This window comes from Zalophus californianus, chromosome 13 (genome assembly GCF_009762305.2).
Source record: "Zalophus californianus isolate mZalCal1 chromosome 13, mZalCal1.pri.v2, whole genome shotgun sequence".
Classification (NCBI taxonomy): domain Eukaryota; kingdom Metazoa; phylum Chordata; class Mammalia; order Carnivora; family Otariidae; genus Zalophus; species Zalophus californianus.
The window spans coordinates 86,994,849-87,055,796 of NC_045607.1; the positions used below are offsets into that span (position 1 = coordinate 86,994,849).

General features: G+C 42.0%; 1 protein-coding gene across 2 annotated transcripts; it reads right to left on the minus strand.

The window, feature by feature from the left end:
* Positions 1-15,034: 15,034 nt before the first annotated feature.
* PUM3 (pumilio RNA binding family member 3) lies at positions 15,035-60,669 on the minus strand. Of its 2 annotated transcripts, XM_027616977.2 has the most exons (18): positions 60,601-60,669; positions 55,348-55,439; positions 53,747-53,965; positions 51,672-51,807; positions 51,012-51,087; positions 48,654-48,747; positions 48,335-48,401; positions 47,235-47,409; positions 46,169-46,272; positions 45,091-45,169; positions 42,941-43,039; positions 42,010-42,063; positions 38,349-38,429; positions 30,576-30,718; positions 23,247-23,469; positions 21,603-21,690; positions 19,170-19,260; positions 15,035-15,322 (listed from the first exon to the last, which is right to left on the minus strand). In XM_027616977.2, exons 2-18 carry the CDS (start codon positions 55,430-55,432, stop codon positions 15,190-15,192), a joined length of 1,947 nt encoding a protein of 648 aa, XP_027472778.1. In that variant the 5' UTR covers positions 55,433-55,439; positions 60,601-60,669; the 3' UTR covers positions 15,035-15,189. The 2 variants fall into 2 exon arrangements, with proteins under 2 accessions (XP_027472778.1, XP_027472779.1); XM_027616978.2 differs by lacking the exons at positions 45,091-45,169; positions 46,169-46,272.
* Between the last annotated feature and the right edge of the window lie 279 nt (positions 60,670-60,948).

Sequence of the window (60,948 nt, forward strand, 5' to 3'; positions counted from 1 at the left end):
CCCCAAGTGTGCCTGGCATCTGAAGATGGGCACTCTTGTTGGGGACCATGCCCTTAAGCCCATGGAGCCCAACTCTAACTCTGGGTGATTAGCATCAAAGTTGAACACCGGTTGGTGTCAGAGCAATCACAACTTAGAGAAACACGGGATGTGACTACAGTACCTCCAGTCTTTTAACTCCAAAAATACTGTTTCAAAGTAGACACAAAACACAATTAATACTTTGACCTTTGCCCATAGAAAAGCTATTAGGTAATGGTCTTTTACTATCTCACTTTATGAAATTTACATCTAAAAGATGCAAGACGACTGTCACCTAGGAGTCTGCAGCTCCTGTAATCTCATGTTAACCATAAAGCAGCTAAGGTCTAGTGATGGAACAGATGGTCTACAGTGGAGCCTGGCCAGTTAGAGCAAGAAGGCAGAGCCCCTCTTTCTAAATCAAAATAGGACTGGGGAGACACTAACACTATAGTCACAAGATAGGCATACTGAAGGTCTGATGACTTCAGGTTTGGCAAGGTTGTTTTTTCCCTTTTTCTTTCAGAAAAATGTGAAATCAAATCTATCCACTGCCCATTTCACAGAAATTGAAGGGGAGGGGCAATTCACTCACAGCTCTTTCAGGACCCTGAGGACAGTGTGTTCTTTTCCCAGTCCTACCAGTCAGAGGCTAACAGCAGCAGTATTCATCCCAAACACAACATCTATTCAAACCCCTTGGGACACCCAGAGCTGTTGCCCTGTGGCCCTGGCACTGAGGGGCAAGGAATGAATTCCCAGAGAGTACTGGGTTCTAGGGGACAAGTGACAGGGGTACCGCCTCAGCTGAGCATAAGGAAGGACTTTCTGAGTGGAGGTGGCTTCTCAGGAGATTGAGAATGCGCTCCTTGTGAGCGGCATGCTCCAAGCCGAGGGTCACAGCCACATCACAAGGACAAGCGGACGAAGAGATGTGTGCACCTGATACGGGGCAAGGACACCAAACAACATCTGAATCCTTGCAGCTCACCCAGCATCTGGTGCTAACTGGACTGTGTGAAACAAAATAAAACCAGGCAGAATAATCCCAGGCAAGGAAACCTTTCAGCTGTGCCCTTAGCACAGCAATTTCTCAACAATAACTCCCACTAGAGTACCTCCTGCATGATGTTATTTAGGGCAGTTAAGGGAGATTTTGGAATTACTTCAATGCCATTTAAATTCATTATCTAATGCTAATTAAAATGATTTGTTTTGCTGTCACCAAGGAAAATCTTGTTAGGGAAACTGATGAGCTGCAGTAAGCTCTGTCACTGAGCTGGGAGCAGATGTGTGCTTACAGCACCACATGTCCTACGTCATTGACAATTAAGGGTGAGGGAGAATTAACCTGGCGGTGTACCCAGCCGTGGGCATGTTCTGAGGGCCAGCCAAGCATCTGAAAAGCCCTTCACCGGATAGCAGGAGACCTGCTTCTGACCCTCTATGTCACTTGGGAGCAGTCTCCTCATCTTTCTGAATTGGTTTAGATCAGTGATTTTCAACATTAGAACCACCAAGGGAGCTTTTCAATGATCCAGGTACCCAGGCTCCACCACAGACCCATTAAATCAGAACCCAGGGAGAGAGGGCCCAGGCAGCAGGAATTTTAAGCTCCTTGGGTGATTCCAATGTGCAGGTGAGGTTGATTACCACTGCATCTGGCAGTGGCTCAGGACCCCCCCAGCCCTGTGCCTTGTCTGTCTCCCCATTTCCAGACTAATTGAGTGACGGGACATCACTGGCTTAGCTCATCACTCTCTTGCAGACACTGGTTAAAATGAATCAGACTCAACTGAATTCCACAGGAGTATCAGAGAGGAGGTAACTGTTTTTAAATCATGGTCCAGGTCTTCAAGTTGTTTTGGTATATACCTAGTGCGTACTAGGTTCTCAGTACTCGTTTGACGAAAGAATGGTGCAGAAGCTAAAAATTCAACTTGCAATTCACCCCATCTCTCTGCTTCACTTTGAGTAGCATTTTAATCAGCTTGCTGTTCTTTATAACTTAGCAGAGCAAGGAGAGTTACTTAAGTTGAATAATATGTTAGACACCTCTTTAATAGAATACTCCAAAATAGGAGTGGTTTAAACAACGAAGGGTTTATTTCCCTAACACATAAAACCCTGGCTTTCAAAACATGGTCCTGGGACTAGCAGGTTCCACATCATCTGGAAATTTGTTAAAAATGAAGACTCTTAGGTGCCAAAGCATAGCTACTGAATCGGAAATTCTGGGAGCGAGGCCCAGAAATCTCTCTTAACAAGTCGTACAGGTGACTTGAGAACCCTGCCTTGATACAACAATTTGAGAGTTGCCAGTCCAAGGCTAAATTAGCGACTCCATGAAGTTGTCAGGGACCCAGGCTCCCCTCTGCTCAACGTTCCTCCATCCCAAGGGTAAGAACCTTGTCTGCATGAGTCAACATAGCTGGACTTCCAGCCATCACATCCGAGCTCAAAAGAGTAGGATGGGGAAAAGACCAAAGAAGGGTACGCACGTTTAACAGGACTCTCTCACTGGCAAAAAAAAAAACAACAAAAAAACTTTTCTGTGATGAAAGGTGGAAATACTGTCTTTGAATTGGGCACAGACCATCTACCTAAAAATTGGGGCTGTGTTTCTGAAGGATTGAGGAAACTAGCTGCTTCTGCCTTAATCACTCACCAATGATAACAAGGAAAACCAAAACTTAGGAGGGCTTTCTATAGGTCCAGGCACTGCAGTTCCACAAGGAATCATTAGTCTTTTGTTGATGCAGGAGCTGGGGCTTGCAGAGGTGGGCTCACGTGTCCTGACATCGCGTAACTAGGAGGTGGTGGAGAATTCCAACCGAGGCAGCCTAGCTGCGGAGCACATGTTCTTAGCCTCAGAGCTGTGCCGCTCTGATAAGTGTTGGTGGAGGAGATGAAAGCGGAGTCGTAACTGTCATTTCACATCCATCCCTCATTAGCAGGCATAACATAGCATTGGTCTTGCCAATGTTTAATGAGGTTGAGCTTGCAAAGCAACCCTCACCCCACTGCAAACGGTGGCTTTGTTCTTCTGAAGACGGCATTTTTAGTCCAGTAGGAGAGGTCCGCAGTGACATGTGCACATTAAGCAGCTCAGGCCTTATGTGAAGGGGGATCCAGGGTTTGTGGGGCCTGAAGCTTGTAAAATCTCCCCTGAAGATTTTGAATACAAAGTTAGGTAGCAAGCTTCAGAATGCCCAACGATCAAGGGACTCTGATACTTAAGCCCCACTGGCTTCACAGGAAATCTGCTTCCAGCCTGACGCCTCCCTCCCGGCGCTGCTGGCTGACCGCAAGGGGCACAGAGGACAGAGCCGCAGGGTGGCAAGCAGGCACTTCATTTAGAAGAGCCATTGGAGGGGACATTCACCAGTGGTTTCCTACCTCGTCGTTCTATTTTTTTTTTTTTCTTTAAGATTATTTTAGGGAGAGAGAGTACCCAAGCGAATGCAAGGGAGAGCACCTGAGTGTGGGGGTCGGGAGTTGGGGGGGGGAAATCTTCAAACAGACTCCCCACTGAGTGCAGAGCCCAACTGGGGGCTCAATCCTAGCACACCAAGATCATGACCTGAGCCCAAATCAAGAGCTGGATATGTAACCAACTGAGCCAACCAGGTGGCCCACATTGTTTTATTTGTAACAGCTAAACCCTGTTACCAAAGGAAATCTTGCTTCAAATTTGAACACATTAAACAGATATAAGTGGGGTTGCCCCTGTTGGGGTCCAGGCAGTTGGCCCAGAACCTGATCTGCTCTGCCCCTACCTCCCACCCCATTCCAGCTCCCAAGGCATCTCAGCACACCCTGGGTCTTCAAGGATCCCTTTGGAAAACATCTATTTGGAGCCCCTCTTCTTCCTGAGGAAAGAGCCAAGATCCAGAAAGTTTCAATGGCACAGCCTAGGTCACACATCTGGTTGCTGGCAAGTTGGGTACTAGAATTCATACCTGTCCACAGATCTTTTCATTCTACCATAATAATCCTTTGATCCTTAAGCCAGCCCTCAAAAAATTGTGTAGTGAGCCCTCTCACAGCTTATCCCAAATGCAGTATTTATTGTACTATAGAATCAAAGGGGTTGCCTGCATCTATGGTGACTGAGAATACCCCCCTCCCCGTGCGGTCCTGGTGGAGGAGGGCCAGGTCCTTCCGCTGGAGCTCCTAGAGGCTGCTTCCCCCGAAATACTGGTCCTTCCCCACACCCAGGGGAAGGCAAGAGGCAGGGAATCGCACCAGTGGGCAGTTTTACCAGTGGGAGGGGGAAAAAGCAGGAACCCCTGGGGTCAAAGGAACATGAACTGTATTTATGAACTGAGCATAGATAGAAGCTATCATAATACCAAGAAAAAAAAGACCAGATTCAAGGACATCTTGCAAGTAGGTACCATAGAGATTTTCTTTTGTCTTTAATTTTTATTGCTGATAGACAAATACAGCTGCACACTTACCCTCTTCATTTGCTGGGATTTCAAGTCTTGCTGACTGCGCTTCCGGTCTGGGCAGAACTTTGAGAAACCTAAGAAACTTCTCTAGAGAGACCTTTCATTTGAAGTAGCTTGTTCCCATTGAAGCATTGCTGTAGTTTTTGCCCACCTTGGTTCTCACAGTTAACTTTCCCATCATGTGGCTGCTTTTTCTAGCACAGATTCTCTTGGTCCACATGCTTCTGAAGTGAGTTCTGTGTGGGTCGGACTGCCCGACTCAGGTCTTCTCATCAGAAAGGGGAAGTTCTCTTGTCAGGCCCTGCTTTTCTCAATTATCCCACCTCCCTTACAACTCTCAAGCTGGTAAGAAATCTTAAGTCTCCTGTAATCACTATGGTGAATCCCTGAAGCTTTGAAACAAATTACACTTCTCATGCCATCTGCATCTAACAGTGTTCCATAGAAGAGTCGTGTTTACTGCCACATACAACAAAATGGTGCGCGGAAATGCAGGTATTTCCTGCTTTTCTCAAGTTCACGTTACGCAACTTCATTTTCCCGAAGGACCTACATCGGTACCTGCTTTTGCTCACTGAGTGAAACACAAAAGGGATTTCCACTTTTGGGGGCGTGGGGGAAGGCAAGGTGAAATACTCCAAGTGTTGAGTGCCTGTGTTGCACTGACTGAGCCTCTATGGAAGCACTGGGCACCTGAGCAGGGAGAGTGGCCCCTGCCGACCCCGGCTGCAGGAGCCAGAGCCTCCCGGAGGGGCAGGCCGCCCTCGCTTTATACTGTGTCCGGGAGTGTGTGCTTTATCTTGATCTAGTCTGTGCATCCATTAGCAAGATAGGGCCTACGATAGCAGAAAAGCCCGAGAGAGGTTATTTTTTGGGATCTGGGAACACTCAAAAAAATTTCCATGTAAATTAAGGATCATGGCTTTCTCTGTGTTACCCTATTTCAGCTTCCAAAAGTTTTCGCAGGACTTCCTTACTTTCAGAGAGCGGGGGGGGGGGGGGGCGGGTAGGGGAACCTGTAGTTCGCCTCTCCTATTTGGAAAGGAGCATCAACTGGCTGATACCTTTGAGAAAGAATGAATAAATCTCCTAGGGGTTGTGGTACTAAAAGCTTACAAAATACGAGATAATTACATCTAAAGTGCCATACAGAAAAGAGAGGCTAGTTTGTAATGTCAAAAGTATTTTCCGAACAGTAAAAACCCGATTCTCCTACAAATATGTAATGCATCGAAGGTTGATAGAACTCATCAAGGAGGAAAAAAAAAAAGCAAGGTGGTAAAGCTATATATGTTGATAGGGCTCAGGACATACAAAGCAAATGTGAAAGCTGAAGGAATCTGAGAAACTGCAGGTGCACGAGGACTTTGTGACCTTCCCCTGAAGCTGATCCCAAGACCCTCAGGTGAGCGGCACCCTCCTACACCTGAAGGAAAAGGAGCACCCTTATCTCTGAAGGGGAGGGACACCAAGAGAAATCTGACGGAGCAGACCTTGCTTTTCCCCCAGTTTACTAAACTCTCCCTTTTGTTCTATTTTCCCATGACTCTCCACTCCTCGTCAAGCCTAGCATAAACATGCTCAGGCTTCCCTCTCTCATCCTATGGTCCTCCATGCCATTCCTTATGTTCCACACGCTTTGTGTAAGCAATATCACGCTGTCAGTGACACTTTCCATCCATAAAATAAGAGAGTAATACCAAATTCATAGTTTTTGGAAGATTTCAATAAAATGATGACTATGATAAAAGAAATGCTCAGGTTTAACTGCTTCTTTGGGTCTTCATTTCCTTATGAAGGCTCCCATGTCATGTAGAACTTAAATAAACTTGTGTGCTTTTCTGTTAATCTGTCTTTTGCTATAAGAGCTCCAGCTTAGAAGGTAGCTTAGAAGAACTCAGAACGATAGAGGAAAAATTTTTCCTCCTCTAATACAAATACACACACATATACATTCAATGAACGACCAGAAGATCGAAAAGTTAGATCAACACTAATGGCAATAAGACCAATCTCTTGGGTTGTCTTCACTTTGGACAGAAATTGTTTGCAGCATGTTGATTTCCACTTTTTATGACCCACCTTTCCAGAATCTGAGCTCTAATTAATACAAGAGTATGTCAAAGTTACATTTCCCTAAAAAAATCAAAGACTCCTGTGGTTTTGTAGATAATGCTCTAGTAGGTCTTTAAATGTGGCAAATCTTGTTGCTCTATTTCTCGGCTTTTGGTAATTTCACTTAATGTAGGTTTTAGCTCTAAATACTGCAACCCTGTGACCTGGTCACCGAACTCTGGCAAGGAATATCTCATCGGGGAATCCTAAACACCTACAGGCTTCCACACACCTCCAACATGCATAATCTCACATGCTTCCAATCAGGTATCTTTATTCTTACAGGCAAGCAAACAACGGTTCATAAGGATTGTGACTTACCCATATTCTTGGTCAGAGCCGGGACACAGCCTCAAAGCCGGATCTTCTGAGACCAAACCCCAAGCACGTCTCTCGGTGGTACTGCCCTCCGCATCCCCGCACACTTGTGGAGAATCTTGTTTTAAATAGTCTTTGTAAATTGAGGTAACAGGAGGCAGGTGGCCAGTGTTACAGATGAGACCCCGAGGACCAAGATCACCTGCTCTCAAATGGCAGAACCCATACAGGGCCCAGGTGCTCTGCACAAGCCCCTGGAGTCAGCCACGCTGTCTCCTGGTGCTGACTCCATCTCTGGATGCCAAGACTACTAGACAAGTTGAAATCCCCCACGCCTCTGCTCTACCCAGGCCTAGTGGCCCTGCTAAGTGACCTCAAATTACTCCTTCCCCAAGCAAACTCCCTTTCCAGCCTGTCTAGCTCCCAGCCTCCTCCTGGAGCAGGCTGATAAGACTCTAAGGTGTTGGTCACTGGCAACAGCTAAAGCTGTGGTTCCTACCAGGGTTATTTGCATTTTAAAAGCTGATTTGAGCTGCTTTCTCACCCTCTGCCTAACGTGTGGGCAGAAGAGAGGACTGAGAGCCCTGCAAACCCTCTTACCCCAGGCACTAGCTGTAAATGGAACTATGGCTTACACTTTTGACTATTTTCCTTTTTCTTTTTATTAAAGTTTTTATTTATTTGAGAGAGAGAGTGCGAGAGCGTGAGCAGGGGGAGGGGCAGAGGGAGATGCAGACTCCCTTGCTGGGCAGGGAGCCTGACACAGGGCTCCTATTCCAGCACGCTGGGACCAGCAGCCAAGCCAAAGGCAGACACTTAACCAGCTGAGCCCCCCAGGTGCCCCACCTTAGACTACCTTCCTACTGTACATCGCTGTTTTAAATTATAAAATATGAACCTAAACATGGTAATGAATTCTTGGGGAAGTTTCTGTGTGATTTCTTAGCCAATATATAACTCAAAAGTACAAGTGTTATTCTGCATTTTGGCTCAAAGGTTGCTGAAGGGCTCGATGTTGAACATGTCAAAGATGGGAACTTTGATTTCCAAGTCATGACTCCCAGAGTCCTCACAGGGACTTTCCCAGCAATCCCCAAGCGCCATGGTCCTACCTGCCCATGGGGAAGCCTGGCCCTGAGTGAGCCCCAGCTGTGTCGGGCCCAGCTGTCGGTCCTTGACCACATGTAAGTCCTTTACCAGCTTCAAGTTCGTGTGTTTAAACAACATCCATCTTATTTCCCCATCCTCCCAGCCCTTCCTAACCACATTCTACTCGTGTTTTCACAAGGGTGGCTTTGGCTGATCTCACGTGACAGCATACAGTATTTCTTTGCTGTCTGACATCTCATTTGGCACTAAGGCCTTCAAGATCCATTCACGTTGTTGCAAACAGCAGGATTTTCTTCTTTCTGGTGGCTGAAATATATTCCAATGTGTGTACGTGTACATATGTATACATATATACACCCTATCTTTATATATTGGTGGACATTTAGTTGGTTTCTAGGCTATTGCAAATAATGCTGCAATGAACTAAAATATGGTATGTGATATGGGCAACAGTACTGTACTATAAACATCAAACTTACTGAGACTAGGTATTTCTCGCCACAAACAATAGTGAGGTGTTAGCTAATGCTACAATGGCATTCACACTGCTACATATAAATCTGTCAACTGACATGTTTACACCTTAAACTTATACAAAGCTACATGTCAATTTAAAATTTTTAAAATGTTTCAAAGCAAAAAAAAAAAGCCCACATATATAAGCTCATTTAATCCTCACAGTGACACATGACGTGCATTATCTTTTTGTAAATGAAGAAACTGAAGCGTACTGGCTATGGATCTTTTCCAAGGATGCCCAGTGGAGAGAGCCAGGCTTCAAGTCGCACCGTGGTTCTGGGCTGGTGCCCCTGCCTCTCATTTTACTGGATTTTCATTTTCAAAAGGCGTGTACTTTGCATGCAAACACAGAGCAGAAGACACCTCATCCTAACCCTGTTCACCTCTAGGAGTCTGGCAATCAACAAAAGTTTGGAAGGAAGTGAAAAGCTACTACAGAAAACCAAAGCAGGGAACACCTGGGTGACTCAGTGGGTTAAGTGTCTGCCTTCGGCTCAGGTCATGATCCCAAGGTCCTGGGATCGAGCCCCAAATCGGGCTCCCTGCTCAGCTCCTCCCTCTGCCCCTCCCCACCGCTCGTGCTCGCTCTCTTAATAAATAAATCTTAAAAAAAAAAAAGGAAAAGGGAAGCAGGCTTACGTAGAGAGGAAAATATGGAACACTGTATTTTACCATGTGGACTAGGCCCTGACGCTCAGACCCACCATTATTTTATGTATCACAGAGGAAGCAAGCTGCCGTTAAAAATGACCAGACTAAGAAGCCATCAACTGTAAGATGCATCCTTTCGGATTTGTTCAACTGTGATCAAAATGTGCATTGTTAGAAGTGAAGAAACAGAGTAAGATCCAAGCGGGGCAGCACCAGGTGAGAGACGAAGGAGCTTGAGGTCCCAGGGGTGGGGTCAGCAGATTCCACAGCTTCTCTGGCAAAGGCCCAGGATGCTCAAGGTGCTGGTGTTACCCCCGCCCCAGAAGCTAACTAGATGCTACTTTATGAGAGTATCGGTACCCATTAACTAATCATCGTGGCCAAGGGAACAGTGGTGATTTGGGAGACCTGGGTCATGTGCACCTGGTAGAGGCAGGCCCGTGAAAGTGGGAGGGGAACCCCAGGGGTGCCAGACAAAAACATTAAGTCTACCAAGTTATTAACACAAGGAGACACGGTGGATTCCAACAGTTCGGTATTTGGAACTAGACTTAGGTATTAAGCAATAAGGATGGAGCACAACTGTTGATTTGGCAAGAAAAAGAAAACCTGACTTGTCTTTTTCCCCCATGTGGCTTTCTTGCTGTCACACACCCGTCTTGAAGAAGCCTGGTCGTTCTTCCCACCACCGCACACTGTTGAACGTCACAGCGAGTCATGGCTGTACTGGTAGGTGTATCGGTAAAAATACACGTTCCAAATGCAGGATTTCTATCTAAGAGTCAAGTCTGTTTTCAAGCATCTGGAAATCATTTAAAATACCTGAATTATTCATTATGCTTGATTATAGTCATCAAGAGCACACTGTCAGATGATTCTCATAACCTTACCAGATTCCTATCACCTTCCATTCAAGTGGTCATCACCCAGGGGGCACAACTCAGCACTAATTATTCTCCCTCAAGACATAATTAATTCCCCTCAGAACAAGAGCACGGACCAAAATTTCTCAGTACCCCATTTTTGCAGCTTTGTCCACGTAGATTCAGCAGGGGGCATGAATCCATGTTTAAAAATTGGATAAAACATTTTGGTAAAAGATTCCAAACACTATTCCTTTATAGGGATGGGAGTGGAAGCAGCAGCGCGTCTTCCGAGGCACTGCTTGGGGTACAAACAGGCACACAGCAATCAGGGTCTGTTTGCACATTTTGGAATGCAGAGCAGAGCAGCTATCTAGTTCCTGCTCAGAGAAGTCGTGGGGGTCGTGGGATCCAGATAGCAAGCTCTATCTCTTGGGTAAGAATGGTCATTTAAAAGCTTTAAGAACTCACCGGGGAAAAGGTTAGGGAATTTGGGTCACTTTGGTGGTGGTGGTTTTCAACTGAGGTGAGAAAAGATGGATTCGTTGGTGGCCATAACGAATACCACAGACTGGGTACCTTCAACCACACAACTTCATCTCCTCCCGGGACTGGAGGCCAGAGGTCCAAGATCAAGGGGTCAGCAAGCTGGGTTCTGTCCAGATTCCATCCTCGGCTGGTAGACACCATCTTCTCCATCTTCACGTGGTCTTCTCTTTATGTGGGTTGCGTCATCTTCTTGTAAGGACACCAGTTATACTGGATTGGGGTTCACCCCTAGGACTGCATTCTACCTGACTTACCCTTTTATAGGTCTGTCTTCAAATACGGTACATTCTGAGGCACTTGGGGGAGGGGGGTTAGAAATCTAACACACAAACTCAAAGGAGAAGTCAGCCTGTACCAGGTACAGATTATTATAAACTTAGTTTCCTTGGGTTAAGCAAGGTCACAAGTGAGAAAAGAGCTCAAGCAGCAGATTTTTGCATTTGTTTAGTTCATTAGTTTGGGTATAGAATGTTTATGGATAGTGGCTCAGTATTAACTGCTGTTTTTGAGAATTTGTGCTCTCTTATTCTAAAAATACACAAACATCCTCATCTTTCCAAGACTTGTAAGATGTAATCTTTTCAAAACTTCTTTGAAAATAGTAAGACAAGTGCCATCTCATGTAAGAGCCAATCCTCTGAGAGCGAGCATTCAGGAAGCCATTTCCTGCAAGAGTCCTTATTCCATTATGCAAACGCACAGCACCCCAGGCTTAAAAGGAAAACAAGGTTCTTCCTTCCCTGTAGGCAACGTCTGATTCCAGGGAAAAGTATGGGGTTGGTGCAATCTGAGAACTGCAAAAAGCTCTATTTGGAAATTAAAGACATTCTCAAATCAAGCTCTCTCTGTGGAAAATAAACCCTTCCGCCAGCCCGGATGCTTTAGGTTTGATTAAAACCATTTGTAGATTTCTGCTAAGAATAAAAATGGTCCAAACTCACAAGAACAGAGTAAAGAGGAGAAAAGCTATCGGTGAGTGAGCACTAGCAACAAATAATCTGGAAAAACAGAAAGCAGTGAAGAAAGAGGCAGGGCAGAGAAAGGTGAATGCCAAGTGCATGTGGGGAGCAAGCGAATTCTCACTACGATAGATACAAAATGCTGGCAGTGTGAGGTTCTAAGTACTGCGGAGATGCCTGGGGTGGAAAACGGGGACTGCCCCAAACTGGTTTACTACCACTCTGTATCTTGGCAGAAGGCCGACAGTGTATTCTCTGGACTTGCACGGGTTCAATTATTCCAGGTTCGGGGCCCAGGAACGAGAGAGCATGAGGGAGAGGCGCTCTCCTTACTGTAAGTCGCTGGGTTAACTCAAATCTGCGCCCTGAGTGCTGAGCAGCCAGAATACTGGCTGCCGGGTGGACTCTCTCCAGAGGCACCGAGAGGCCCCAGATGAAAGGCCAACAGATCCTGACATCTGGAGGGCTTTGGTGAAACAGCAGCTTCCACACCTGTGCAGTGAACCCTCTGCAGGAGAGAAGAGGTAAACACCTGCCCCTTTCTCATCAGTTGCCAGTGTCTGAAATATAGAGGGAGAGCCAAAGATCTCTCTAGGAAAGCCTCAAACATAGGACAGAGACCAAGATAAACAAAGAGCAGATAACAGTCTCGAGAGACAAAGCAAAGTAAAACACAATGAAGTAAAATAAACATAAAAGACAACATCCCGAAACATAAGCACATCCAAGGCACAAAAAAGGGACACTTCCGTGGAAGGGCTGGTGGAGGAAGCAGAGGAAATATGTCACTCATTTCTGGGCAAAGCAAAAAGCCAAAGCCCAAGAAGTAAAAATTAGAGGATCAAACCAAGCACTCAAAATCACAGTTAACAGGACTTCCAAATAAGAATGAAACAGGAAAAAAAAAAAAAAAAGTCAGAGGAATAATGCAACTCCCAGAATGGAAGAGCCTAAGTCTTCTACAACGTTGCCAAGCGCCCAGCATGAAGCATGGAAAACAGACATGTGTCATATACCAACGCACAGTTTCCTGCAAGATAAGGCAGCTGGGGATCAGAAACAGTGCTAACCTCCCCCAGAAGCCCTGCCCCCTGCAAAAGTCCACATATCAAAAAAACTGAGAATAAGGATGGCGTTCGGCTTCCATAGCAACTCTACATCAAAGAAAATATTGACCAATGTCCTTAAAATTCTGAGGCAAAATTAATTTCAAACCAGAATTCTATATCCAGCTAAACTAGGTACCTAGGTGTGAAAGGGTGTGAATGAAGACATGTGGACTTTACAATTTTATCTGCATTCTTTCATTGGAGGTTATTACAGATTGTGCCTCATTCAAGAGAGTGTTAAATAAGAAAGAGAAATGTATGGGATCCTGGAAATGGGCTTTCCATAGGAGAAATGGAGGGAAGGCCCAGGATGATGGTGGTGGTTGTACCGCAGTTCCTCAGGACATCCAGAAAGCCAGCTGGCTCCAGGAGGGTTGTTTAAGGGAAAAACAGGAATGCCAGTTGACTCAATGTGTTAGTGTGTAAATTTAGATTCAGAGATAGGTCAGCACACTTTCGGCTGCAAGTTTCTCAAGATCCAATTCAAAACGGCCTGATAAATGGGCTTACTGTCTCACCTAACCGCACGTCCAGCAGGACAACTCCAGGTGTTGATTTATCCGCAGCTCGACTTCCCACCTTTGGCTCGGCCGTCAATCAGCACGCTCTCTTCTACCACGGCCGCAAGCCTGCACCAGCTCGAAGCATCGTCAGCACATCTAAGGTTGGTGGGCAGGAGAGGGACTCTTCCTGGGGGGTCTGTGGTCTAAGAAACCTTTCCCAGAAACACCACTTCCAAGGTTCACTGGCCAGGCTCCTTAAAATCCACCAACGACTTAAAGATATTTATTTATTGGAGAGAGACTGAGAGCAGGAGTGGGAGGGAGGGGCAGGGGGGAGAGTGAAAAGCAGACCTCCTGCTGAGCAAGGAGCCCGATGTGGGGCTCCAGAGCTCGATCCCAGGACCCTGAGATCATGACCTGAGCCGAAGGCAGATGCTTAACCGACTGAGCCACCCAGGTGGCCCCCAGGGCAGTGAAAAGTCTTAATCTATATTTTCCTATAACAGAAGTCAAAAGAAAATGCCTACAACTAACAGATCAAACAAACAAACAAAAAAAACCAACAAAAACCCACATCTGCATTTACAAACTAAGCAGAGCTGAAAAGAACTGGAAGTCCTTACTTCTGGGTGGGTGGGGCAAAGCAGGGGTGCGGAGGAAGGGCTGCTGCTTTGGTTCTGCTCCAATTTTAAAATGATGTATGGTACTTTGTTTAGTCTCCTAGATGGAACAAATAGTAGGGCTTTTTCTCCGCTTTCTGAACACGCCCTTTTTATGGCACACTCACAATCTATTCGTCAAACAAAAGCAAGCTCTGATGTGGCCTTTCCCCCATTCACCTCACCCCAACCCACCTCCAGCCTGAGGCTCCAAGCCAAAGGCCAGTTACAGGTATCAGCTCTTCTGTTCCCTGGGTAGGTTCCACGTTCCCCGCAGAAGAGGGGGGAGGGAGGGATGCCAGCATCTTGTATGTGGGGGGTGGACTTGGGCCGCGCAGTCTGGTTCAACAAGGCACAGTTCTCCAGCAGGTGGAGAGCAGGGGCAGACGGGCGTCCTGTCCCACGGGCTAGAGAAAGTCCCTAGGCTTAGAGTCCAAGCAGGTGGGGGCTACAGGGGCCCCGAGGAGTCTCCCAACCCTTCCACACTGGACTGCTGACCACCAAGCAGTTTGAAAATTCAAACATCCTCCTCACACTTAAACTTCTGCAGCACTGTTAACAAATGTGCATTTCCTTTCTTCTAAAGACCCTGTAAAGGCTTCAACTATTTCAGGCAAAGTCTCAAGGGAGAAAGTGTTATCACAGGGGGTTATCTCCTTGGAAGGCCCCGCTCCAGAGATAGGGAGATTCTCCCAGTGACCTTCATCTTAACACCGCTACCACGGTGATGCCCTCATTTCTGTAGCGTATGTCCCCCTAGGAGCCTTTCCTTACCCAGAGCCTTTCAAACAAAATCTAACCCGGAACCCAATCCCTAAGGCAGCGGGGAAGGCGGCTGCTCTGGCTGCAGGGTATCCCCCTCTCTGTAGCCCTCAAGGCCCCAAGGTTACCGGAAGTTCCCCCAAGCAAAATATTCACTTTCACCTCTGCCCCACCACAGACTACCCTGGGCTCCTTCTTGCTAAGCCCTGCCTTCCTTCAAGGTCCCCAAGCCCCACCTCCTCCATGAAGCCTTCTCAGACTACTGCTTCTGAAGACGTCGTCTCTCTTGAATCAGCTCAGGCTCCTACGTGGTATGTATTTGGTTGGTCCCACTGTCTAGGACGGTTAAACTCTTACATTACCGCCTCACATCTGATCTGCTCACTACTCAGTATGATAGAAGACTTGGCTGGGATTAAAAAAAAAAAAAAAAAAAGACCATTTTTAGAAATTGTTTTATAAATAGACCTCTTATACAAAAAAGAAACCTATACAGAGCACCCAGATTCCCAGGGAGGTGGACCTGAGCCCGACCTCTCCACACTGGGAAAGAGGACAGGAAAAATGATTCTCTCTTGTTCTTAACTGGGTCCACTATGCAGCCAGTTTTTCAAGTAGCATTTCTATTCCTTTGCTGGTGTTTTTGTTTTTTTCCAGTGCTGGAATGAGGCCTTTCAGTCCAGCCTTGACTTTGTGTGCAACTTCTTGATCGGAACTCTGGAGAAGGCTGAAGAGAGAAGACAAAGATTAATAAACAAAAAAATCATGTTTCATAAAAACCCCCTAATCATATGCAATTACTATCACCACACAAGGTATAAACAATTCACTGATTTGTGAGCCAAGTCTTGTAATTATAAGTAGTACATCTTTTGAATTCTCCAGCTGAATGATAGGGGCTGGTAGCCTACGTTCTGAAACCACATCAACAGGAAACCTTTTCTAATCTTGCTGGGGGAGTTGCTCCCATGTAGGAGCAACTCCGCTCTGTACAGGATTGGTCCAACATCACTGTGATTAACACCCTGTCTTAGAAGTATTTCCTGCATGTATTCTATCTTCCCTTCCCCACCCAGATGAACTCAAGAACAGAAACCTTGGGTTTTATTTCTTGATTTCGTGGCAGCACACGTGCAGAGCAGATGGCCAAGAAGTGCCATGTGACCAAACGAGCGGGAGCGGAGGGGTGCAAAGGGAAGGCGGAGGGCCCGCCAGGGAAGCAGGGAAGAGTTAGCCTCCTCAACTCTGTAGCTAAAACATGGGAAGGGGTAAGCAGCTTTACCTTGGAGCCTAATGGCCTGGATGTGAAATCTACCTCTGCCACTCAGTAATTGTACAAGCAGGAGCATGCTATTTGAATTCTCTAAGACTGTTTCCTGCCTATGAATGGGATCAGCAACACAACCCACCTTCTATCTCAGAGCGTTTTTGAGGCTCAAATGATCTCATACCTAAAGCACCCACACAGAGCCTGACCCTTAGTAAGCACTCAATAAACGTGAGCCATTAAAACAAATAAACAATTCAGCTCCGCTTTCTGAAACCTTGCTAGAAAGCGCTATCTCCACAAGTGAATGGAGTCCAGTGGAGTCCTGCAGGCTGGTAACAGGAAGGTCCCTTTCTCTTTAAACAGGGGCTGGGACACAGGGGCCTGACTGTAGAATGCCAGGGCTGAGTCTCCTGGTTTCCCCCCTCTTCACGACCACATTTTAATGCTAACCTCTGAAACGCATCCTAGAACCAAATCACATGGCATTTCCCAAAGTCCCTGGTCCTAAGACCTTCCATCACGTGCACAGAGAGGAGGGTGAGTTAGCAGCACCAGGCAGCATCCTGCTGTTTGTGGGAGACAAGCAACAAGTACAGCCTGCCACCTGCAAAGCCGAGAACGTTGTTACAAGTCCCTTTTAACAGGTTTGTGACTCACCAGGCAGTTTTTATTTTCTGTACTGGCTAAGCACATAGTGACATAATGCACAGCAGTAATAAAGGTTAGTATTTGTTGGACACACGCACTGGACGTAATGCTAAGCACGGTATATCCACCATCTCATGCAGTCTGCACAACGACTTGTGATGATCCCAAATCCGGTTTTCTAACCAAAAAAACTAAGTTTCAGAACAGCTGAATAATTTGCCCAAGACCACACAGTGAGCTGGGACTAGAACCCAGGCAGTGAGCCTAGAGCCCATGATGCTCTAAATGCTAGAGAATTCTGTTTCCCTGAGTCATTTTTCAGACTGCCTACAAGGCTGAAACTCTTTTTTTTTTTTTTACCCAGGATGCCTTTTCACTTATTGTAAAAAAGATTTACAGGGGAAAAACACTGCATGAGTTTGAAGTAAAATATAAATAAGCAGAGAATTTTACCAAACAAGTCAAGCACGTGACAGTATTCTAAAACCACATAACACTGATTATTGTATTAATCAAGTATTAAGTCATCCGTAGTTCAACTTCCCTTCAGAACCTCAAATACTAGCAGTCCACCTCTAAGTAGTGTTCCATAATAAACCTGCAATAGCCTTCTGATGTTTGAAATCCACCCAAACGGAGCTATGATCAATGAGCAAGCTCTACAAATTAATTGCATGGCATGGCTGAAATTTTTAGTTAATTGAGTGTTAATGAAAGGATATGTCAGTAGTACATGTTATCACTCTAAATGCCTGGTAAAAAACTTCACATTAAATACATCCATGTTTCAGCTAAAGGATTCTGACTATTCAACATCAACTGGAAAATTAGCTAATTTCAATGAGAAATGAACAAAATGATCTGCACCACCCACATATTTGGAGATCCTGATCTACCCAAAGAAATGAATGCCCGAGTGTATCTGTGAGTCTATGTGTTCCAAGTCAAATTATATACTGAATAAAGACTTGTAACATTTACAAACAATGTAGATTAAATTGCATGGCTTGTTGTACGTGAAACACTGTGGGAAATTCAAATTTAAGATTGGTATCTCTTTTTCCAAACCTCGGTAACACAGCAGGGGAAAAAAAAATCAACAGTGATTGCTTCATAAACAAATCTATTTTAAATGGATGTTGTCAATAGAAGGGTTTCGCATCCAGAAATAGAACACAAAGTTGAAGTTTCAATGACCTGTGAATTATAAACTCTACATAACTCTGTCTGGAGAATAATAAACAAGCAGAGCGCATGCCGTGATTCACAAATCATCATTTTTCTACCATTTTAATTAGAAATAAACAATTAGCTTGCAGACTTCACTAGCAAATGCCTCTAGAATCCTTTTAAGAATACGTGGAAATCACAAAAGAAAATTGTATGTAAAGTCAGTCATGATTTAAAAAGCAACTCTGTCACAGTTTTCATAGGGACAAGGCTAATCCATTAAAAAGAACGCAGTTACAATTTTGGTCAAAACCATAAACGTGGTGAGACCATCAAATAACACAAATATTGTATGATCTCTCTTTATATGTGGAATCTTTTTTTAAAAATATTATTTATTTGAGAGAGACACAGAACATGAGTGGGGGGAGGGACAGAGGGAAAGAGACAGACTCCCCGCGGAGCAGGGAGCCCAACATGGGGCTCGATCCCAGGGCCCCAGGATCACGATCTGAGCTGAAGGCAGGTGCTTAACCAAATGAGCCACCCAGGTGCCCCTCTTATATGTGGAATCTAATGAAAAACAAAACAGAAGAAAACAAAACAAAAAAACCCCAAAAAACCAAAACCAACCAAGCTCATAAATATAGAGAAGAGACTGGTAGTTGCCAGAGGCAGGAAGTATGTGTGTTTGGGGGAGGGTCTGGGGGAAGGTGTGGATAGGTGTAAAGGAGATCAAAAGGTGGGAATAAGAATAAAACATTTTGAAGAGAAAAAAAACAAAACAAAACAAAAAGTGATGTGGTCTCTTCTGCATCTGTCTCTCAGGATGGTGGAAATGGGTTGCAATAGGCTTACAGGAAGGAGGACCAAGTTAGGAATTGTGATATTAGCTGAACTAATGGCTTATTATTTCATAATGTTTATTTTAAGCCAAACAAATGTTAAGTGCATTAGGTGAACCAGTTGGTACAGATCTCTTTTTTTGAGATAAGTAATTAAATAATGGCAAAAATAAAGCACCAGAACACATATGCTTGGCAAGGCCTATGAATTATATAATTTATAATAAGCGGGTGTTGGAGGGCTCCATAATCTGGGGGGAAAAGGAGGCAGTGAAAGGGATCTCTATAAATTAGTCAGATGTAAAGAGCTTTCCTGAGAGTGGGAGGGAGACAGAGAGAGAGAGAGAATACAATTATATTTCGGTTGAAACCATTTAATAAATGGGGTAAAACAACCAAATGAGACCTTGTGAATGTCACAACTTTACAATCCTTGAATCCAGAAGAGGGCAGATGAGTAAGGACTGACTGGAAAAGTTAGGCCTGGTTCTCTCTATTTGGTACACTTGTCTAGACCCTGAGTGACTGTGAACGATTAGGAACAAAGATCGGAACCGAGGAAGAAGGAGAAGGAAGCACCTTCTGCGTGAACAGGCATTCAGGAGGGGGGCCCTGTGTAGAAAGGCGCACATCATACATACCTAGAAAGAATAATGGCACCACGGTTTACATTAGCCCAGGACTTCAGGTTCTTCATACCAACGTGCTCAACAAGTGTTTTTGCAAAACAACCTGAAAAATATGCTGAAACTCAGTGAACACCATACAAGATTTAAACTCCCCATCTCCATCCCTAGAGCCCTTAAGTCTGCAAACATATTTTAATAAACAAGTGCATAAAAAGTTCTCACTCAACCTCCCTTAACACTAAAAGTTCCAGCTCCAATTTATTTAATGTCTTTTTAATACAGCCATTTCTTTCAACTCTGGTCCGAGTCTTAAACCGTGTTTAGCAGTAATTACTCAAGACAAACAATGAATTCTTATAAAATGCTCACTTGCTTGTGTTTACATCTCTTTGTACTCTTTAATGATTTAACTCTGACCTGAAAGGTATGCAGGGAGTCAATGTTTGACAGTTAAGTAGCATGTTTGGATGGAATCAAGGTCTCCCTTGTGAAAAATGCTCACTTGGAAGGTGCCATGAATAACACTAGCGGTCAGGTGGTGTTCCGGCTAACACCTGGTAATTTCTCTCCACAAAGCTGGACATTCACCCATCAAAAATATTATTTACCTTTTATTATTTCATATGTTATTATCAGATTCCCAAATTCTTGGTATATCACCTTCAATTCACTGTGCCATCTAAGTGTAACTAATTTTGGACAATGGAGAAACTCTGAAAGCTAGGATCTGGTGCAGATGGAAGTGTGGGAAACCTATATCGAAGGCAAGCACCTTGGGTAGGTAGCATGTGTAATTCATCCAAAGAGACCCAAATGTGAGGACCCTTTAAAAGCCAAGAAGCCTATGGCATTTTAGCATTTCACAGCACACGTTAAGGAAGGACCGTAATCAGCTAGTGAGGCAGACAGTGTTTTCAAAAGGTGAGTACAACAATATTTCTAGAATGCTGCCCCCCCCCGCCCCCCGCGCAGCCAGAGGTAGAATCAATGTCTTCCTTTGAATTCTGGTGGGCCTTTGTGACTGACTTAACCGAGAGAGTGTGGAAAGAGTTACATTCAATAACTTCTGAGGCTAAATCATTAAAGCACTGCGCACCTGCTTTCTTCTCTTAAAACCCAACCACCATGTTGTGAAGAAGCCTGAGCAGCCCCGGGAGTGGGACCAAGGCTGCCGGACTGAGCCACTGCCAGCCATCGTCCAAATGGACACGCCAACCCCAAGCATAGCAGCCCCAAAGGACTGTGAGCGGAGCAAAACCAAGCTCCACCAAACTCTGATCTGATGTTGTTCGAGAACTACCAAGCTCTGAGGTGGCTAGTTACACAGCAAGAGATAATGAAGGCAGCCACAGTGGTTTGGTGCTGCATGAATCTGATACGCACGTGAGGGCCATACAGGTGTGTTTTAGAGCTGTCAGTTTAACTGAATTAAGGAAAACTATCACTAGAACATTCTTTGGATTTTAAAAGCAAGCCAGACAATTCTTTAAATACGAACTCAGCTCAACTGTGCACCAGCTTCTTAACAATGAAAAAGAGGATTCTATACGTTATTTTTTCTTCAAAATTTGTTACAAGAAGCTTTGTCTTTCACAAGTTTGTGGTGAAAAACAGCCCCGAGTCTCTATTCTTAAAGGCAAAGTGAGAAGCGACATCTTGACTGTACCGATTGCCTCACTAGCCATTAGAACTGCAACTTGCCTCAAGACATAAATTCATGATCTGTCCCTTTTTTCAGACATGATGACAGAAAGCACAAACTGCTCGAACTCAGTGGGGGGAGATCTCCTTAGTGGCTAAAATGCTGCATGGAGCTCGAATTTAGTAACAGGAGGTCTGCTCAAAGACGGGGCTGAGAAAGGAATGGTATGCAACTTTTCAATTCGATTAAAAGATGCTGTCCTTCTCTTGAAAGCTGAGCTTCTACAGAGCAGCTGGGAGGGTTGTGAAAGACCACAAAGGCCAAGGACTGGCTTGCTCTGTGGTCACATGTATTTCAATGCCAACAGGCATCAGTTCAAAATTCTGATGAGGACAATTTTCTTTTGCTTATCCCTTCCTCCAAACTAGAGATAGATATCCTGCTTTTCAACTGGGGTAGTGACACTCACAAATGTCCCCCCGCCCCAGCTACCACCCCCCCATGGAACGGAATGGCATTTTAGGACTCTGGTCACTCCAGGTCAGAAGTCTGACGTAGCAAGGGAGGAGAGGCAGTGAGGGAGGGTAGGGAAGAGACAGGAAATGAAAGGACTCCAGGACATAAATTTCCAGTATTTACTAAAGCTTGTCTGCAAGCACTAAATCATATCTTGTCCATAGACACCATTTCTAAACACTCAACAAATTTCATCTGAACATAAATGGCGGGCATCAAGTTCAGGGCTGCCGGGGATTAGGAAATTCCACAGACGATATGGGAGAAGTTCAAGTTTTACAGCCTACCTTCTCTTCCACTTTCCTTCATCTTCTCATCTTGTTCTATTAACCACTTCAGAACTAGATGTCCTGCGGGATGCTCTGCAACGTGAAGCTGGAAGGAAAACATACAAAGCCGTCTTTAGCCACGTCCTGGCCTACCATCTGTTCTCTACCTCGCAGAGGTGAGGACATGGCCACGTGGAAAGTTCCGCAATGCTGAGGAGGTCTTTACAGAGAATGACCACGAATACCCGAAGGGACCAGCGATTTAGTCTAATCCCCAGACTGACACTCGGATGTTCAAGGGAGCCACTAAAAAGCACTGTGGCTCAGCTTCAGGAGCCCCCAGCTGAATGGCACCAGCACGGTGCCTGTCTCAAGATCACGCTAACCACCATTCAGGTTGCAAGAGCAGTTCTTAGGTACAAATAAATCTGTGGGACAAAACGTTACAGCAGAGAAACACGGAAAGCTGGTGCTGAATGATGTTTAAATATCAGCTGGTCCCACATACTTAGGATCTCTCCTTATGGAGCATGGGGGACAACGCTCAGTCTCCTAGGGAGAAAACTCATTATACATACATCTTCCCAGCTTGATAATCTGCTCTGCTCTACGAGGGCATGTCCAGGGCTTCTCTAAGGGATGTGGGCCACATCAGGACACAGCAGGCTCCGCACATGTGTCTGCTCGCCAAGCTTACGACCTAGTGCAGGACAAAGGCCCTGCCCGGTCTGGCTTCTGCTCCTCTCTTCCCTCTGCCAGCTGATCTCCTACCCTGAACACCTAAGCCTTCTGTTCTCAACTGTGCCAGGCCCCTTCTTCCTTCGGACTGCTGCACGTGCTCTTCCCTCTGCCTACAATCTTCTTTCTCCCTTTCTTTACTGAGCCACAACTCTCTGGTTTTGGCGTAGCTTTCACTGCCTCAGGGAAGCCTTCCTACAGACAGGCTGGCTCCCATTCTCATACAGTCCCACAGAACCCACAGTTTCCCTCACAGTGCTCATCTCGATCCTAACTTACGTAATTATCTGTGTACATGTTCATTTAAATATTGTGCTAAACAAAACAGTAAGCTTGGTGGGGGGTAACGGTGCCGACCACTGCCTCACACAAATCAGGTACGTGAATCCATGAACTTCAGATGTAAGACAGAACTACTCAAGGACCAAATAACAAGGCAGGAGCTATCAGAAAGAGCAGACTTTTTTAATGAGAAGGAACTGGGGAAGACTTCCGTGAGAAGGATTCCAGGCACCTTGCAGGCTGAGTGAGGCCTTCTACAGTGACAGCACAGCAAAATGGAGACACAGGTAGCATCTAGGCTGAGGGAAGAAACATGTGCAAATGCAGAGAGGTGCCAAAATCCAAAGCAAATTCAAAATAGAATCAAGAGCACAGAAAGATGCTAGAAAGGCAGTCTGGGGCCAACTGTGGACAACAGAGAGCCACATTAAGAAGATTCTGTTTCTCCTCCTGTGTAGGTAATATGAAGTCACAGGAAGATTCTGAGAAAAGAGGGTGCTGCAACGGCACTGTATTTTGAATTCACAATGATCAGATGTGCTGTCAGTATGGGATGAGTTGAGACAATGAGCATTCAAATTCTCTTTACAGCAATGTTCTCAGTGACTGGGGCTTCCCACCTGCCTTGCAGTAGCACATTACCTCTCCATCCTTGCCACCTGGCTGGAGCGCTGCCGCTGCCAAGCCAGCAATGGCATTCATGGCAGGCTGAACGTCTCCGATGGCGGCTCCCAGAATGTCGGATACCAACACACACGCAGACTTATCCAGCACCAGTTCCTGGGCGTGTCCTTGCAGGTAGCTTAACAAAGCAGGAGAGATGGCCTCTAAGAGCTCTCGTCGGCGGACCACTGTATCCTTCTTACTGTCGGAAATGGGGAATGAGGCGTTAAGGTAAGATGAACGGCAAAGGAAATACAACGATCTTATTACCACAAAAACCTCTAAGGGCTTAAAACAGTCTGTGTCAACCTTATCGTAATTGTCTGTCTCTATTGTGTATGCAGGTAATAAGCAATTTAACGGTGGGATACCGCTCTTTCATCTTCGTGTCCCCCGCATCTGAACAGTGCCTGGCACAGAACAAGCACTTACATAATACCAAACCAGCCCAAACCAATCAAAAACCCAAACAACAGCAACAACAAATTATAAGACAGGATTAGACCACTCTATGGACTCTACTCTCTAGAATACTTCATTATGTGATACCAGTAGCTTAAAAGTGAAATCGACTTCCGGGGAGGATGGTGGAGTAAGAAGACCCTAGGCTCACCTCCTCCCATGGATACAACTAGGTAACACCCACATCAATGTGAATAACCCAGAGAACGACCACAGGATTGGCAGAACAGACTCTCCATAGCTCAATGTAGAAAAGAGGCCATAACAAAGAGGATAGGAAGGGTGAAGACCTCCAGGACTGTCTATAGGAGGGAGGGGTGCAGTGGGTGTGGAAAAGGGAGGGAAACAGGCCCTCATGTCAGGTATCCCATGCACTGGGTACCTGTTTGGGGAAGACAAATCCCCATAACATCTGGCTTTGAAATTCAGCAGGGCATAATTTCATGAGTTCTTACAATCAGTGGGGCTTAACACCTGGAACTTTAAAACATCAGCGTGCTTGGCTTGGGGGAACTGGGAGGGTGAGAGGAAATGGGAGTCCCTGCCTTAAGGAGACAGCACAACAAACAGCCCTGTGGAGACACAGCGTAGAAGCCAGCAGTTTGAAAAGCATCTGGGATATGCGGGAGGGAAGTCTGTTTACTAATCTCACAGCCTGTGATGGAGGGGCAGGGATCTTTGGGAGACTTCTCCAGGAACAAAGAAGAGTGGGTCATTCCCCTTCCCTGTCCCCCAGCCAAGATACATGAACACCTGCGGGAACCAGTGCCAGGACAACACTCTCCACGCAATTTGCTAATAGCGTGCCCCAGCCCTGAGCACTTGTGCGGACACACCCCCTCCAACTAGGCCTCTGCTCCAGGGCCCCTCCCACAGTAGACCACTGCAAACCTTGCTAACACCACATGCTCCACACGGCATTCTCTTGCAGACCTCCCTCCAATACCCCTGGCCAGAGACCATCCAAAGCAGCTCTGCAAGCTGACAGGGGCCAGCACCACTCCAAAGCAACTCCTGCCCTGGGGAGAGTGAGTGTCAACCACACGCACACCAGTCCAATGCAGCTCCAGCAGTGTCTAGAGGCAGATATCTGGTCTGACTGCAGGCCCCGCCCACCAACGAAAGCTTCTTAGGGGACAACACTGCAGTTCGGTGCTACTGCATCTCTGGCAAACTCCTGGTCTGACAAATCAAGTCCAAGGCGCCCCCCTCCCCTTCCCGGCCCACGAACAACACAGTCCCTGCCCACAACAGGGAAAGAGAGCCACTGCACATAATTGGAATGAAGGAAAAAGTGGCTCAGCCTCAATAGTAGGGTGCACACAACACACATACTAGACACCCCTGAGTGCCAGGTTCTGGTGAACAGGGGACACGGCACTGCCGGAAACTACAGGACCTCTTCTTCATAAGGACACTACCTTCAAGAGCAGGAGACATAGCTGACTTTCCTAACACACAGAAACAGACACAGAGAGTTAGACAAAATGAGGAGACAGAGGAGTATGTCTCAAATGAAAGAACAGGACCAAAATCAGCAAGAGACATAAATGAAACAAAGATAATTAATACGCTGATAGAGAATTTATAGTAATGGTCAGAAAGATACTCACTGGACTTGAGAAAAGAGTGGAGGACCTCAGTGAGACCCTCAACAAAAAGACAGAAAATAAAAAGACAATCAGACATGAAGAATATAGTAACTGAAATTAAAAAAAAAAAAACTAGATGGAATAAGTAGTGGACTACAGGAAGCAGAACAGATCAGTGACCTGGAGGACAGGATGATGGAAAGCAATCAATAGGAGAGAAATAGGAGAGAGAAACAGGAGAAAAAAAACAATAAAAAATGAAAATAGATTTACAGGAATTCAGTGACATCATCAAGTGTAATAATATTCACATTATAGGGATCCCTGAAAAAGAAGAGAGAGAAAAGGGGCAGAAGACTTACTTGAAGAAATAACAGCTTAAAATTTCCCAAATCTAGGAAAGAAAGAAAATACCCAAATCCAGGAGGTACAGATAGCCCCCAGCAAAATCAAACCAAGGAGATCCACACCAAGACAAGTAATAATTCAAACGACAAAAAGTAGTGATAAAGAGAGACTTTTAAAAGCAGCAAGAGAAAAGAAAACATTTATATACAAGGGAAATCCCTGAGGCTATCAGTGGATTTTTCAGTAGAAACTTTACAGGCCAGAAGAGAGTGGCATGATATATTCAAAGTGCTCAAAGAAAAAAAGCTACAACCAAGAATGCTCTACTCAACAAGGTTATCATTCAGGATAGAAGGAGAGATAAAGAGTTTCCCAGACAAACAGAAGTTAAAGAAATTCAGCACCACTAAACCAGGCCTACAAGAAATGTTAAAGTGGACTCTAAGTGGAAAGGAAAGACCATAAGCAGAATTAAGAAAAGTAGGAAGCATAAAAGCAGGAAAATTAAGTAAATCTATAAAAATCAGTCAAGGGAGTCACAAAATAAAAGGATGTAAAGTATAACACCACACACCTAAAATGAGAGGGGGGAGGGGAAACCTATCAAAATTAGCGCTTCTAGAATGGGTTCCAACTTAAGTGACCATCAACTTAACACAGACTGCTATATGCATAAGATGTCATATATAAACCTAATGATAACCACAATTCAAAAACCAGTAATAGATATGAACAGAATAAAGAAAAAGGAATCCAAGTATATCACTAAACAAAGCTAACAAACTGTGAAAGAAAAGAGTAAGAAAAGGAACCGAGAACTACAAAAACCATAAAACAAGTAACAAAAGGCATTAAGTACATATCCATCAAAACGTACTTTGAATGTATATGGACTAAACACTCCAATCAAAAGACACAGGTTGACAGATGTACAAAAAAAGACCCATCTAAACATGGCCTACAAGACTCACTTCAGACTTAAAGACATGCACAATGCAAGTGAAGGGATGGAAAAACATTCATCACGGAAATGGAAGTAAAAAGATAGCTGGGGTAGAAATGCTTATATCCAACAAAATGGACTTTAAAACAAAGACTGCAACAAGAGACAAATGAGGATACTAAATAATTATTAAGGGGACAATCCAACAAGAAGACATAACAATTGTAAATATCTATGCACCCAACGTGGGAGCACCCAAATACATAAAGCGGTTAATAACAGACATAAAGGAAGTAATCGAAAGTAATACAAGAATAGTAGGGGAATCAACCACAAGAAAAAATCTGGAAAGAACACGAATACATGGAGATTAAATAACATGATACTAAACAATGAATAGGTCAACCAAGAGGTCAAAGAAGAAATCAAAAAATGCTAGGAGACAAATGAAAATGAAGACACAACAATCCCCAATCTTTGGGATGTAGCAAAAGTGGTGCTAAGAGGTAAATATAAGCAATACTGACCTGCCTCAAGAAGCAAGAAACATCTCAAAAAGACAATCTAACCTTACACCTAAGAGAGCTAGAAAAAAGAACAAAGAAAACCCAAACCAGTAGAAGGGAGCAAATACTAAAATCTGAACAGAAATAAACAAAATAGAAACTAAAAAAAAAAAAAAAAAAAAAAAAAAAAAAAAATCAATGAGACCAGGAACTGATTCTTTGAAGAGATGAACAAATTAGTAAACTGTTAGCCACTCATCAAAAAAAGAGAGGGCTCAAATAATAAAAATCGGAAATTAAAGAGGAGAAATAACAACCCACACTACAGAAATACAGAGGATTACAAGAGGATCTTATGAAAAATTAAATGCCCACAAACTGGACAACCTATAAGAAATGGATAAATTCCCAGAAACATATAACCTGCCAAAACTAAAACCGGAAGAAATAGAAAATTTGAACAGGCTGACTACCAGCAATGAAACTGAAAGAGTAATCAAAAAATTTCCAACACACAAAAGTCCAGGACCAGATGGCTTCACTGGTGAATTTCTACTAAACATTTAATGAAGAGTTAATACCTATTCTTTTCAAACTATTCCAAAAAATAGAAGGAAAGCTTCTAAATTCATTCTGTAAGGCCAGAATTACCCTGACACCAAACCAGATAAAGGCAACTACAAAAAAGAAAATCACAGGCCAATCCCTCTGATAAACACAGATGCAAAAATCCTCAATAACATATTAGCAAACCAAATCCATTAACACATTAAAAGAAAATCATCCTCCACAATCTAGTGGGAATTATTTTTGGGATGCAAGGGTGGTTCAATATTCACAAATCAATCAACATGATACATCACAGAAACAAGAGAAAGGATAAAAACCATATGATCCTTTCAATAAATGCAGAAAAAGCATCTGACAAAGTACAACATCCATTCATGATAGAAACCCTCAACAAAGTAGGTTTAGAGGGAACATACCTCAACATAATAAAGCCCATATATTAAAAACCCACGGCTAACATCATCTTCAATGATGAAAAACTGAGAGCTTTACCCTAAGATCAGGAACAAGACAAGGATGTCCACTCTCACTACTTTTATTCAACAGAGTACTGGAAGTGCTAGCCACTGCACTGAGACAACATAAAGAAATAAAAGGAATCCAAATAAGGAAGAAGAAAAACGTTCACTATTTGCAGATGACATGATGCTATATCGAGTAAACCTTAAAGACTCCACCAAAAAACTACTAGACCTGATAGATGAATTCAGTAAGGTTGCAGGATACAAAATCAATATACAGAAGTCTGTTGCATTTCTATACACTAATAATGAAGTAATAGAAAGATTAAGAGAACAATTCCATTTACAATTGCACCAACAAGAAGAAAATACATAGGAATAAATTTAAACAAGGAGATGAAAGACCTGTACTCTGAAAATTATAAAACACTGATGAAAGAAATTGAAGGTGACACAAATGGAAAGATAGTCTGTGCTCATGAACTGGAAGAACAAATATTGTTAAAATGTCCATACTACCCAAAGCAATCTACAGATGTAATGCAATCCCTATCAAAATACCAACAGCATTTTTCCCATAACTTGAACAAATAATCCTAAAATTTGTATGAAACTACAAAAGACCCTGAATAGCCAAAGCAATCTTGAAAAAGAATACAACTGGAGGTATCGCAATCCCAGATTTCAAGATACACTACAAAGCTGTAGTAATCAAAACAGTAAGATACTGACACAAAAACAGACACATAGATCGATGAAAAAGAATAGAGAGCCCAGAAATAAACCCACAATTATAGGGTCAATTAATCTTCAACAAAGGATTGTGAGGCAAGAATATGCAATGGGAAAAGAACAGTCTCTTCAACAAAGGTGTTGGGAAAACGGGACAGCTGCATGCAAAAGAACGAAGCTGGACCACTTTCTTACACCATACACAAAAATAAACTCAAAACAGATTAAGGACCTAAACGTAAGACCCGAAATCACAAAAATCCAAGAACAAAACATAGGCAGTAATTTCTCTGACATCGGCCATAGCAACTTTTTTCTAGATACGCCTCTTGAGGCAAGAGAAAGGAAAGCTAGAATAAACTAAAAATAAAAAAGCTCTGCACAGCAAAGGAAATAATCAATAAAACTAAGACAACCTACGGAGTGAGAGAAGATATTTGCAAGTGACATATCTGATAATGGGTTAGTATTCAAAATATATAAAGAACTTACACAACTCAACACCAGAAAAACAATAAAAATGGACAGAAGATATGAATAGACATTTCTCCAAAGAAGCCATCCGGATGGCCAACAAATGAAAAGATGCTCAATATCACTCATCATCAGGAAAGAGCAAATCAAAATCACAACGAGATACTACCTCATATCTGTCAAGATCAATGACACGAGAAACAAGTTTTGGTGAGGATGTGGAGAAAAAGGAACTCTTGTGCACTGTTGGTGGGAATGCAAACTGGGGCAGCCACTGTAGGGAAACAGTAGGGGCATTCCTCAAAAAATTACAAATAGAAGTACCTTATGACCCCGTAATCCCATTACTAGGTATTTACCCAAAGAATATGAAAACACTAATTTGAAAAGATACATGCACCCTTATGTTTAGTGCAGCATTATTTACGACAGCCAAATTACGAAGGCAGCACACAAGTGTCCACTGATTGATGAATGGATAAAGAAGAGGTAGTATACATATAATGGAATATCATTCAGCCATAAAAAAAAAAAGATTGAGAGCTTGCCATCTGCAACAACATGGATGGCTCTACAGGGTAGAATGCTTAGTGAAAATAAGTCGTCAGAGAAAGATAAACACCATATGATTTCGTTCGCATGTAGAATTTAAGAAACCAAATGAACACGGAAAAAAAAAGAGACAATCCGAAAACCAGACTCTCAACTCTAGAGAACAAACGAAGTGTTACCACGGGGGGGGGGGGGGGGTAAAATAGGTGAAGTGGATTAAAAAGCACACTTAACATGACGAGCACAGAGTAATGTACAGAACTGTTCAATCACTACATGGTACACCTGAAGCTAATATAACACTGTATGTTAACTATACCTGAGTTAAAAAAACAAAACAACAAACCTCAAAAAAATTGCTATAGCTTAAACTGAACAAATAAATAGCAAAACCAAGCCAAACCACATACACTGAGCATCTACTACGTGCCAGGCACTCAGAGGTACTCTTTTGGCATGATACTTTTATTTCTTTTCCAGATAAAAGCTTTAAGAATCTGTCAAAATGACAGGCTTAAAAACGGGGTTCACCTTCTGAGTTTTAAGCAGAGAAGCAGCACGACAGAGGTATGCATGCATGAGCATATTTCTGGAAACGTCAGCTACTCGAAACTAAGAAGCAAGCAGAGCAGGGGAACAAAGGGCTCTGGTGACCCAACTCTTCTCACCTGTGTGCATTGCCGTCTCCTTTCTGTAGAACCTCAATGATTTCTCGCACCGTATGTGCAGGATCTCGGGGGCTCAGTAAATACAACAGGACCTTCCTTCCATATTTGTCATTTACTATGTTAGGCAAAGAACTAATAATTTCCTGGAAAATTAAAGAAACAAAAAATGAACCTATGTGCTTAAAATGATGTACACTTGAAATCTGCAGGGTACAGAAGGATCCATGCCTAACTATTTTCTCCTATGCACTTAATAGAAAATGTGGGGCTAATTTTGAAATCTTGTCCTTAAAGCACAAAGACTGATGCTCAGAACCGATTCTGGACTGTGACCAGCATTGCTGAACAAGCCGTTTATATAACTGACCGAGCTCAAGGACTTAGAAAATCTTTACAGGCGTTCTCTTCTTTCACTACGACCAATAGTTCTCAGGACACTTTTACTAGGGACACGGCTTGCTGGGGTCACCGAGCAGATATAGTTAATTTGCAGCTGCTTTACATGTAGAATCTGCATCGATGAAGAACATTCTTATTAGAATTTCCCCACTGAGATGTATGTGGAGAGAGATAAAGGAACTCTGTTACATCGAACAAGTGAATAAAGGCTTTTAACATTAGTTGCTTATTCATGGCAAATGAAGGCTGTTTAAGTATTGCATTGAAAACAAAACTAGGGGGACGGGGATCAATGCAGAAAGAGTCCACGGAGCAGTTACAAATAATTACGCTCTATGACATTTCCAATCAACTTCCCAAGAACAATAATCTCCTTTTCTAGTTGTCTGAATTGAACTGACAAAGGCAATGTCATCCCCACCCCAGCTAAGCTCCTGTGTAAATGCGCTGATGTTCTCAAAGTCACGGTTTAAAAATTCCTTTATTCTTAAAAAAAAAAAAAAAAATCCTTTATTCTTAATAGAGAATCTGCAACAGAAAAAAAAAATCGTGTTTTCCCCTCTAAAATTCCTAATCCTTGCAACAAGCCTAATAGATATTCACAGCCATAGGTGTTTGCGCAGCACAGATCTGGCACAACAGGCTGGGGCCACAGAAAGAATTCCGTGCAAGTCCTCAGGTTTACAGATGAGGGACCCATGAAGGGGAGAAGTGACCTGCTAGGGGACACAGCGTGTCAGTGGCGGGGCTCTCACTCATCTTGGTCCCCTGACTCCATGGAAGGGAATTCTCCGTGAGATAATATACTCAGATGTGCTATTTTCTTAAGTAACCATTGATTATAATGAGATTAATAACTTAATGCAAGGAACCAAGTTAAAATGAAGTTGGTCATCGAGGAGATCCCAATAGTACAAAATTTGTGGCCCCAAGGTTGGCAATGCAACTCCAGAATCCACACACCACAGTTCTCTTTTTAAAATCCCAACCTTCCCTCATTGTCTGCACAAAAGTATACTGCGCTTCCTAAAATTAATAACAGCAGCTAGCACTTGTTAGGCACTTAGAGGAACCAGATCCAATGTGAAGAGCAGTATACCCATTATCCTAAATACTCTTCGCAACACCATGACAGAGGGATTATAGTTACCTTCATTTTACTAATAAGAAGCCCAAGGTTTAGATAAGTGACTTGTAGTAGATGTGTAAAGGTCACTCATCCAGGACATGGCTGATCCAAGACCATGGGTTTCCATGGATTTAAACCCCATTGTACTCTTATTTTTTGAAGATGTTTAAGGTCACATATGAAGATCTCCCCATACAACGTAAAGGTTTGTAGAGAAGAGGTGCAAAAGATCTAACCATCTCGAAATGTGTATGAATTTCAACCATCCAGGAAAAAAAGAACTTAAAATTTCAGTAAGAAAAGGAAGAGAGAAAAAAATGTTCATATCTTATCATGAGGGAGGGAGCTCTTTTGTAATCTCAAGGTATAACATGTCCCAAAGTGGGCTCAGGATACGTATTTTTTATAATGAAGCATTTGGTACCACAGATATAGGTTACCTTTAGTGTGGTCTTCCGATTTAAGGTTTAACCAACTCATAAAAGACAGATGCTTTAATTTGTTGATACATAGCTTAGGTCAATTCCTACGATCATTAACCCGCCCCCGCCAAGTTGCTGTCCTTAAGAAAACCACCCTGGGGTATAATATCTTTAGAGCAATTGCTTTTTTGAAAAACAAAAAAACCCAAAAAATCAAAAACCAAAACAAAACCAACAAAACCAAACCCCAGGGGAGTATGCAGTAAAGAGCTACAAGTGGCTGCTGATTTATTTCTAATTAAAAGTTTTTTCCTTTGGTGTGAAGAGGAAAAGGGGAGACATGAAGCCAGCAACGTAATCCTCAACGTACTTCATCTGCAGAGGCGGCACTTAAGGGCTAGTACAACGCACACGGTTTGGACAGAAAGGGCTTCACCTCAACACAAGAAGCTAGGGCTTCCAAAATACACACAAAACCCAAGCACAGATACTACGTAGGACTAGTCCCCAACTTGACTGAACTTTTCCTTCCTTTCAGTCAGTCATTAGGAAATTTAGAATCTAAACTTTATGTTCTAAATTTAAGGTTTTTAAACGAGTGCAATGTTTATAAACTGACAATCATATGAAACTAAAAAAACCTTTACTTAAAAAAATGTGGTATCATTAGGGGCGCCTGGGTGGCTCAGTTGGTGAAGCCGAGTTTTGCTTTCGACTCGGGTCATGATCTCAGGGGCGTGGGATCCAGCTGCGTGTGGGGCTCCCCGTGGAGCTCTGCGCTGGGTGTGGAGCCTGCTTGGGATTCTCTCTCCTCCCTCCCTCTGCCCCGCCCCACCTTAAAAAAATGTGATGTCATTTAATTCTCCCCATCTCACTCTCATCCAGCTTTCCTACCGTCAAAAACATTCATCTTGGAAAAAATAAAATAGAATGAGCATGGCTACGTTACGGAGTACTGATTCATTTCTCTTTAACGCGGATTACAGAGAAGGAGAGAAATTTCTAGATGATCCCCGCAAAACACTAATGAGTACAGTAACATGTAGAAATAGGTAAGGGGTAGCTATGGCACAGGTGACCGTGTGCTGGATTCGATCTTTGGGCTCAAGCTGCGTAGCCTTTGGCAAATCAGCTAACCTCTCTGCCTATCAACTCCCTCATCTGTAGAAGGAAATGATACACCTTCCTCACTTGTGGGTTGTTAGCAGGAGCAAATGAGAAAATTCACACTGCAAACTGAAAAGTGCTATAAAGTAATTTATGTCCATATTAAAAACACACCTCTCAATTTACAGGATCTTTAACTGTGAAATTAAGTAAAGCTGCTGGGGTCATGATTTTGGCATCCTCGAGAGAGAGAACCCCCAACAACGAAGGTTCAAGTTTAAAGGTTTTCGACTCAGCTATCCCTCTTACAAGAATTAACATAGAGAAAATCCCAAGGCCCGTTTGTTGTAACTTCTTGGTGTGCTTCACTCTAGAGCAGGCGTGTGGATGGGAGCAGACTGCGGTGGAAGAATGAAACCCCTCCCTCTGAAGACATGTTTGCCCAGTTCTGACTGTCCAACTTGTGTTGGACCCTTATGAGAATCACAGGCATTCTTGTTTTGCCAACCCTCTTTTAAAAAGGAAAAGTAAGGGTCACGATAAAGGGTGTACCCTGGAAGCAGGGTCAGAGCGCACGTCTTGAACTTTTGGTGGAAGGAGGGCATGCAGAAAGCAGCGCACGATACCGAGAACAGAGCCTGGGGTGGTGCGTGCGGGACTGGCAAGAGATGCAAGCTGGCCGTAACCTACAAGAGCCAAAATCTACTGGAAGAGGCAAGAGAAATGTAATAAAAAGAGAATACCAATGGGAGGTAAAGAACGGAGAAGTATAAAAGGAAGATCGCCAGGCAAGGACTGCAGCCCCTTAAGTGCTTCTTTTAAACCTATGGTGATTCCGTCCAGAAGTACACCTCTTTGACTGTAAGCACACAACTGGAAGATAGAGTTTAATGAGTGTCATTTCAGTTTTGCAAGATGAAAAAGTTCTGGAGATTGGCTCCACAACAACGCGCATACGCTTGACTACTGAACTTCAAAATGCTGGGAGTTTCTCTCTCTCCATCCCCTTCACCAATGTCGTCCATTCCACCTCCCCACCCCCCCGCCCTGGTAACCATCAGTCTGTTCTCTGTATTTATGAGTGTATTTCTGATGTTTGTTTACTTGTTGTTACAAAATGAGTAAGTCACAGGGCTGTAGAGTCCAGCACAGGGAACTGAGTCGGCAATATTGTAATAGCCTTGTATGGTGACCCACGGTGACTACATTCACCATGGTGAGCACAGAGTAATGTATGTAATTGTCCAATCACTATGCTGTACACCTGGAACTAATAAAATAGTGTATGCCAACCTTACTTCAATAAAAAAAAGTGTGCAAAAAAAGGGGGGGGAAGGATAAGATGGTAAATTTTTTATTACGTGTATTTTACCACAATGAAAAGTAAACAAAAACAAAACCAGGAGAATCTATCACTGTGGAGCTCAGATTCCCAGAAGCTGGCAGCTACCACCCTGGACAGGTAGCTCTGGCCTCTCCTTTCCCCACAGCCCACCCCCCACACCTGGCCCGCCTCCTCGTTTACCTGCCCGGAGCCCGGGCCACATCACCATCAACTACTAAATGAACGGATGGCAGAGACTAACTATAGGAGCTGCAAGGATGGGGAGACCAGATAAGAAACTGAACTGGTGCTTCTTCTTGAAAGAGAGAAAGAAGAGTGTTTATTAGGCTATGACTTCAACCTGACATTTCAGGAAACCCAGTTACTCTAAGCCGAATGCTTAGCAACACTAAGCCATCTTGGCTATTTTTAAAAGCACTGCATAATGCAACAGGTTTTGTAGTGGCTGGGTGGGAAATATAGCATGTGACTCTATATAAACATATGTGCAGTGTATCTGGCAACCCATCGATTGTGCTAAGTAAATGCCTTAGAAAAAATAAAATTTGAATAGCAAAAAATAATGAAAATTTCAATGTTTTAAAAACTGTAAACAATCTAAGTCTCTATCAACAGAAAGAGGGAAAAATAATTTACAGTATACTCATAGAATACTATTTGGCACTGCAAGTCGGTGATTTAGAATCGGGTGGGCAAACCATGGCCCATGGGTCAAATCCAACCTGCAGCTTGTTTTCACACATCCTATGAGGTAAGAATGGTTTTTTGTATTTTAAACGTCGCTAAAAATAAACAAAACTAAACTAAAAACCCAAGAATAGGCGACAGAGATCATATAATGGCTCACAAAGCTTAAAATAATTACAACCTGGCCTTTTATAAAAAAAAAAAAAAAAAAAAAAAAAAGACGTGCCAAGCCCAATGAATCTCACAGACATAATGCCAAAAGAAAAAAGCAAGTCGCAGAAGAAAACATACATCGCTTACATATAATTTGTAAACATGCAAAACAGTACCATATTCATCTACATATAGAGAAAGGATGAGGAACTGTATGCAAACAATACATAACAAAACTCATCACAGTGGGTATGGGCGGGGGCGGACAGCCAATCAGGGACAGGCACACAGAAGGCTTGAACTTAAAGTGTGTTTGTCAAGTTTTACTTCTTTGTCAGATGGTGGGAGGCTGGGTGTTTGCTGTATTATTCTTAGTACCTCCCTGTATATTTAAAAGATAATAAATTTTAAAACACGCAGCAATACTTATTCCTTTTCAAACAACAACTGGTCAGTGCACTTCTCTCCTTTTCAGAGGAACGCTGCTATCAAAGCAGCTGCATCATACCAACAATTCCAGGGGTAAATGGATCAAATTTTACAAGCATGTTTATTCTGGAAAGGCAACTGGGTGGGAAAAGATGAGGGCTCGGCTGACCCGGCTGTGATTTCGACCTGACATTTCAGGAAGCCTGGTTACCCTGAACAGAGTGCTTATTAGCAACGCTATGCTTTCTTGGGTATTCTTAAAAAGCACTGAATACTGCAACAGGTTTTGTGGTGGTGGGAAAGACGCAACAGCAATTAGCGTTCCTGGATTTTATCACCAGCTATATAGTTTAATGATACACAGAACCTGCTGAGCGTTTTGTCAGTTAGAAGCAAGAGTTCAGCACCATCAGGCCATTCTCAGGGAAAGCTGCCCTAAGTATGAGAAAGTCATTAGGAATGTAGCTCAAGTAGTTGTGGGAATCAAACCGATAAGCACAAGGAATTAAAACTGTTTCAAGAGCAACTTCAAGTGGGATGAATGTTTAGAAAAAATTAATCTAGCAGACAATGGTGGTAAATTCTGAAGGAAGTCTGGTTTCTCTGGAAATCCATTGGGAACACTTATGCAAATTTTAGTTGTCGTGAAAATATTAAACAAAAGCAAACTTTCAATAGCCCAGCCCGTTTCCATTTTCATGAAACAACTTTATTCATTTTGCCAATTTATGGCCTCACATCTCTGTCACCAGAATGAAAAACAACCATTATTGATTGGAGTCAAAAGGGTAATAAAGTCACAAGGAACATGCCAAAATACTCTGTCTGTGACATGAAAGTCTTGCCAACTCGTTTCTTCCCACAATCCCATCCCAAAGAAAGTCATCGCAATCTTAAAACAGTCAAGGGGAAAGTTGGAACATGACAGCAAGGGCATGAGAAATTCACACACACTGGGACCCACGGCTGGCACCTAACCCTCGCCAGCCCGTTTTCCCACTACACCAGCTCTGCTCTTCTAGAAAGGCTGCAGAGAGAGGCCACAGCACCCCCACGTGCCAACAGGTAAAGTCTCTTTCTGAACATCCACATGGCTTCTCCCTGATCACTGGTGGGAAAGTAGCTTTTGTCACTAAGATCTCCCCCAAGGGCCCCATCTGTGTGTATCCAACAAAGGTCTGCATAACGCCTAGATGAATAATCCAGGTCTGTACAGATCATACGGTTTTAAGAATGTTTCTAACTTTGGTCACTGCTACCAATGTTGCAACTCCTTATCCCCACCCCTGCAACCTCTATCACAAAGCCCACGCCACTTGCACACCAGAAAGAGAGGAAAGGGAGAAAGGATTACATATTCAGAAGTCAGAAAAAGAGGCAAGCACTGAAAAATGCAGTTCTTACTCCGAAGTGCTTTTACCCAAAGAACAACAGTTTTTCTGAGGGCCAACTCAGGGTTAAATGAACTGCATTTAATTATTACCACTCTGTGGTCACTGTACCAAGCTAGAAGGAATTGCTGAAATGAAAAAAGAAAGCTGGTCTGTTAATTTTGGTAAGAATTTTTAAAAGGACTCTGAAAAAGCTTTCATAAAAGCTCTAAGGAGTTTCACAACTGAGTGAGTTTTATCAGTTTTTCTTCTCCAGCTCCGACCAGCCCCGATGCAATGATAAACTAGGTAACTGGGCAGAAGTAGTTTCTCCAAAGGCACAAGGAGAGAAAGGACATCCTCTGCCTGTTGAGTCCCTGAATAACTGCAGAATTACGATGGCAATGAATTTCTGATCACACCTCAACACCGTATTGCTCATTTTTTATTTAGCACATCATGTGGTCAAAAAGCCATGTGATCCTAATGTAAGCAGTCTTTTGCCAAATTAAAATAATATTAATCATTAGTATCAAGTTACAAGATTGTGGTTTATACAGGAGAAAAGCAAATGCCCCAAAACAGAACTGAGACAACTAAAAAAAAAAATAACAAAATACCAGTAGAAAGCACACTTCACCGTCTTTACACATGCTGGTGTAAAATCAAACTGACATAGTTGCAAACAACGTATCAATTTAACGTATAGGCAAGACCATCAGAATTACTTACTGATATGATTATCTGCTTCACAAGCTTAGTATCATCGATACAATCAAATGCTGCCAGTAAGACCAAATGGGAGTACTGGCCCTGTAAGAAATGGAAGCCAGGGAAGGTTAGAAAAATATACTGCTTCTCCCTTTTATTCCCCCCATGGAGGCACTTTACAAAGGTTATCAACCTGACAACTGTCTACCATAACACAAACAAGACAGATAAAAAAGCCATTCAAAGGAACTTCCTCTCTTATCAGGACCTACTTAATTATATTCTAAGTTGATTTAAAAAAAACAAAGAAAAACAAAAGCACATTCTTCAATATCAAATAGCCGAGGCTCATTTTTTTTTTTAACTGACCCGGATATAACACCTCTCAAAAACAGGTATCCTGTTAATAAATAACTACTTGAAGATTACACTAAAAAATTCAAGCATAAGTGAAAAAAAAAAAAAACCCAACAATGTAAAACTATGTATATATGTATACATACAGAACTTTAATCATGAAAAAGAAAGCATATAAACTCAGATAGAATCACACATACAGTACAAAATATACATAGTATGTGTACCAAGGAAATCATGGAAGGAAAAACACTGTAATGTGATAGTCACCTCTGAGTTAAAGGATTATAAATGATTTTTCATTTTCTTTTGTATACTAATTTCTTCAAAATAATCCTATATAATCAGAACAGAAATACCGAAATAATAAACCAGAGGAATATACTTAGAACTGACTATGAGAATCAGATAAAAGTAACCGCTTTTAAAAAAAGTATAGCAGCACAAGATCAAAAAATATACATTGTGGGGGCGCCTGGGTGGCTCAGTTGGTTAAGCGACTGCCTTCGGCTCAGGTCATGATCCTGGAGTCCCGGGATCGAGTCCCGCATCGGGCTCCCTGCTCGGCAGGAGTCTGCTTCTCCCTCTGACCCTCCCCCATCTCATGCTCTCTCTCTCTCTCTCAAATAAATAAATAAATAAATAATAAAAAATTTTAAAAAACATATACATTGTGACTTTCACAATGGTCATCTCTTGAAATAACAGAATTACTTCTGTGATGCTGACATTTTTCTAAAGTTTAAGAACTTCTACTTTATGACAAAAGAGAAAAAAAGTGTTTTCAGAGCTTGTGGCATATTCTTTTTGTATCCTAGATAATGATAGCCATCTTTTACTTTGAGAAGGGTATCTGACTTCTGGTAACACTCATTCAGAGCCAGGTCTAAAGAACATGGCAGGTAATAATGTTTCAGTTAGAAACAAACTGGAGAAAAATAACAACAAAGGTCTAACATCTTTACCACATAAAGACCAACGCTCTACTAAAAATGGACAAAGAACAGGAAGAGTCAGTTCACAGAAAAAAAGGGACAAGTGGCTTTAAGCATATGAAATAATACTGATTAAGGACAATAAAGCAGTGAAATACCATTTTCCACCTATCATCTAGGCAAAAGTGAAAACCTCTGCTAACATACTAATTTGGCAAAAGTCTGGGAAAGAGCAGGCGCACTTCTTTGTCGTTGGTGAGAATGTACAGTGGCTCAACTTCTTCGAAGAGCAACTGACGACATTTATAAAAATTTAAAGTGCATGTATTTTCTGATCTAACAATTCCATTTCTAGGGCTTTATCTTACAGACGTGCTTTCAGAAATGCACAAAGGAGTTCTTGAGTACTACCTGAAATAACAAAAAACTAGAAACTACCCAAGTGCCCAACAGCAGGGACTGGCTTAAGTGAATTATGTAACTCATATAATAAAACATTATCTAGTCATCAAAAAGAATGAGGTAGATAAGATGTATGTATCTTGAAATAAAATGACCCCTGAGGTGGACTGAGTGAAGGAAACGAAGTAGAGAACAATGTACACAGAGTACAGAACCACTGGTCTCTGACTTTTTGAAGTTCCACATGCAGAAACATGCCCAAACACAAAATATCTCTGGATGAATACAGGAGAACTGGAACTGAATTTAAGTGAGAAAAAGACAATTCCACAATTTCAGTTGGAGCTTTTAATACACTTTTCAGCAACTGATAGACCTAGCTAAGATACATCAGTAAAAACACTGATGGTATGAACAACACTATTAACTACCTTGATTTAATTGACATTTGCAAAGTACCACACACACCGATTCCACAAAATAAGTTCTTCTCAAGATACTGCGAAAGACCATATGTTGTGCCACAAAATTAGTCTTTAAAAATTTAAAAGGATCGAAATAATAGAGTATGTCAGGAATCCCCAATATTTGGAAATGTAAACACTTCTAAATAACCATAAATCAAATCCATGGGTATTATTAGTTTATCTCCCCTCTTTAGAGACAACTCCTTGAGATGCAAAAGGCACTGCACTGTTAATTTCTCATTACCATCATAATGCCCTGCTGGGATTAGGTTCTCAAAGACAAAAAAACCAAAAACAAAAACAAAACTGTTTATACAACTAAACTGTAAAATTAGAACAATCTAATTTTATTATTTAATGATATCTTCTACAAGTAATACTTTTCAGAATTTTCTATTAACATTCTATTTTTATTCATTTCTAATTTAAAATACTCAAATTAAAATGTTATACCGAAGATTTACTTAATGGTGAATAATGAATAATAAAATCTTGTCATACTCTGGAAACAACTCCCTAGAGAATCTCTTCTTTTTAATTTTGTTACAGACAAGTGAGCTGCCTTCCACATGGCCTTACATGCTCTCTCTAGTCTCCAGCCCTACAGAAGATGACAGGTACGTATATGGTCACCAAGCAGCAGCTTATCTGTGTTTGAAGCAGCATTGACTAAATCAAGTATTCACCAGATGTTAGCAGTTCTCATGGGATTTTTCGTAGGAAATAGTTATCACCAATTTTAGTTCCCCAGTAAATTAGAAGCTTAAACATATAAAGTAACCCAAAAATGAAAAAACGTTCACTACTACATACATTCCTGGAAAACTGTTTAGTATTTAAATACACAGAGATACTATTTTTTTGAGGCAATTAATTCCTTAGAAAAATCTTTTCATATCCTCTATAATTTCATCTGGAGAGCTGTTACAGCATCTCCAAAGGATCCCAAAGAACTATAAAACTTACAAATTTATTCTAGGCAGTAATTTCCATGTTTAATAACATAATTGGACAAATTCACTGAAGAAGTAAATATCAGGACTTCAAAAAATATCTACTAGAAATGGAAAACTGTCACAGTCAGATGTTAAATGAAAAAAGGGGAAATCTTAGTGTAAATTTAATATCATTAAAATACAGGCATATGCGTAAAGACGGTAATAAAACAATGAACAATTTTCTTCTTGGCAATTTTCTGCAGTTTTCAAATTTTCTATAATAGACATGATTTCATTTTATTATTAAAATTAACTAAAAGAGGGACACCTGGGTGGCTCAGTCGTTAAGTGTCTGCCTTCGGCTCAGGTCATGATCCCAGGGTCCTGGGATCGAGCCCTGCATCGGGCTCCCTGCTCCGCGGGAAGCCTGCTTCTCCCTCTCCCACTCCCCCTGCTTGTGTTCCCTCTCTCGCCATCTCTCTCTCTGTCAAATAAATAAATAAAAATCTTAAAAAAAAAAAAAACTAGAAGAAAAGCCAAAATCAAACAAAAACATAACAAACTGTGGTTTTATTATACTTACATTCGCCACCTTTTCAATATAAGTCTTCATTGTTTTCACAATCACTTTCCTGTCCTTTAAAAAGGAAAATTAACTTTTGTTATAACTTCTAGTGACAGCTTAATAATTATAGAGTCAAAACTTTTATAGAATACTAAAATTCCCACCAGTCTGGCATACTCTTCACTAGTGAAAACAGTTATGAGCCAGAACAAAAAAAAAATGGCAATATGTTTTAAGTCGTTTCAGAACTATTACAACCTCAGAGCTGTTCATGACAACTCACTGAGACATAAAAAAGGAACCATAAATTAGCTGTAAGGCAAATCTAGCAAAACTACCTTCTTTTAAAACAGTGAGAATGGACAGAACTCTCTCAGTGTCTGAACTGACTTGAGATGCCTAAGAGTGCAGCAGAGACGGTATTCGATACTCGCTGAACGGAAATTAAATTTGTATTCACTTAAAAAGTGGGCAGAGTGCAACTCTTTTAAAGGCAACATTATACCGATCAAGGAAATGAGGAGCATCTCTGTGAAACTTTTGTATTGAACATGATCTTTACCTTTCCCCTCAAAGTAATGAACACCCACATGAGCAAAGGTGTAGCTGCTCATTAGCACCTTGCCTCTCCCGCCCCCATGAAGATCAGTAGATGAGGAATCAAAGAACCCGACAGGTACCCAAACTTCTATAAATGTAAGCCTGGCATAAACATTGCGTTTACTTGCTCGACCGGGTCCCTTCCCACATAAAGACAACTCAAGCTTTTTGTACATTAATGAAAACTCTAGCAAAGAAACCCCAGGCCCTAAGAAAATCCAGTTCCTGGGAGGCCCCAAGGAGGCACAGCTCTGCGAAGATAACGCCGTTCCTACACACCAGGGCAAAGCCCACAGGCAGGCAGGGGCAAGTCTGAGGGAAGGCGCCTCGGCCCCAAGGGACCGCTCACCTTGGGGGTGCCGTGCCACAGGCAGCGCATGGCCACTCTAGCGCCATCATGCGTGTGCGCCAGGTAGATCACGGCTTCGCGGATGGCTTCGATCGTCTCCTGCGGAACAAATACCACCGCACTTTATTTTATTCTTTCTTCCTGCCTTCTTAAAATCTGTCCACTGAGGGGCAGTGATGCACAGACGATGAAGGAGAGTACAGGCAGTAAACAACTGAATTTTTCATTTTGTAGAGAAGCATGCAGAAACAACTTCGGTCTGAACGTTTTTTTTCCCCCATCAAGAGCAGCAAGTAGTGGTAGCAATTTCTATTAAGATAGCTGAGTCTTACCAATATCTATGCAAAAAAGTGTATGTGTGTGTAGTATATTCCAAAAGATTTTTCAAGAAAAAGAGATCTAGGAAGTGGCTGTGGTTAAGAAGGGAGTTTTTAACAGTAAAACCAGATAAAATAAATAAAATCTTCTTCCATAAGAGAATCGTGTATATAATGAGCAGAGAACCAAACACTAATTTTGGCTGAAAAAGTTTCTTTTTCAGTTCATCACTGGATTACTTCTAGAAATCATTTTAATAATTCACCATAAAAACACTTAAATAACATTTCCCTAAAAGAAATTAGTCTATTAGACTAGGTCCTCATTTATCAATGACCCCTTTAGTAAAAACCCAGTCAGTAATTTTTTACAAGGTAGTTTAGCTTATTTATAAACTTTCTTCTTCATTGTCAATGTACATAATTTCTTAATTATATCTGGGAGGTCTAGCCTATAGATGTAAATGAGTTCTGACAGCTAAAAGCTGCAGGGCCCCACTTTAGTCCGTTCCTGATTTAAAAATGTATATTAAATCAATAAAATAAACACAAAGTCTCTGACCACAAAAGAGAAAGATGGGTACCTATTTCCATCAGTAAGGAACAAGCGATTTTGTCCTTAACTATTGTTCAATCCTTTCCCAGGATGAGTCTCAAAAACACAGCTCTCAGCTTACCTATGTAAGCTTACAAACGTATTCAAAGCTACCCAGTTGGAGAGTGAAATGCCCCCAGGGCCAGGAAAGATTTGTCTCATTACTGTATATTCACACTAAGTTCCCAATGATTTTTGTGTTATTAATACACGCAACACTAAAAAAAATATTTTCCATCACTGACTATATCCAAGTGCTCATATTCTCACTTCTCCAAATGTAGTCCTGCCTTAATATATCCAGACCAGTCAGAAACTGTGCTCTGCAGAAAAGAGACAGAAATCCCCAAAAGCAGCTGCTATGTTCACTGGACCACAAGCTTAGGTAAACAGCTACTCTTGGAAAAGTCTTTTCTCTGTGTCAATTCTGAGAGGGTCAAAATTCCTATGAATGTTTAATCTGGCATACTTGTTAAAAAGAAGTTAGGGTCATTCTTATGAGTTATCTCTTACTATTGAAATGAGGACAAACGGGCAATGAGTTCAGTTTGATGAGGCAAGCAAGTTCAGGGGACTAAATGGTGAGTTCGCATTTGTATCCCCATCCCTGACTTGAAGGGCGGTACAAACTAGCTTCACTGTCCGCTCCTTATCCTGCTAGCCTGTAAGGTCTGGTTTCCATGGTCCACTTAGTTTCATGTAAGTGTCCTCCCCTGACCTTTCAACGTTGACTTTTTTTTTTTTATCAGCACAGGTGAATTTCAAACTACCTGAATGCTGAACATCTATTGGTGAGTTAATTTTCAGTATGGTCAGCTGGAGGATAGTGTCTGGTTTATAATCAAAATATAAAAATCCAGTAAGATTGATAAAACTATGGTCAATTCCACTGTCTTCTGGCAAATATCTAAATGGAATTAGTAGGCTTGTTCAAAGGACGTTTAGTGCCTCATCTTCTCTAAATAAGGAAATAGGGGCACCAGGGTGGCTCAGTCGGCCAAGTGTCTGACTCTCGATCTCAGCTCAGGTCATGAAATCGAGCCCCACATTGGGCTCCATGCTGGGCGTGGAGCTTGCTTAGGGTTCCCTCCCTCTGCCCCTCCCTCTCTTTCAAATAAATAAATAAGGAAACAACTCTTTAAAATTTCCAAAAGACAAGGTACATCAAAGCAGCGTTTTACATTCTAACACGACTCTTCCTCTAATGTTTGGTTTAAAAACCAAAAGCAACAACTTACTGATCTTAGCTTTGGGGGTGCATAGGTGAAAAAGTCCAAGAATACTTTGTGTACCAATGAGTGCTTAATCACAGCCTCCCTGAAAAGACAGAAAAGGGAAAAGAGACTATGTCAGATCTAGCACTACATACAGTAAGAGAGACAGAGGCAGCCTCAGCTGTCCTAAAATAATCAGAGCAAGTGAAATGGTCTTAGCAAATGTAACCTGTCATAAGAAAGAATACATCTTTTCAGCAATATAGTAAGAATTAAGAAAAAAAAACAAACTTCCAGACTACAAAAATCTTTTAGTAGTCTCTACAATCAAAACCAGAATACAAATTTTTAATATCTAGTCAGCCAAGATTTGTCATCATTCCAAATACACTCCACCATCTTCAGTAAGGACATCTATGCGTTTACCCAACAATGGACACGTGATTAGAAATCCGTATGTGCACCGATTTTTTTTTTATGGCTTATTTTCTTCCTGTCAGGCACCCTTCACAATGCTTAGCTTCGTAAAATGATTTTAGCACAATTAAAACATGAACGGAATGAAACAGCATCAGCAACTGCAACAACCCCTAACTGATCCAAGCTTCCCAGCATGATGCTTGTGGAATGCAGATGTACAGTGAAGGCTGATGATCGAGGCACCAAAGACGTCAGGCTGACACCGAGTACCTGAGTAGCCAGCAGACACAGGTTGCCTTTATGGGCAAAGCACTGTTTCTGAGTGTTTTGGAAACATGAACCCATTTAATCTTCATAAACCTCCATGAAACATGTACTACTATTATCCCAATCTTATAGATGTGGAAACTGAGGCATACAGAGGTTACATTGCCCAACAGCACATAGTAAGTGAGGGGGGGCACCAGGACTCACACCTGGGCAGCTTGGGTCCCCATGGCCACGTCTTAACCACTCCGCTATGGTACAAATGCTAAGAAGGCCACATGCCTGAGCATCTAAGCTTTACGATCCAATTTAAATAACACAATCTATTTGGGAAACTATCTACCTTTTCTATGCAAGGGTTATGTAACATTTTCTTCTTTCAAATGCTAAGAAAAGACAAAAACAGCTTTCTTACTTTTGGGCCATTGGAGTCAGAATCTGCTTCATCTCATCCATGATAAGCTCTAGCTTTTCTGGATGTGCCTCTAATACTTTGTCCAGGGTTGGGTGATCTGCTGACTGCAACGAGAAAACCAAACCCCTCTAAATTTAATCAAGTTTCTTCAACTTCAGAGCAAAGGAAATCAATTATAATTATTTCAAATAAACTTAATATAAATTTCAAATTTCCCACAGTTATATGATGAAGGCCCTGCTGTAGATACACTCATGGAGTAACCTGATTATCTGATTCTCACTCTATCTCACCCATCAATGTATTTAAAGGGCCAGCCCAAACAACCCCAACTCAACCAGTCGACAGGTGCACATGCCTAATCAAGATCAAGTAGTCAGCTCACAAATTCTTGCCACCATGCGCTTTGTAATTAGGTGGATATTCCTACTGTGACAGTTACAAAAGCAATAAAGCACTCAGTTCAACCCAGGGGCTGAACCTGACCAGGGGAAGCAAGCCAGGAAATAACCCATAGCCCTGAAGACAGATGTGTGCGTTTACGCCCCTTTAACTGTCCTAGCCCCTTCCTGGCCTTTTTCTGATTCAATCCCTGTACTATATCCAAGACTGGTTCTCTCTACTCCCTCTCCTCCCTGGACACAACCTAGAGAAAGATGGTCCACACCATGGAGACACACAGAGGCAGCAATGGGGAGCCCGAGGCACTTCAGCCAGAGCTGGTTAGGGGGCGGGTACAAAGCTTTACTAACTATTAAGAGTCGTCTACCTCAGTCTATCAGAAACAGATGTCCTGAAGCATTGCACAGAGCACTCAGGAGGGAGTATAACAATGTAGTTTAATTTAAAGGGGATTTAGAGACAGTGCTCTGGGAGTAAGAGAAATCAAAGTCTGATCACTTGCTCATCACACCAGAGACAAAATAATCTAAGAGGATAAAGGGTAGGTGACAGTCTCTTAATGGGCCAGCCAAAGCAAAACTATTTTCTGCGAACAGGGCACTGGGAAGTCAGGAACAGCACACAGAGAAAATAAAAATGCTCGCACAACGTCCTGGGACGTCACCTTGTAAAGCTGAAATGTGTTCCCGTAGAGCTCCTCCGCCAGCATGTTCCTCTGCTCCAGGATGGCTTTGTCATTGTACGCGTACTCCACGATGGCCGACGCTTCCGCGTGCCGTAGCATCTTCTTCACGTGGCCTTTAAAACTTCCTATTATCTCTGCAATCTGTGGCTTACTCCTAAACCCAATGCGACGGTGGGAAAAGATCAGTCACAAGGCGAAGAAAGCCGGGCGGCAACAAAACGTTAACTTCCCCTGAAGCCCACCCATCAAAATGTGGGGCGGTGGGCCAAGAAACACTGTGAGAAGACCAGCCGAGATGAGTGGTCTTTCCACCTCCAGCTTGCCAGCTTCCGCGGCAGCCAGCCTGCTCCTGACGTCGGAGACCTGACTCTGCCTAGCAGCTGAGAGATCCTGAGCAAGTTACTGGAGTTCTCTGCGATGCAGCTTCTTCGGTCACAGAACAGAGCAATGCAGCTGAGGCGAGGACCAAGTGACCTCAGAGGCACGGGGAGCTGTGACCCGCGTCCCTTCCCCATATTAAACTCTTCGGCAGGAGAAAGTAAAAGTTGAAGACGCAGGGAAACACAAGTACAACACATCTAGGATTCTCCATTCAAACAGCACGTAGTCACCAGTATTGACGTTACATCCTAACATAATCAAGCAGCTGACGATTACAGCCAGAAATCCTTGCAAATTTTGTCAACCGAACTTTTCTACTGTCGGTGAGCACGTTTTGGCACCTTCCGCTCAAAAAAGGAAGTCAGGACAAGTAGCAATTCCAGCTAATTTAGGAAATTTTCCTATCCTGACATTTCCTAACCCACCGACCCTGCTGACTCTCCTCACCTTCCCCCTCCCGGCCATCCACCTTCTAAATACTGGTCATTTCTTCCAGGGCGTCAAAATACACTCACGAAGCTGGTGAAGGTAAGGCCATCATTTACATTACCTCCATAACTGCTTTTAAGATCATGTGCCCCAGAAACATTACTAGCATCTGCCTAGGGCCATTATTATGATCCCAGACCAAGGGCACAACTGGTATCCCCAACTTTAAAAAGCTAATGACAATATATTTTATAAATAAAACAACTCACCCATACATGAGGAATTTCTTCACAATATTTCTGGAATATTTAGCTTTACTTAATTGGACCAAATCATCTGAAAAACAAAATACATTACAATGATTTGCTAATCTCATTTCAGTCCCCCAGAAGCAAAGAACTACGTAAATGCACAATCCTGGGAACACAGAAAACTCTCTTAACTTGTCCCACCCAAAGAAAAAACAAAACAAAAAAGGTCCTGCAGAGAACACACAGCTTTCCCTCAGCAAGAATTACCAGGGCAGTTTTGGGTACTTCGAGAAAAAAACAGTGACTTATTACAAATAATCTTCCACATAAGAAATACCTCGCAGTTCTTCAAAAGCCTGTTTTCGCTGCTCTTCGTTACCATACTGAATGTAACACTGGATCACACGAGTGGAATCATGGGCAAATGCGATCTGTAGGAAAGACCAGTTTGGGCCTTTAGACTAATTCTCTTTGACGGTGTATGTTTCTATCACAGCATTAATGTTTTATTGCTGCTGCTTTCAGAATTCCTTGCTAGAAAAAAGGTAGAGTCTTCATGGATAAAATCAAACCTAGGTTGCTCAGGAGAAGAAATACTTGAACTGTACAAAATGGTATTCTTTGGTTTTGCGACACAGAGAAAGGGATAGATTTAACCATTTTCACAATTCCTATCATCATAATTAAAAACAAACCATATCAAACCAAACCTGTCTAATGATTATACACACCGTATTTCTCATTTCGCTGAAAGTTACTTTCCCTAATGGAAATTTTCCAATTCAAAAATTTTATCACCCTGATTTTTTTTTCTTTTTTTTTTTGCTTAGGTAAGCAATCTAGGAATGTTTGGCCTTGGCAACCAAAGATATAGATAGAAGACAGATCTAGGGCGCCTGGGTGGCTCAGTTGGTTAAGCGACTGCCTTTGGCTCAGGTCATGATCCTGGAGTCCCGGGATCGAGTCCCACATCGGGCTTCCTGCTCAGCGGGGAGTCTGCTTCTCCCTCTGACCCTCTTCCCTCTCGTGCTCTCTCTCTCAAATAAATAAATAAAATCTTTAAAAAAAAAAAAGAAGACAGATCTAAAAGCCTTGCTACATGAGTAAATATTTCTATATACACATTGGCAATTATAAGCTAATCCCTCCGTTTCTCACATTTTCACTATAATCCCTGAATATATATGTTTCATTCCTAGAAAAGTTGCTGTATTTCAAAATTCCACCCCCTACCCCAACTACTGGATAAATCAGATCCTCGTTGCAGGACTTGCTGATCACTTTTCTACAGCAATAACCACAAATAGTCAAACAAAATTATTTTTTTGCATTACCAGTCTACTTTAATAGTGCTTATTATTTGTTGCTCATTCTGTCTCTAAAAATTTTAATTCCAACAAGTCAGAAGATGAAGGTGGACTTCCATCAAAGTCATGCATTTCAGAAGAATTTCCTTAAGGGAGGTTTGTAGAGATATTTTTGATAAAACTAAAAACAAATTTTTTTAACAAGAAGGCTGTTTTGTGCATACTGATTACTTACTATGTAACCAGGATTGATGCTTCAAGTACATTTTCTTCATTTAGACCTCAAAGCAACCTTAAGAGTGTGCTGTTGCTATGCCCATTTTGCAGAGGAGAAAAGCAAGTTTATGAGAAGTTGAGGAACATTCTATCCCTGTGACCCTGGGGACAAAACTTAATTTTTCTGAGTCCCAGATGTAGCAAACGTCCATCAGGGACGAAGACATTAAGTTAAAGGAGACAAAGTATGCAATGGTTAGCACAACCCCTAGCACACAGTTATTGATGCAGAGGTTGTTACTGTCCAAAGGCAGACATATTTTAAGCAGCAGAATGAGGATCTGAACATCACATTAACACCAAAGGCCATGCAGTATTAACCTAAGGGTAGTTGGGAAAGGATGTTGAGTGTAAAATACTTATAAATCAAGGATAACAGATTACTGCTGGAGCTGAGGAGAAGTTCTAGCCTAAAAAAACCTTTCTTCCCAGGTAAAGAAGAAAGCAGTTGCTGGGAACTTGCTTATTTAAAGACATTCCTTCAAACTGGAAAATAGCATCTGATTAGACCTATGTATGGTTTGGCAAAGACTACCCCTCTAGGGTCCCCAAAACTACTAAGTCTGTTATCTTACAAGTGAATAGTCACTAAGTATTTATCCAAATACACAAGTTGTCAACAGAGGTTTATTATAAAATACAATTAAGCAGCAACAATGAAAATTAGTTTAGAACTCCCAAATCTGTATTTTAAAGATCTCTGTATGATGTTTGTAAAAGCAATGAAGAAATCAAAGTAATCATCTGTTTACATATATTCAAAAAGTCATCAATTTAGAACATATGAAAGCATATGGAGTTCAGAGCAAGACATTCTGACAAATACTATTGAACTAATAAATTCCTCAAGGCAACTTTAAAGAACGCTGATTTACTTTAAGTAAATTTTGGGATAAATGACACAGCCAAATACTTGATATTTTAATAATTTCCCAGCAGTAAGGGCCCCGCTATTAAATTTTTTATTTAGTCAGTATTATAAAAGGTACTTGAAATTTGTGGCCAAATACATTTAAAACAATTTCACAGATCACGGATGGTCACCTAGCCTTTCCTAAGAGTGAGCTGATTTCAATTGTTAATACATGCAACTATGATCCTGCCCTACTTACAGTTTTAATTTTTCCTTGAATCAACTTCTGCAAATCACTCATCAATTTCACTCTCTTTTCTTTGTCACAGTCTTTTCTATAAATGAGAATAAAGGGGGAAACACAGCTTAAGTAAAGACATTACTTTAAACAGCAGAAACTAAAAACCCTACCAGTGTACGTTCACCCAGTTAGGTGTGATTTTTCTCTTCAGAGGCAGCAAACCTCTGACATTAAAATTACTATTCCAGAGCAGCCGGAGAAAAGTAATTTTCTCAAAGACAAGAACTCATCTCACAAGGTGTAATTTTTTGCATCAATTTGAATCTTCACAGCCAGAACCTCGGAAGTAAAGAAAATAATAAAACATGTCCAAGATACCAAATACTTAAGTATCTCAAAAGCGAGCCGATAAGAAATTGTCTTTCATTTTCTCAGAACTCAGGAAGGATTTCCAATCCATTTTAATTCTCATACATTTTCATAAACATATCTCATGATTCCACACACTTCTGCCATGGGCAGACGTCCAATACCGATGCGTCTAGCGGTGTACTGAGTGTTCCCTGAATAACCCCAGGGTGGTGCAGGTTAGTGTAGGACAGCTCACTATTTAGGAGGTACACTGGTGCTCCTCCATCCTCTCAGAGGACTAATAATGATGCCACTAGGTAGCATTACCTTCGTAAGATCTCCCAAATCTGCTTCGCCCGAACAACAATGTCGTAGTTGGTTTTGTCACTTAGTTGCCTGCTTTGCTTTAGTTCTTTTTTCTTCTTTTTGAAGTCATCCCATTTAGGTTTCTTGGCTGCTGATTCTAGTCATTAGAGAAATTATTTTAGTCATTGTAGAAATAAATTACACTTAACATTCTGAACGTCACAAACCAGTACAAATTAGGTACACAGGGCAACGCTAATCAGGATCAATATTCACTGTAAAAATATCATTCCCTATAAACTTAGACTTAATTTCATTTTCTGAGCAGTTTATACATTTTAAGTTTGGTTGAAAACAACCACTCATTCATTCATTCAACAGCTACATATTGACTCTTAACAGGACACCTATTAAGAAAAAAAAATCAAGAGGATTGTAAAAGCAACTGAAAACTGAAATAAAAATTCTACTCTAAAACATCACAGTCCTTGGACTTTAGGTATAATCAGTTCTTACTGTAAACAAAATCAGTTCTCAGTGTAAACAAAAATTAGTCCAAACTAAAACAGGGAAAAATGTATTAAAATTTTCAGTATGTTGAGTGTTGTTATCTATCATTTAATTCTCACAACAATCCTATTAATATGCTCCTTCTCATATCGGGGAGACACAGGCACTAAGGAGTTCCTTCTGTTCCTTGTCCAAGGTCACACAAGTCCTCAGTGGTGGAACCAGGGCTGAAACCCAGAAACAACTCTGAAACTTCGTGCTCTGCTGCCTCTTACTCACGACAGCGCCCAGTCAAAATTTCTCAGCTTTCTACAGAGTAATGTTCTCTAAGTCCAGTATCTTTCTATTAGCATTTTTTTTTTTTTTTTTTGTCTTCAAAAGCTAAGTATCCCACCAAATGAATCCAAAAACCCATTGAGGCCAACAAAGAACAACTTAATAAAATGGATATTATTTGAGTGTCCTGCAAGGAGCCCTTTGGAGAATTAGTGCCTTCTAAATGTCTCCCCCTCTCTGATTAGAAAATACACGCATTATAAAAAACTTGGAAAATGCAAAAAACAAAATTCCCCTATCATCTCAAAACCCACATATAACTAGTAACATTTTATTTTCTTCCTGCCATTTCCCTATGTATGTTTTATATTAATCTTTAAAAATTCAGAATCTCACTGCTTCGCTTAAACATTATTCTACTATAAGTATTCTTCCACAAAACTAAATTATTTCTCAAGAACGTAATTTTTAATGGCTATACACTTTACTGCAATGTACTTAACTATTCCCGTTACTTATCTGTTCCCCGGTGGTAATCACAGACTGCAGGAAACAGAGGGCCTATTTCCTGTTTGTATCAGGGCTTCATGCACTGCACAGCAGAAGAGAAAGGCTGACCCAGAGCTCATTTAATTCCACAAACTTCTGGGCACTCTGACATCTGCCATGCTCGGCTGCAGTATATATAACAACTTTGGGGATCTCTAGTATCCAATTCCCCTCAGCTGCTGATATAAAAATTTGAGACAATAAAATCAGAGCTCCACTCTGACATGTCAGGAACCTAGCTCCCACAGAAAAGAAACCAAAGCTACATCACGACGGGTCTTAATGTGGGAACCATGTGTGTTTAAAATGCAATGCCAAGAACTCTAGCTGAGTTGGGGCCTGTGCCCCTACTGGTTGTTACAATTTTTCTTTGCTATTTCCTGGCAAAGTGCACAGAAAACTCAGATATTTGTTTGCTGAATCATTCAATCAATCAGTAAAATTTGGCCTACAGAAAGGGATGTTTTTTTGGGGTTCTACTATATGAAGCTGCTCCAGCTTAGCTGAACTCCACAGCTCAGATAATTCAGCAAGGGCCTAGGTAGTAAGGTACCCTAAGCACCAGGAGACAATTTTGAGCAGGCAAGGTGCTTCCTGGTGCTTACCTGATTCGGGTTACCGTCCTCCCACCCCAAATGCTGCCTGTCAAGGAAGAGGAACGGGAGGTCTCCACCAGACTTCTAGAGTTCCACTCTCCCTCCTGCATAGTTCGGGCAGAGCAAGGCTTCTGCAAAGACTATGCTGAAGGAATCAGTGCTTACCATCACTTTTACCATCCGCCTGGAATTTTCTCTTCCTGTTGAATTTATTTGCCTGCTGGAATTTGTTCTTTGGTATTTTATCCCCTTGCTGCTTATTTTTGAACTGCTTTACACCTTTTTTCCCAGGTTTTGTGGCACATTTCTCAAAGTTCTTAGATGTGATTTTAGGTCCACCTTCCTTGCCAACTTTCCTTGGAAACGTCTTTGACGAACCAGAATCTAGGGACAATAGTAAATAATTATCAGAGTTCAGTGATCCTGAGCCTAGATTTCTGTTATCCATTGGGCTGTATTTGTTACACAAAATTACACACTCTTTGGTGAAACGTTCTTTGTCCTACTCTCAAATATGGAGAACGGCATTTTAAAAGATCAAAACAAAATTTAAAAATTTTCTGATCTAGGGGCACCTCGGTGGCTCAGTCGGTTGAGCGTCTGACTCGTGATTATGGCTCGGGTCACGATCCTGGGGTCATGAGATCGAGCCCTGGGTCCAGCTCCATGCTGGGCATGGAGCCTGCTTAAGATTCTCTCCCTCTTCCTCCGTCCCCCTCCTCCTTGCCTCACTGCCTGCACCTGGGCGTTCTCTTTCTCTCTCTCAAATAAATTTCTGATTTATAAAATTATAATACAGATTCACTATAGAAAATTGACAAACTAGAGAAATGCATAATAAAAACTATCTGTAATGCTACGGATAACCATTGTTGTCAGTCAGGTGTGTTTCTGTTTTAAGCATGTTAACATTACTTAATAAGATAAAATATTATTTGTATTATCTTGTATTCTACTTTAATGACTTCTTGTCATTCAAGTCTTCATACATAATTTTCAATGATTCAATAACAATGAATCTAAAAATAAAATGAATGCCTAAAACTTAGAAATGCAGTATTAGGTCGCATATCAAATTAAAATTAAAGATGTTAATTTATTTTAAAAATTTTTAAGGATGTCATTATTATTTTAATAAATATCATATCAAATTAAAGACATTAATTTTTCAGAACTGCCAGTTTTGGAAAAATTTCCTCAAAGCCTATAGTACAGTTATTTGATAAAAATCGTTAGCTAGCTAAGCTTGCAAATGAAGTAGCTAACAAATGAGATGAAAACTGCAACAGCTAAGCCCTAAGATTGTTGCAAGAAAAAAAACAAAGATGCCTTAAGAATCATGTAGGCATTTACAGAGTCCCCTGACTTTTCTGCCCCGCAACAGTGACACCTGATGGAATAATAAAGATTCCACAATTAGAAACACTGAGGATGAAAGTATTTGGTTTACCAGTAGTATGCATTCATCAGGCACAATTTACTGAACATGAACATAAAATGTTGCAGCAAACGAATAAATAAAGAAAAGGCATTCCCAGCTAAGACTGGGGATCTCCCGTGAGTATAGCATTCTCTGATTATCCTGGCAATTTCTTAAATGTCTTAGTTTCGTGGGGAACACGCAAACTCAGACACGGTAACTCCTGCTTTTTCCTAATCCTAACTCATGAAAACAGACTCTGTTCTGGCTCCTCATCCCACCAACCCCCTCTCCAACTATAGGGGCCACCACCTATGGGAAGCATGGTTTGGTATGGTTCTCTTACCATTGCTTTTATGAAATCTGTTTTTTTCTTGTGACGTCTTTGCACCTTTTCCTGTGAATTTTTTTTTCCCTTTAACTTCCATCATAGCAGTTCTGGAAGACAAAAACAAAACCCCAAAAGGATCACTGGGTTGCTCTCAACCAGTAGGTGGCATCCACCAGTGCCACACTTGTCCTGGGGCTTCACAGATGCAAGACAAAACCACCTGGGTCCACCATGGGCCCAAGCATCCAGGAACTACGCAATCAGCGCTTCTAAGATTTTAAAAATGAAAATGAACAAGATACCAACACAAAAACTAAGAACACACACACCTTGGCTAGTGTGTGATGTATTTGGGGACAACAATTCAACAATAGTTCTGGGTAAAGATAGACCATTATTTACGTTAACTATGATACAAGTGTCAGTGTTTGTTTCTTATAACCTAGGATGACTTTGTGATGAGAGACTGACCATATCATCATTTGATTTCTTGGTTTCCATCCTAAAAAGTCCAAAACAAACAATAGGCTGCGCTTATATATATTCAAGTTAATGAAAGAAAATCAAAGATTGCCTACAAATTCTCTATGTAATCCAGTGTAGCTAAAACAAAAACTTCCAATGTTTATTTTGTTATTTTTTTTTTTAGAGGGGACCAGTCACTTTCAGTGACCTCTAAAGTAAGATTATGTTGGAATATTTAATATTTCATTTAGAGGAAATCTAACAGGTCACTTCTGGGTACAGAGACCTCACCATGCACAGGGCATACAACAGATAACCCCTTAATTACCCAAGGCTCCTGAAAGCAGAGAGTGTATCAAGAAAAATGCCATCTGGTGATTTCTCTACCTTCCAAAGCTGTACATTCAACTCATTTCTAAAGTTCTAAAGTTGATCCCCTAGAGCAGACCTGAGAAGTTCCTACACAATACTGGATATTTCTAAAATAAGAATTTTCCAAGATTTTCCAAGAATTGGAAATTTTCCAAGAACAACCAATTTTGCAAGATTATTAGTGGGTTTAAGGAAAAAAGAAGGGCTCAAAGATGGCATGGATTTGAGAAATAGTGAACTGAATGAAAATAACTAGTTTTTTTTAAGAAAAGTTTTCAGATTCTTCTCATTTGCTAATTGATCACTTGTGCACAGGCTAAAGTGTGTAAAGTACGTAAGATTTGCATACTTACTCACTTTTTCTTGCATCTCAAGGGACCAGTAAGGTTCCAAAGAACTCTCTGGAAAGTGCAGCTTAGTTTAGGCTTTACCATTGTAATTCTTAACCCTGGACGGCCCCTGAATTACTCCCTTTCCTTAAGTCACTGGTTGCTAACTGTAAGGTCATTGTATCACTTGGCTGCTTTATTATAACCACACCAGCATTTCTTAGTTCTTCTGTGCTTGTATTCGTCTAAAAATGCAGTCATTTACAGATTTTCTCTGTACACTAGTTTTAACTGTTTATTTTGAAATAATTTTAGTTTTACAGAAGAGTTGGGAAAGATAAACAGAAAGCTCCAGTACACTTCTCAGTCAGCTTCCTGTAGAGTTAAAATCCCGCCCCAACAGATAACATTAGTACGATACTATGATACTATTAACTTTGGATTTTGCCAGTACTTTTTCTGTTCCAGGATACACTGTGTTTAGCCATCAAGTGACAGTTTCTTGGTCTTCTTTCTCACGACCGAGACACTTTTGAATAGTACTGGTCGGGCACTTGGCAGAAAACTCATTTAGGGTTTGCCTGAGATTTTTCTCATGATTAGACGGGTGTGACGGATATTTTTGAAAAGTATCACAAAGGTGAAGTGCCCATACTGGTGCTCTCAACCTTGATCTCTTGGTTAAGGTAATGTTTGCCAGATTTTTCCACCATGAAGTTACCATTTGTCCCCACTTCCTAGAGGGAAGAGTCCTAAGAATTTTATTAAAAATCTGTATGTTAAAATCACCACAGCAACTAATAAATATTTGGGGTGATACATTTTGAGATTATGCAAATATCCTAATTGTCTCCCTCTGCTTTTAGTGTTCTCCAGTGGATCCCACCTGCAGCAATTACTGTGGTGTTTTCATGGTGATTTTCTATTTCTCTCTTCAGGTCTACCTCTACTATTTTTAATTCTTCTGTAGGGAAAGTTTGTCCCTTCTTCTCTATTTATTTATTCAATCACTTATTTACATCAGTATGGTCTCACACATATTTTGCTACTTGGGGTAGAACCTAATCCTATACTGACTTTGTTGCTCAAACTGTTCCAGCTTTGGCCAGTGGTGAAGTCTTCCAGGTCGCTTCCGCGTCTGGTGACAAGACCCCATCCTGTTTTCCATGTCCTTACTTCCTAGCACTTGTTCCAAGTTCATCTTCTATTTTCCCTGACCAGGCCTGAAATCAGCCATTTCTCCAGGGAACCCTGGTTCCCTTTATTGAAAACGGTAGGATCTGAGTGCTAAGTATGCTTGTTGTCACTGCTTCTAGGTCTTTCCACCAGAAAGGGCTGGTAATACACATCCCTATACTAACCTATGTGGACACAGGAGCCTGTATTTCTCTCTCTGTGAAATAAGTGCATCCTAATGTCTCCAACTCTAATTCACTCCAGTCTTCCCTCTTACTTTACTTGTAACTTTTTTCTCTTGACAGTGAGAAACTTGCCTCCCAGTATCCACCACTGATTTGTTAGTGCACAGGTAGCTTCAGAATGCTAAACTGGATGGCTATGGGAAACAAACTTACCAACTATAGTACAGTTTATTTACAGCTTTTTTTCTTTTCCCTCACAGTATTAATTCAGAATACTGTTTTCCAAAATTACTTAGGTCAATTCCCCCCACCACCCTGTTGAGTGAAGTTATTTTATACGTTTGTACAAGTTAGATTTATTTTTCGCAGTCCGCATTCCATTTCCAGACATGCTGGCTGACTTTTTTTTTCATCTGCAGTCAAGTCCACTCTTTGGTGTACAGTGTTGATTCTGACAGATGCAGTCACGTCCCCTCCACCACAGTACCTTAGAGAATGGTTTCCTAACACCAAAAAGTCCCCAGTGGAGTCTTTTGCAATTACCCCCTCCTGGCTCTCTTGGCAATCACTGATCTGTTTTCCATCCATCTAGTTTTGCCTCTTTTCAAACATGTCATATAAATGAAATCAAACTATATATGGCCTGTTGGGTCTTGCTTCTTTCACTTAACAAAATGTATCTGCCTGGGAACCCTGCACCATCATATACGACCATCACATTCCTGTGGCTCTCACAATTGTCTCCTCTTTTCCCTTTCTGTCTCTTCCTGATTCAGGCTGTATCTCTTACTCAGATTGTTTTTTGCTAAGGATCTAATCTGCTGTGACCACATGCTGCTGCCTGATTAATCTTCCACAAAGTCACCAATTTTGTGCCATCTCCCTGCTCCAACACCTTCGAAAGTTTCCCACTGACTCCACGAAACATTTCAAACTCACACTGGCATTCAAAGCCTTTCAAAGTTTAGTCCTAACATACCGTAATCACAAACAACACACAGAAGCCAAACTTCCTCATTGTTCTTTTTCAGGATCCAAACTTAAAAGCCACTCTATTAATATTAATCCTACCCATTCTTCAAATCCAGCTTAAATGACAATTTCTTATTATTTCTCCTCTACATGCCTCCTTTCTTTCCCAAATGGTTCTCCTTAATCTTTTTTGGAACACTCTGATGGCCTTCTTATAACTTCACACCATGGACCTGAAATATATTGCATCCAAACACACTATGTGCTAGAAAGCTATTAGGTTGAAAAAAATATATGAAAAAGAAATTCAAGGCGGTGGAATAGAAGCAAGCAAAATTAAAACACAACATACTTCAGTGTTATAACTGAATTATATATAAAGTGTTCAAAACCGTAGCTGAGAGCCCAATTTTGCCTTGTGGAACAAAACAGCAAAGATGTCCCAGACGTAGGACAGGTGACTGATCCCACCCTCTCAGCAGGCTTAGCACTGCACTTTGAAAGAGATAAACATTCAATGCCTAACCTTTAAATAGTGGCATTTCTCAAGTCTTCCCCTCTCTGTCCACATTTCTCCCTAAGTGATCTCATGCAATCCGACAGCATTCTATGCTGAGGACTCGCAAATTGTTTCCCATTAGGAACTTCCCCTTGGGTTCCAGACCTGTGTCTCTAACTGCCTACCTGACACCTCCCTTTACGCGTCTCACAGGCACTTTACCCTCAGTAAGTCCAAAATGAAATCCTTTAAATAACATCCTCATCTATTACTCCCCAACCTATTCTTCCCCTCTCGGCCAGCGGCAGGCACATCATCCACTCCACTGCTCAGGGAGAAACCCAAGATTTACCCCTGACGTTTTCCTCTCCCTCCTCTGCTATGTCCAATCCTTCCATTAGTTCCTTTGAATCCCCTTTAAAAATACCTCTAACTCTCCAACTTGCATCTCCACCACCACCACCCTAATCCCAACCATCAACACTTTCCAACTGTACACCCAGTAATAATCGAAATTATATACAATTCCTAAAGAGTACCTGTGTCTGTCATGTCCCTTCCTCACCTAATAAGTCTCCAAGGTTTCCTACAAATGAGAATAGAAACGGAAATCTTTTCCCATTGTATAGAAATAAAATCTCAACCACTCATCACGGCCTTAAAGTCCTACGGAACTGCCCTACCCCCCTACCTGCATCTTGTATCGCTGCTCCTAGCTCACATTGGTCCGCTTTCTACAACTCCCACCGCAGGGACTTAGCCAAAGGTACTGCCTCTGCTGAAAGCAGTTTCCCTGGGCTTCCGGATTTCAGAGTTGCCTCTCATCCTGCTGCAGGGCTCAGCTTAAAGATCACTTCAGATTCCCCTATCCTCATCCCAGCCCCCAATTCGTTTCCTTCCCAGCGCCGATAACTTGCAACTGTACACTCAGGTTGTCAACTCGGCACCCAGCACGCACAGGGCGGAATGGATGTTTGCCAAACACACCACAGAAGAGCAAACTGCAAGCAGCACGGGCCGGGATTTTAAGAGAGTGAAGGTAGTTCAGGTGAACCCAGCACTGTCAGGGCAAAGCAGTAGCGAGGGGAGTCTCCAAGCTCCCGTCAACCCCCAAACTCCCAGAAGAGAGAGGCCACAGAAGACCGTCCAGCCGGTGACAGGCGTGAGCACCTGTACTCTATCCGACCGCTCGGAGAGACCCTTCCCCTGCAGCGCCGGGGAGAGGGCGAGCTAACCCCCTCAGGGCGGCCGCCCAGCCAGCCGCACTTACCACACACGTGCGGTCCAGGCAGGCGTGGGGCCGAGGCCGGCGCGCGTCCACGCTCCGCCGGGCCGCTTCCGCTTCCTCGACTTGCTCCGCCCCCAGGCCCGCCTTTTCCTTCTTCCGCGGCGGACCTGGGGTTAAAGGATAGGAATCAGCCCCGAAAACGGAAATAAGGCATTTCTATTGGTCCGCTTCTATGACCTCATCTATAGGCGCCACGAGCGGGTTTTGGTCCTTGAAAGGATCCGTCGGGCGACCGCGTATCACCGGCCCCTGGGAGTGACGTCATTAACCCTGTCGCTGCCGCGCTAGGGGAAAGAAGGCAGCTCCTCACCCTGTGGTCGGTTGTTGAAG

Bases quoted from the DNA above. Each gene is read 5' to 3' on its own strand.
- PUM3 (XM_027616977.2), bottom strand. From the start codon at position 55,432: ATGATGGAAGTTAAAGGGAAAAAAAAATTCACAGGAAAAGGTGCAAAG. The intron at 53,966-55,347 runs GTAAGAGAACCA...TATTGTCCCTAG, and splicing joins CAGATTTCATAAAAGCAATG to ATTCTGGTTCGTCAAAGACG. The intron at 47,410-48,334 runs GTGAGTTGTTTT...CATTGGGTTTAG, and splicing joins AAGAAATTCCTCATGTATGG to GAGTAAGCCACAGATTGCAG.